The following is a 67,176-nucleotide window of genomic DNA, read 5'->3' on the forward strand; positions in this document are numbered from 1 at the left end:
TTATTTTGAAAGCCACGTGAATCCCTCAATATTTTTTAAATCTCCTGGATTTTAAAATTGAAAAAAACTTTTTATTTTCAGTATTCTGCATTGTACCCAAAAAATCATCACAATTTTACAAATTACCTGCTTCCCATCCTCTACTGTATAAATCCACACCATTCACTATCGAACCAGTGATGTTGGTCCTCATTATCTCGGAATGTAGCATGCATTCCTTCTCTGTTGAGTCCCATGCAAGTCTACTACACGATTTAAATTGTGAGCAAGTGCACGCACACTCATCTAATGACAATACTTTTACTTTCAAAAAGAAGAAATGTTTTAAAGTGCATTTTGGCATCATTCTCTCATATCGAATAAAATACGAATTCGTCAAACAAACATATAGAAAAGTAAAAATATTCAATTGGAAAAGACGCATTTTATGCTTGTGCTTCCTCTGCTGACAAGACGACAGTGTAACACACTTCACAGTAATACATTATGACATCTACGCCTTCAAAACGCTTGTCTTTCTAAGTAGGAAAAAAATATTATAATTTAGAAAAAATCAGTATTTCTTATTATATTAGCCTTAAATAATTCAAATCTTCGACGTAACTATATATTAATTTTAAACAACTGTATATTTTCTTGATGAAATATTAATGCTCATTGAAATATTAATGCTCATAAATTATGTATAATCTTACTAACTATAGAAAACGTAGGTCGTACATCATGCAATGTCATACATTTATTTCACTGCCATTGTATTTAAAATAAAAACAAGTTACATTTACATTAATCAAGCAAGATATATTTGTTGTAAAGCATTCTTCAAATTTAATGTACTGTTTTTTTAAACGCAGGAACATCAGATGAAAATGCAATTCTCCAGGATGGTGCTATGCTAAACTTTAATATGATAAAAAAAACAGATAATATACTGGTACCACACTCGATGTGTAACATATACTGATAAAATTTCTGAATATCTAAAATTGTTTATTTTTGTCGGATCGAGCCGTATTGCATGTTTCAATTATGCTTACGAAAATTTTGTTTTAATGTGAAAAAAAACCGGGCCAAATATAGTAGTCATTATTGCAAAATAATTTAGAACTAATTTAGAGTAATATTATAATCGATAATGATTAAGTGCGTTCAGTATGCATTATTGATAAAACGAATGAGGCGAGGTTCCTTGATTCCCGATAGCAACAGAACATCAAATGAATACAAGAATAGTAATTTTTAAATATTTATCAGCCAGGCGAATGGTTGAATGAACAAAGTAAGGTCATTTTATAATTTCTTAAGTCACTTAGTGGCATTGATTCGTTTTCCTTGGATAGATGACAGAACAACTATATATTGTGTTAAACTGTATGAACAACTCTTAATGTATTGCAATGTGAATGTAATTTTTTCATTTTAATTTATGACACATCTGATTCATATTTTTAACTGGTAATTAAGTGGTGTGTGTTATTAATATTTTTAATGTGGAAGTTATTTCTGGATATTGAATTGGTTGAACTTCCATAGTGTGTTATTAATATTTTTAATGTGGAAGTTATTTCTGGATATTGAATTGGTTGAACTTCCATAGTGATACTGTTCCACTAGATAATAAAGTCTTTTGTTTTTTTTACATAACAACCAGATTATTTTTAGAAATTGGCGAGTTAATTCTAACTAAATAGATATCAAAGGATAATAATTTAGTACGCCTGACGCGCGTTTTGTCAAGACTGTAAATACACACATTCTCCATATTAGGCAAACATTTCAGATCTCTTTACATTTTCATAGCTTTAGTTTGACACTCCTCAAGAATAGTCATAGCTTAAAAAAAATAAAAAAAAAAATATGATCATATGTATCTAAAAGATAGTTAAATTTTTTTTTGACAAATAATAAAATAAGTTGTGGGTCAACTAGACTAAGTGAAGGAGACGGTCTCCATTAAAACAACTATTTATTGTCGAGACGAAGTGAAGTCCTTTGTCAAGTACTGTATTAAAGACGAAACAACCATCTTCAGTAGTATAAGGTGACCCTTTTCTTGTTGATATAGGTCAGTTAAATATGTGCTAGATCCCCGTGTACAACGATACCATGGTCAAAAGCTGAATGAGGCGATCCACTCTGTATTTTGGGGTCAAGACTTATGGACAATTCCTATATGACGTGCTTCTTGAGCTTTGCAAACAAACTAATGCTAGAAATCTAATAAAATGTGTTAATTTATTTACAACCACTCGGTCGATGCCACTGCTGGTGGAGATTTATTTCCCCGAGGGTATCACAAGCCCAGTAGTCAGCACTTTGTTTGCTGACAAGAATTGTCATTGATATTGTTATATTTATAAATTTAATGTTTACAAATCTTTGAATATTTTGAAATACTAAGGCTTTTCTACCGCAGGCATAGATTACCTTAGCTGTATTTGGCAAAACTTTCAGGAATTTTGGTCCCCAATGCTCTTCAACTTCGTACTTTATTTGGTCTTTTTAACATTTTTGGATTCGAGAGTCACTGATGATATAAAAAAGAAGATGTGGTATGATTGCCAATGAGACAACTATCCACAAAAGACCAAAATGACACAAACATTAACAACTATAGGTCACCGTACGGCCTTCAACAATGAGCAAAGCCCATACCGCATATAGTCAGCTATAAAAGGCCCCGATAAGACAATGTAAAGAAATTATAAGCGAGAAAACTAACGGCCTTATTTATGTAAAAAAAAAATGAACGAAAAACAAATATGTAACACATAAACAAACGACAAACACTGAATTACAGGCCCATACATAAATAATGTGGCGGGGTTAAACATGTCAGCGGGATCCCAACCCTCACCCTAACCTGGGACAGTGGTATAACAGGACAACATAAGAACGAACTATAAAAATCAGTTGAAAAAGGCTTAACTCAACAGATAGACAAAACATAAAAGTGGACGTTACCGGGTACTTATACATACCGACACACAAAGACACAATGAACAGATCTCAGAGTACTGGCAGTTATCTGAAGGCTAGTTCAAAGCCATTGACAACTAATAAAAAAAAATCATGCCTCTAAGACTCATCAATCAATCCGTACACATCCAACATACAATGGATTTAGTGTAAAGACGTCATAAACAGCTAGAGTCTTTTGTAGACGAAACGCGCGTATGGCGTATAATAAATTTAGTCCTGGTATCTATGATGAGTTTATTTATACATGCGTATATTGAGTACTGCAGAAAAAATTAATTTTAACATTTTGGCAAGCAATTATAATATTTCATTAATATTTAACACTTTCAAACTCGAAAATAAAGCACATTTTGTTACTTATACATATACAATGACACCAAGGTAACAATCAGCAATTGACATATCTTACCTCAATACGACAACGTTTATGTTGGCTCCTCAAAAACACTCCCTATTGAGGTGTCAGACCACCAATTACTCCTTCCAATTTAGAACGTATGTAAAAGTAGTCCTACTCTGACACAACATAGTGCTTTTGATGTCATTGTTTACTTAACTAACCAACAAAATTGTAGAAATGAAACTTTTGGTGTAAGGGAAATATATTTAGACCACGTTGAGCCAAAATTCACTTGTCTATGAGTTTGCATTAAAAATTCAGGATGAATGCGCTACAGAGTACACTAATTAAGATTTCCAGAAAACCTGGGGTTATTTTGGTAGTACCTGTCTTTTTGAAGATCAGAAACTTGTTACAAGACTTCAAACATTAGTTGAAAGTTTACATATAGAAAGGTGATACATGTACAATTCAGGATATACCTGGTTTCGTGGAAGTTAAACTTAAGGTTAAATATTTAGAAAGCTGTGAAAATTGCAAAACTTGGTTGAACAGATAGGGATTTTTAATTGGTGGTCTGAAACCTATGAAAATCATTGCATACCGTCTGCTTGTTAACAAACCAAATGGAGTTTGCACGTACAATACCGTTGAAAATTAGGCTAAAAGTAGATCACAGAGGACAAGTTTATAAGATTTTTAAGCACCACATACAAGAACATTTCTGTTATTCAATATGTGATTCAATCTTTGTCATCTAGACAGACCAAGTGAAGAAACCATATTCTAGTTTGAGCATCAAATTTCATAATCAGATGACGAACTATTATCAAAAACTTTAACTCAAAGTGAAAAAAAAACATATGGCATAGTGTCTGCTTGTTTACAAACCAAATGGACAAATGGACAAACGCAACGACAATATCGTTGTAAGTTGGGCTTAAAGAAGATCACAGGGGACGACTTTCTAAGATAGTAGATAACCACATACGAGAACAGTTCTGTTGTTCAATATGTGAATCAATCTTTGTCATCTGGAAAGACCAAGAGAAAATTTCGGCATGAAATGTGCGATGCCTCTGGTACTTCAATGTTTAATCGCCTCTCCAAAGAAACCATATTCCAGTGTGGGCATGAACGTTCATCACCAGATGATGTTACTAAAATCATTTGTTTTCACACAAGTGGTACCTGAACCGGTGTTAGAACCAGACCAAAAAACGTTGCTAGAAAATGACCATTTACAAGACTCTTATGTTTTATTTTGACTAATTTCGGATCATTTTTGCTTTTTCAAAACGTTCGGAATTTTTGCTTTTTCAAAGCGTTCGGTCTCAGTACCACTGAGGAGTCTTTTGAAGACGACACGTGCGTCTGGCGTAAATATAAAATTGGTATCCAGGTATCTATGGTGGGTTTATTTACCAAAGGTTCAAGTAGCACTTAATTCCAAAGTTGTTTTTTTTCATTCGTTCATGCAAAGCTTGTCAATATATATAGTTAGTGTCGTTCAATATTTTCTAGGATATAACGTACCTATTTATGTTTGAATATTCTTTTTCCTTAACACATATTAAATTATTTAAATTTGTAAACAATCTCCGCCTATTTTGTTCAGCAATATTAAATCTCGTCGTGAAGTCATGAACACAAGGTTCTAAATCGATTCGATTTAAAAACAAATTGTATAATACTAGGTAGTTATATAGTAATATACATGATAGTTATATTGTATAATATTAGGTAGTTATATTGTATAATATTAGGTAGTTATATTGTATTATACTTGATAGTTATATTGTATAATACTAGGTAGTTATATTGTATTATACTTGGTAGTAAAACTGTATAGTACAAGGTATTTATATTGCATAATACTAGATATTTGTATTGTATATTTTACAAAATTAGAGTCGTTATTTGCTTGTTACTTGTAGTTTTAAAATACCAAAGAATAATTTGGTAGGATGACTTAATTTGTTGCTTTACGGGCCATAATTGTATATGTATAATAAAACAATTATGGTTTCGTTGAAAAGGTTATTATCCAAAATTGTCAACACGAGAAAATTATTTCAATGAGGGCGCAACCCGAAGTGTAATAACTTTTAAAAAATTGACAATTTTGGATATTCATCCATTCAAACGGGCCACATTTGTGTATTTTACCGAACTAACAGTGGAAAGGCCTTTTGAACAATCAACGATTTTTTTTTGTGTCCATATAGAAAATATTGGCAATTAGAAGAAAATAGTGTCCATATATATAATATTATATACATGGACACTATTTTCTTACAATTACCAATATTTTTTACACTATTGACAGAACGTCTATTGCCTGTGAAATAACGTAGGAAAATGCATTTGAGTTCTAGAATTTCTCAAATGTACAACACAGGTAGTATTTTTTGGTAAAATATTGATGGCTCTGAAAAGGACCGTTACTTTATAAGAGATATCATCGGCTGCTGGCAATCTTATTCATTTCCAGTCTTATTTTCTTGTCTCTCAATGGACTGTCAGTGTAACGTGAACGATGTCATTTTGTTTATTATCGTTTGTAACGTCATTTTCATGGGAGTTACTTCAGTGCAAATTTAGACACTCAAAAGTTTATTTACTGGTGAATAATAGGGTTAGTCCATGTCACTAGATAAGGTGTAATCCAATAGAATTGTTTGTAATATGTGTAAGGTATAATAACTGTCCGTAATGCCTTGAACACTGGAGTGATTCGAGGTAGAAGACTCTTTTACAAAGATGATCTTAAAAGGGCACATTTGTGTACAGATAGAACATAAATACACCAACATTTTGATCACAATTAGTTTCTTTACTATTTACTGATATAAAAAATATCAACACAGCGTTGATAACAAAACTGAAAACTAAAAAACATTCAAAGCATGTAGTTTTACTCCGAAGTGGGGTCGTTTTAATTTTTCAGATTAATGCATTTTGTCTTGTACATGTATTCAAATCAGCTTCAAACCATATTGCTTGAAACAACATATTACATGTATTAATATTTTAGCTTATTTAAATTCAAAACCTTTGCCAAAAATGTATGATGTTATAGTTTTATTTGAAAGAATTATTGGCTCTTAAATTTTTAGAGATACATTAAAGTCTTTTATATTAATTGTATTCATAACACATCAGTTCAATACATTTTTAGGAGACTGAAATCAAAGAATTAAAGATAGCTGATGAGCCTGATCAAAATGATTTAGTAATTGAACCAAATGTATATATCTGTGCTGAGAAACTGGAAAATGAAGATTATGATACAGATGTTGATGATGAACTATATAACAAAAGACTATTTTACATCAGCTTGTCACTCAATGTTAGCACAAAGAACGGCAAATCATTTCTTCATCCCCTTCCATCACGACACTTTCAGGTTTTTATTTGGAGGACAGGGTATTGTCAGTGAAGGCAGATATACTTTATATACCAGAATTGACTGAAATTTTTGATTAGCCTCATAATTGGGACAAGTTCGTATTAACAGAAAAGGGAGAAGAACGAACAATAGTTTTTCAAATTGCATTGCGTCCCATTAAAAGGTGGGCGATCATACACTTTTGATTTTGAAGGAAGTTTAAAAGACGCACAACGAATGCCTATTTAGCTTTTAAAAGTTGATTTTAGAACAGACATTTTTTCAAACAACTCAGATATCAATGAATTATAAAATCAAACATAGTCACATAAAAGTGCTTATAATTGTTTCATTTATTACATGTTTTCAGTTAATTTAAGAACATGAGTGATCATTTGTCTCAAGCTGATAACATTAATTTACGTTGGAAATTAGTACCGAAGGTATTAAAAGTAAAAACAAAATCTCGATGTCAAAGTCAAATGTATGTTCGAAGATTGTTTTACCTAGGGGTACTTTAAAGTACATGTCGGAAATATCTAAACTAAATAATCTGACTAACATACAATTTATTAATTTAAATTTGCAGAAAGGTGTGTTGCCTTTAAAATAAAACAATGATCGCTTAGAAGGTAGAAAAAGGCAAAAAGTTTCTAAAACCATCAACAAATATACAGCATTTAAAGGTAGACGTAAATATGATATTCTCCTAAGAAAAGCATTTGAGATCATTTTTAAAAAAGAAGTGTGTTATCTTAGTGAAATGATAGAAACTGAAAATCAAACACAAAAAAGACAATTATGAGTGTGTTTGTAGACATACAAATACCTTCAGCAAAAGTGAATTATCTTACTGAAGAGGCTCACGAGAGAAATATTTGTCCTAATATGAACAAAGCAATGAAATTTTAAATGCATACATCGAAGGTATTCGAAATCAGTTAATAAATATAGGTTAGCCTAATCCGGATTTAAAAAGCAATCAGGCACAACAAAAAGTTTCCATTCAAAAAGAACGTGTCCAAAAAACATTTCGGTTTGCAAAATCATTCGGCATAACATTTTCAAACATAACAGTAATCGACAAAAATGGTAAAACGTATGATCTGCTTTATGACAAAAAACAAAACAAACTATACAGACATGGTCAACGGTGTCTAATAAGTGATTTAATTTGTCATCTGGACAAAGAAAGTGTTCAGGCATGAAATTTGTGATGCCGCTGTTAATCAATGTTTTCTCGACTAACTGATGCAACTATATTTCAGTTTGAGCATGAAATTGCAAAATAAATGACAAACTATCATCAATAACTTGGACAGACCAAGGAGAGTATTTAGGCATAAACTATGCAATACATCTGTCACTTAAAAGTTAAGTCACCTCAGAGAAGAAATCATATTCCAGTTTGATCATGAAAGTTCATAATCAGATGACGAACTATCGATATCATCACTAACTTTTACTTAAGATGTTACTAAACCAGAACAGAAAATGTTACACGAAAATAACCCTTTACAATCCTCTTATCTATTGTTTGATCTAATTACAGACCAGTTTTGCTATTTCAAAACGTGCGGAATTTTTGCTTTTTAAAAACGTTCGGAATCAGCGTCACTGATGAGTCTTTTGTAGACGAAAAGCGAGTCTGGCGTTAAATAAAATTTCAATCCTGGTACAATACAATACAATACAATACAAATATTTTATTGGCACAAACACAATAACAATAATTGGCAACGGCCCATACAACTAGTATACAAATAGTAATGATGCAGCAATTAAACAATACTACATAGAATATCAATAGGCATATTTCCTTTTTGTTTTTCGAACAATGAAATCTGCAGTTATAAATATATCAATATATATAGGTTAATTTATAAGAATAAACTAATGACATACGTATATTGTATGTTATAGCTTCACATTGTTCATATAACTCATTTATAAGGACATTTTTCCATTTTTCAAATGATTTATTAATAAAAGATGATAATAATCTAAGTGTTTTTCTACACGTGCTATTAAGTAATAATTTTATATATATTCATCCTCCGGTTTTGATTGTTTGTCATAATTTTTAAAATAGGACAATTTTAATATAAGAACATATCTTTGTGATTCATATTTTGTGCAGTGCACGTTAAATGTTTTTCGTGTTCTATATTTTTTTTTGGACATAATTTGCACAATCTTTCTTGGTATATATTATGAGTTTATTTAGCCAAGTCTAGGTCGCGCTTATTTCCTAAATTTGTTTTTGTTTTCGTCCACGCAAAGCTTGTCAATATACATGTATATAGTTCGTTTCGTTCAATATTTTCTAGGATATGTACTTTTTTGAGTTTGAATATTCATATTCCTTAACATATTATTAAATTATTTTATATGTATACATTCTCCGCCTATATTGTTCAGCAATATTAAATATCGACGTGACGTCACGAAAAATACAAACGTCTGAAACAATCCGATGTAAACATAATTGTATAATACTTTGTATTTGTATTGTATATTTTACAAATTGTTTCGCTATTTCTTTGTTGCTGGTAATTTAAAATACCAAATAATAATTTGGTGAGATCACTTTATATGTTAATTTGAATATGTTTTATTAGTATTTGTATTGTATATTATACTGGTAATTTAAAAAACCAAATAATAATTTGGTGAGATCACTTAATTTGTTAATTTGAATATGTTTTTATTAGTATTTGTATTGTATACTATACAAATGGTTTCGCTATTTATTTGTTGTTGGTAATTAAACATACCAAAGAATAATTTGATTAGTCACTGAATTAGTTAATTTGAATATGTTTTTAACATCAAAGTGATACAACTAGATATTTAAATACTTTAATATTTATTTCAGTAATAAGTCAATTCCGATATTGACATAGAGTGCAGTAATCAACGTATCCAAATCTATTTTTATATTTACTGAATATTTACCGACACTACCATCAACTTCGGTAGATGCAGAACAAGGAATATCTAAGTAACATAAAAAATCCTCATACAACTGTTAATATTTTACGGGATCCTTTGTCCAGAAATGGCGGACAAACAGCGATATGCATGTGCCACATGCTTCAAGGTGTAGTCGCTAATGTTCTCTACATTTAAAGAGCAATGCACTCTTTCTACATAAGGCATATAATATTCTTATTCTGACCGACGTACTTGTACATCCCTCAAACTAATATTGAGATCCATTTTTGGCAACAAATAAATAAAAACATGCGTAATATTGCCAATGTTATCATTAGGCCGCACCAATTTGATTAATAGTTCTTTGGATTTTCTCGCTCCTGTTTTGGATGATTGATATTAAATTCACATCCTTTAAAAAAAATGACATATTAATCTTATTTTCAAATTGATGAAAACCCATATCCCCTAGTTAGTCTATTGTTATGCACTCAGAACTCTTTTGTATGGTCAATTTAAGAGTTCCAATATTCGGGCCAAAGTGGTGGTGGCTTGCAATATCTCTTTCTGTCAGATGAGTGCGAAAGAACTGGCCAACACCAGACTTTGTACACCCAGGAAGAGTTAGGGCTTTTCTCGTTGTCCTAGTCAGACGAGAAGCACCACTCTCCTTCCACTCAAATGCAAATGGGTTATTTCCATTACAAACGTTGCTTTCAAAAACCTGTAAATATTTGTCAACCTCACTAGCCATGTAAACAAATATGTGCATTTAACGAAAGAAAGATGACATCTTGGCCATTTCAGTCAGATATTATGTTTTCCAATGAGGAAAAGATTGATGCAGTATCGCCTCTTCCAAAAAGTAAAATCACAAAAATACTGAACTCAGAGGAAAATCAATTTGGAAAGTCCATAATCACATGGCAAAACTTTATTTAAGCCTAATGAGAAAGTTTTTTTAACCGGTCTTATAATTTGGAATGATTATAATTCTTATAATGTTTGGAAGTGGCATCTGATGTAAGAAGTTACCTTTATGTCCTTGACCCATGCCAACATAAAAAATTAGATGTGGTATGATTTCTAATGTGACAACTGACCACAAGAGACCAACATGATACAGACATTAACAACTATAGGTCACCGAACAACCTTCAACAATGAGCAAATATCATACCGCAATCTTCCAATTGTAATATTCTATCTTGTTTGGCAGCTTTATCAGCTTTTAAATTTTGTATTTCAAAAAGATGTTCTTCTCTTATTTTATCAAATTTAGAAGAATGCTGTTGCTTTGACATTCTACAGACTTTTACCAACAGACTTCTCCATGTTCTCTATCTTTCTTTAATCTATCTAAATCAGATTCATTTTTCTCACATGTCTTGTATGATGATTTTATTTCTAATTTTTGTTGGCCTAGTTTATTTTGTTTTTCATCAACTAGTCCCTTTTACTTTGAGTTTTTTTTATCCCTTCTAATTTTTCAACTGATATGTCTTGGCCCAAAACTTGCCAATTGCTCATTTATATCTTGCAGTTTATCTAAATTGGTGTCTAACTGGTTTGAAGGTAGTCACATTTTTTTCCTAAGATTTACATTCCCTTTTTACATTGTTTTAGGTGTCTCTTTAAATTTCTCCTGCTATATCTAAAAGTCAACAATATATGACTCTTAGTCTCAAAATTTTCTAAAGTAAAATCAGTTTCTTTGAGTTGTCTCTTAAATTTCACATTTTCACCAACATCTCTTTTTCTTTCATTCTCTTGTAGGTATTCAAATGAAGATGTGACAGGCTTTTTTACAGGAAAATAAAAGTCTTGGTCAAGAAAATTATTTAGTTTGGCCATATTATTCTTCCTTAAAGTCTTTACCTCCTAAACCACTCTGTTAACTTTTGTTCGTAGTACAACTTGATCACACAAATCCCAATTTACATTCGAAAACTTCTCCTTCCCTATCACAACCCCTTGTTGAAATACACTCTGGTATGTCTTTATTCAATGTTTTAGATTCACTTATTTCACCTGAAAATTAAATTGACTTATATATTATTATATAACCACCACCAAGACGTCATGCAAAAACAATTTACTACAAGTGTCGCCACCTTAGATGCACTGGCAAGTAAGCATTTTTACATATTTGTTTTTTTTTTGTTCATTTTTTTACATAAATAAGGCCGCTAGTTTTCTAGTTTGAATTGCTTTACATTGTCTTATCTGGGTCTTTTATAGCTGACTATGCGGTATGGACTTTGCTTATTGTTGAAGGCCGTAGTTGTTAATGTTTGTGTCATTTTTGTCTTTTGTGGATAGTTGTCTCATTGGCAATAATATCACATCTTCTTCTTTATATTTTTAAATAAACTAGTCACTGTTGTTTTTATTTTAAAAGATTTGATAAATTATTCAAATGTGTCATGATAGCATCTGTGTTGAGATAGCAGGAGCAAATGTAAACCAAAATAACTAAAACAATTCCGAATTCTAGAACATACATGTACCAATACTGGCTACCATCAGACGGTTATCTTGTTTGCAATACTGTCCAGCAGCCCCATGTTTATACATCTCGCTTCATCTTATCTCGCACAGGTTTCAAAAGTCCAGCATTTGTAGATTTGAAGTTATTAAGGCCATAACTTGAAACCCCTACATCGTTCTCGATGTTTTCGATTTTATCGTTAAAGTAAAGTAGAGGGTTTATCATTCCGATCATGATAGTTTGTGTATCAATCTTAGCGGCTTTGACTACAAGCTTTGATTTTATCTTTTGTAGATCAAATATTCCGATATCTTAAAATATTGATTTTCTTTGGACGGTTGGTCTATACTTAAACAATGATGTATTTAATCTCCATACAAGATTTTAGACATAAAAAATCAATATTTAGAACGGCGTCCTCTCCTTTTTTATATTCCTTTGAAAAAATAATTCTAGTATTGTCTGTGTTCAAATGATACCTTTTTTTTGTTTGAATTCATCAAGCACATCAGAAACTGAAATGTCTGTGTGAATGGAAATGTTCCTTTCGGTCTTAAAAGCTTAAACGCATGTTTCTCGCAAAACAAAAAGCAATGGGTTGCATAGACCTGCTATGTAGAGTAACGCGCGTCTGACGAATCAATTTATAAGCCTTTAAAAACTAACGATAGTATCATCTAAAATGTGTTTTAATAACAAAACGTTCTCTTTTTAACACGATTTAATAAAATTCCAACTTCCCGCCGGGAGCCCTATGTTGAGCAAGATATGTAATTTACCATTTTGGAAACCCGAGAACAACACAGTTAATTCTATGGTTTGATGGAGTTTGTGTTGCTCTATCTATAGATTTCTTTGTTGTGTTGTGTGTAATTGTGTACATATATGTCTTTGTATTGCCATGGCGATTAATTTTTACTGTGTTTGAATGACCCTTTTGTATCTGTCGCCCCTCTTTCAGACTCATTCAACTACTTCTGTGAATAATAAGAGGACAATTTTATCCTGTAATTTTTTGCCTTCTATTGTAAAAATAACGGGTGTTAAAATACAGTTTTGCTTTATGGTATAGTATGCATATTATACACAAGGTCCCGCCCACATTTTACCAGAAGTAATTTTCATGGGACCAAAAGAAAAATAATCTTAATTGCTGGAAACTTATATCAATTTGATTTACAAATATTATAAAATGTCATAGTCTTTTGATAGTCGTTAAAGTGTGTTTTTAAAAGTTGTTGAAATCGATATTCTAAATACATGTAACAATGTGCAAAACAGATTTGTTAAAACTAATAACATTTGTGATTGACATTTACACTGTATATTATTCTAATTTTATACAATGAATTATCAACAAAGCGTCCACTAAAATATAACATTCTTATTTACAAAACTTTAACGAAAATAAAAGATTCAATGAATAAATCCACATTAATAAGATATTTGTGGTACATTTATACAAGTCTTACGAGATAAGCGTGCACACATGTGTTCTAACCTTTATAGTTGATAAGTGTGAATACAGGTAAAGTTTGATCAGTCACCTGTACGCTCCATTTTGGATAATATCGAATACAAATGGATTTGTGAGGTGAGTGTTGCGTTTTTTACTATTAATTGTATTATTTACATATCTATGAGTCGTTAGTTACGATATGTTAACAAAAGCCAATGGAAAATAAATGTTTCGGTTGAGAAGTATTAGGATAAATTATTATAAAACGATATATAGAAGACATGATCATGATGATTCATGCAAGCTTTAGATTTGTTACCATTTTAATGAGTCCTTATGTTCGTTAAGTATATCACTAACTAATGCTAGAGATACAATTTGAACATTTCCGACAAATTAATGTCTTCCGAAAATTAATTCTCAATAAAATTTATACGAATATCGGGGCACTAATAATAATTTGCTCGACCTTGTATAGTAAATATTAACTCTGCTGGGTTGATCCAGGGTAGAAGAAAAGATTGCCTAATTGTGACAAATTGTATTAAAGAAAATACGTGAAGCGATTTTTTAAACTATTTTTCAACAGATCAAGCTACCGGGTTAATGTTAAAGAAACAAAAAAGGGTCATGGCAACCCAAAAGTCATATGTTAACTAATCAATTTTCACCCTTTTATCTATTGAACTACTTTGAGTGGCCGTGAAATCTCAAGGTTCTAAAATATTATTAGAAACACCAAAGAAAATGAAGTTGGTTCTCCGAAGCACGGAATATATATGTTGAGCAGAGCATTTGTATTATATAAATCTATCAATAACCAGTCAAATAACCTTTTGTATTCTAATGTAGAATCTGTAAATAACTTAGTAAAACAAATTTGATTTATATTATCTCCAAAAGAATTTTCTTAAGACATGGCTAGACATAAATAATAGCTATTTTAAAGATACGGCAATATTAAGCACAAATCTTAGATTTATATTTGCTTTCAACTACATGTTACTCGACTATATATATCAAAAATAATAACAGAAGAACATTAACAAAAACTAGACGGAGAAACCACAGTTTGGGAATAAAAACTGTGAGACATGAACGAAAACTAAATATTATTTCAGGAAAACATAAAATTTTGTCAAGATTTAAAAGACTCTGTCAATACCGTTCATTTAATGATATAGAAAATGAGCTTCACTTGGTTTTAGAGTGGCCTGTATGTAGATTAGAATTCTCTCAAAATGTATTTTAAAAATTTCCAAATCTGAAAACCATAAATTTAGAAAACCTCTTTATCTGGACAATGACAAATTAAGAATGCGATTTTTATACAGATTTTAGTTTTACATTGAAAAAAAAAATTCTTGAAAAAGGAAAAGAGTTATTCCTCTTTGGACTTGTGAATATTGTATGAGCTTTGTGATTTATTTCTAGATTTGTATGCTCGTAGTTGACCTTTTGATTAAGATTGAAAGATATTTTAATTTTGGATGTGACGTACTATAATGTGGTTGTACTACAACTTAAGAAGACTTTTTTTGAATAATCTAAATGCGATTTTTTGGTAATACCGTACTGGTTATTTCAATTATAACCGTCAAGTTTTATTACTTTTACATAGGGCGTCAGTAACCGATATAAACCGGGTCAGACTAGCACACTATTTAACGAATTATCTTACCAACTATCTTAATTTGTTGAATTTAGACAATGATTGTCTCATCGGCAATCATACCACATCTTCTTATTTTTTTTTATTAAAGTGTTCTAAAGGGGTACTAGCTGGCAAATTCATGTTCACCGATTTTAATCGAATTCCTGTATTTGATTTATAACAATGTAAAACATTTATCCAAACTATTAAAAGTCGAAAATGAACAATAAACAGGGCACAGACATGAAAATACGTAGCTTCGATTCGTGTGTATTTTAGCCTAGACTCCATTAAATTAACTATCGAGTTGACCTCTTAATTTATCCGATGACCATATAAGCGATGTAAACATTAATAAAGATAAAAATACTCGTGCTGTTGGGCTTTTCTATGTCTATTTAATTTCATATTATAAATGAAAAATAAATGTTTAGCATCGTTTTTACCTGTTTATAAATGATATTTTGTTGATCGAATCAGTCATTCAAATGACTTACCTTTTTTTACTTTCAATGTTGACATTCTTTTCCTTTAAGCTGGGGTCACACATTCACGATTTTTACTGCCGTCCTTGACAGGACCATTCAAGATTAAAATTTGTCAAAAGTCTGATCAAGATCCTGTGAATCGTGGATGGAAATTAAAACTTTAATTAAAATTTGTAAAACAAATAATTTAATCACGACAACAATCAGATATTGTTCAGGAAGCGCCGATATTCCAAGCGAATTTATCCCGATAATCCCGTTCTCAATCCGTTTCTAATCCAATTTGTATCTTTCGCCAGGTAAATTTCGAACGAGCCTATAACGACTGCGTCCCGATTCTACCGAATGTAATCCGACAGAGATCAGACAGTGACCAGACAGTAAACCGACACTGACGGAAGTTATCCGTTCGAAAATTGTCAGCATAATCGGGATCAGCAGGTTCTGTCGGAACGTTATCCTATCACGGTCCGCTCTATCGCATTGCAAACGGCTTTGTCTAGTCTCAGTCGTATTGTATTCTGTAATTGTCGGGACTCTGACGTGGGTATTATTGACGAATTTCGTATTAATAACGGGACTGTTCCGGAACGGTTTCGGCAAAAACGGTTCGCAATCAACAAGATCTGGATGCAATCTGGACTCAATCGGGGAAAAAAAAACGATGAAAAATTTCTCCAGATCATTTCCGTTCCACAGGACACCGTTCAGAACACACAGAACATTGTTAGGATTGTGATCCGATACAGCAGAATCTGTCACGACATAGACACGATTGTAATCCGACTAAACTAAATCGGCTGAGTTTTCCCCAATGTTACGGGACGCACCTAACTGTCGGGGTGCTTCGCCGAATTATTCGGTTCCTTCCCGACCCGTAGGAATCTGTTACGAACTAAACGACTGCGTTCAGACAATGATAGGACATTCCAGATAATTGAGGATAGTAATCCGACTTTTTCACTTTTCGTTTCGTATCGCTGTCTGATCTCAAACGGGAGCAATAATCGGCAATGTGTGAACCCCGCATTAGATAACTTTACACAAGTCATAAAATTCAGATGTTATCCATCTCAAGCTAAGGGGTTAACTCGAAGTTCACAGGAATACGGACTTAAGTAAATATTTCATAATCAATGTATTTTAGCTTATTTTGACAAAATTGACCAACACTAGCTGCTAAAAGCGAATTATTATTCAACTATTTGCATTTTATTACTGACTGAGCCAAAAAAATTTAGATTTTTTTATATATCTCGTAGCTAGTGACCCTTTGAAAACCTACTTCCGTTGGTCTGCACAAAAAAACTAATGTCAACAGTAACAATTTAATATCAACAACCTTGATATAACAATATTAAATGGAACTTTCAATACACTTTAATAATCAAATACTAGTGCCAAGGTAACTCCACTACTAACCGTGTATTGACAAAAGCCCCGCTTCCAAACTTACCTAATATGGAATATACATGGTCTCCATGCAGCCGCTTTTACTTTAAACATATGTTATTTCAAAAAATCATGTACATGACATACACATATAAATACATTGATAACATATTGCAAAAGGATTCGGAAACAAGGTTTCCCTTATATTAATCCGTCTCCCTGTAGAAAAAAGATAAAGGGAAATAACTGCAAATAAAAGAGTTGATTTTTTTTTCATCAGATCTTTCCTATAAATATATATGTACCGGCGGCGGAGTGTGTTTACAGGACTTTTTCAAGACTGTCTCACCCAATTACGATCTTTATCATGCACGGACGACGCTATTAGCCAAAACGCTTCGAATCTACCAAAAATTGTTGCACTTGTTTAAACACGAGTACATTTTCCTCTTGATTGAGGTTATTGCAGCCAAATAGGAGTGTTTCTATATTGTATGGGAAGGGAATTTTTTCTATCGTACGTTTTCGGACAAGGGAGTAATTATTACACTCGAGGAGAAAATGCTTACTGCTCTCGATTCTACCACAGGTACAGTTTTTACTTTCTACAAGATTTCTCTTAAATAAATGTTCGTTGAGATTGCTACAATATATCCGAAGTCTGGCATGAAGTATTTGTCCTTTCCTGTCTCCATAAAAATAATAATTTGGCAATTTTCTTACATTTTGATTAAGGTAACTTTTAAGTGTAAACTTAGATGGACGTAGTCTGATATCGTCCGGAATAGCATTTCAGGATCGAATAACTGAGGGCAGAAAAGATTTCTGGTAAAATACAGTCCTACACTTTGTTGCGTGTCATTCGTTCGTCGTGTGTCATAATTATGAATATTGAATAATTGTTAAGGGATAATATCGCTTAAATAATCAGGTGTTTTATTGTGAAACATTTCATGAAATTTTATAATTTTGTGTTTTTTACGTCTTTCTGATAGTAAGTTCCATTCTGTTTCGTCGTATAATCTATTTATGGACGATAACTTAGTACCACCAGTAACTATCCTAGCCGCTTCAAGTTGCATATTTTCTAGTTTGTCACTTAAATAGTCTGGAATGTTGTATCAAATGATATCTGTATATTCAAATAAAGGTCGGATAAAACTAGAATATATAGTTTGTAAATACTTTCTTTTCAATTTGAATTTCAAGGCACGAAATAAATTTAATCTAGGTGTTATCTTTTCAATTATTTTATTGACATGAGAATGCCATGAACCATCCTCCTGAAAAATTAAACCAAGGTGTTTATGGCTTTCTACTTCTGAAATTATATCATCATTCATATAAAGAGGTGGATGATGGGGTTTAACTGATTTTTTGGAAACTGTCATAGCTTCAGTCTTTTTTGTATTAAAATTTACCAGCCATTGGACTGACCAATTGTTGATAGTCTCTATATCAGAATTAAATTTGCTCGCTGCTGCATATTCATCTTCAACTACTATGAAAAGGGAAGTATCGTCAGCATATAGTTTTATCTTACAGTCTATGTCGTTTACAATGCCATTTATATATACTAAAAAAAGTAAGGGGCCTAATATTGATCATTGAGGGACGCCAGCATTTACACCAAAAGTATCAAAGGATTGACCTGAAAAAAAAAACAACTTTTTGCAGCCGCTTTTAATCAATTGTATTCCTATAAATGTATTGGATGTAAGATAATTTTTGACTTGCTACGATTTAATTGTAGTACAACTTAGGTAGACTTTTGTTGCATTTTTAGTAATACAGTATTGGTTATTTCAAGTACTACTTTCAACTTTTGTAAGTTACATAGTGCGGTAGGGACCTAAAACGATATATACGGGGTCAATAAATTCCATACGGGTTGAGAGCGAAGCTTCAAACTCTCACCCCATATGGAATTTACTTACGCCGTTTTTATAGTTTTAGGTCTCTAGCTTACTATGTAACGAATTTATCTTACTTAATTTGTCGAATTCAGACAAGAGTTGTTTCATTGGCAATCAAACCTCATTTTTAGCTCACCTTTCCTAAAAGGAAATGTGAGCTTTTGCCATCATTTGGCGTCCGTCGTCGTCGTCGTAATCAATTTCAAAGATCATCTCCTCTGAAACTACTAAACCAATTACAACCAAACTTTAGCTGAATGATCCTTAGGTTATCTAAAATAAAGATTGTGCTTTATTTTCCATTTTGTGAAAAAAAAAAACATGGCCGCCATGGCTAAATATAAAACATGGGTATTAAAATGCAGTTTTTGGCTTATATCTCAAAAACGAAAGCATTTAGAGCAAATCTGACATGGGTTTAAATGTTCATTAGGTCCAGATCTAACAGCCCTAAAATTTTCAGATGAATCAAACAACCTATTATTGGGTTGCTGCGACTTAATTTGTCATTTAAATGAAATTTTGCCGTTTTTGGTCATTATCTTGAATATTATTATAGATAAAGATAAACTGTAAACAGCAAAAATTATCAGCAAAGTAAGATCTACAAATAAGTAAAATATTGCCAAAATTGTCAATTGACCCCTTAAAGGGTTATTGTCCTTTAATGACAATTTTTCACAATTTGTTCATCATATTTGCTAACTTTGAATGATCAGTAGGGTGTATTTAATAAAGTTTGTGTTTTATTTTCTATTTCGTCAAAAAACATGGCCGTCATGGCTAAAAAAAAGAACACAGGGTAAAATGCAGTTTTTGGCTTATATCTCAAAAACTCCAGCATTTAGAGCAAATAAAACAAGAAGTTAAAGTATTTATTAGGTCAAGGTCTACCTGTCCTGAAATTTTCAGCCGAATTGGGTAACTGGTTTTTCAGGTATAATGCCCGTGAATTGATGATTTGTTCATCATGTTGACTTACTTTAAAAAATCTTCTCCTTTGAAACTGCTGTATCAATTTCAGCCAAACTTACGCTAAATGAGTTTCAGAGTATCTAGTATAAATTTTATATTTTATTTCCTTGTATGTCAGGAAACATAGCTCCTATTGCTTAAATAGAACATAGGAGAAAAAGATTTATTTTCTTTTGCTTTTGAAGAAAATAGGACGATTCTAAGAACATTTAAATAAATTGAAAAGCCATTGATGAGAGATTTAACCAAAAAATTAAGGTGAGCGATTCAGGCTCTTGAGAGCCTCTTGTTTTATTAAAGTGTTCAATTTTAAGAACCTACTCCTAAAGTATCTCCACTACCAACCGTTTATGAAAAAATCCCCAATTCCTTACTAATCTCATATGGAATGTGCACGATCTCCACGAGGCCGCTTTTAACCAATCAAATTCCTACAAATGTGTACGAGGTAAGATCATTTTCATGATCAGTTTGATAGTATGAGAAATGTCTAGTATACTGTAAGACAACAGCTACACGTATTGTGATTCAAGTAAAATTTCTTCAAAATATCGAAATCAAGCCGCATAATATAGAGTATAGTGCTGACCATCAAATGATCAAATATATATTATCTGCCTACGTACAGTTGAATTTGATACCAAAGATTACTCTATAAAGACAAATTCCACTAATGAATCTCTGTCTTCATTACAAGAATTCCTCTCGTCCATTTTAACCTCGTACTTCCTTACAACCAAAAGCTCCATCCGTGTGAAAAACTATCTTTATAAATGTTTATGTAGTTTCATCCGACCGTATGCGATTACCTTTTCTACCCCATTATAAATTTGTGAAATAGCAGCCCTAACACCGACTTTGGAAGCACAAGTTTCGAGTGTATTGTACTCGGATCGGGGTAGGGGAATGGGAGTAAGCCAGTTGTGGCGCAAGGCATGATACTGACCTCAGTGTATCGAAAGAAGACTGATAAATAAATACGAATCCAACCCAAAACTGCATCAAGTTTTATAATATAGTGTACCACATCTGACGAAAAATGTTTATATCATTAATATAATTAAGAAGGCTTTTTCTTCGGAGTCCTCTAATTGTCCTTTTTATGCTCCGTTAAAATATATACTACAGCGTTATACAACCACTTACCAAAAGGCATTATATTCTTATTCCATATTTAGTTGTAAATGTCACATTTCACTATCAGCCTCTTCGATTTCCACTTGCCGAAAACCACTAAGAAGTAACAGAAAATATATGTGTGATTTATTTTTTATGAAAAGTCATGATTTATATTGAATGTTTTGTCTTACGAAAAAATACTACTTTATCTACAAAAATACGGCAATCAAAGTAATGTTTTAACGTAAAACGTCACTATTAGACTGTGATAGACCGATTAAATAGCAATTCAAGTAATATTTAACATGTAGGATTTGCTGTTTTGCTGTTTTCGAACGTCACTGATGAGTCTGTCGTATATATAAAATTTTTAATCCTGGTTTCTTTTATGAGTTTATTTGCAACAACTGGGTCGATTCCACTGCTGGTGGAGGTTTATTTCCCCGAGGGTATCACCAGCCCAGTAGTCAGCACTGTTGTGTTCACTTGAGTTATCATTGATATGCTCATAAATATAAATTAACTGTTAACAAATTTTCGAATTTTTGAAATACTAAGTCTTTTCTACCTCAGGAATATTTTACAGTAGCTGTATTTGGCAAACTTTTTAGGAATCTTTGTCCTCAATGCTCTTCAACTTCGTAATTGTTTTGGCCTTTTTAACATTTTTTCATTCGAGCGTCACTGATGAGTCTTTTGTAGACGAAACGCGCGTCTGGCTTATATTTAGAATTTTAATCCTAGCTGGTATCTATGATGAGTTTATTCACATATATACGGAACCTCGAATTATTATTTGAATATATAGGTTTTTCCAGATTCTATATATAACCCCTCAAGGGTTACTAGGGGATACGAAATATGGTAACTTGGTCTTTATCCGATGGTAGTAAAACCCTTGCCAAAGTGTGACGTCTGTTTGACTGTGCGGGGTATAGCAGGTTTGCAGCCACGTCTGGACAGAATGGGGACGTTAATTCCGACGCCTGGTGTAAAGAGAGTGTCACGCTCTTTGTACGTGTGATGAACCCTTGCAGCAACTGTGAACGGTCCATAGGTGGCCTGTTACAAGACTTTAAGTCCCTGTCCAATCTACCCTCATTTTCCAGTGGCAGTAAAGATTTCCCCTACCATCATCCAGGAAGGCCTTTATCATTGGCCAAGTGAGCTTTTCTCATCACTTGGCGTTCGTCGTCGTCGGTCGTGAAATTTTACAAAATTTTACAAAATCCTTCTCATCTAAAACTACTGGGCAAAATTTAACCAGACTAAACCATAATCATCATTTGTGGTATCTTGTTTAAGAAATGTTTACGGTAACCCGGCCAACCAACCAAGATGGCCGCTATGGTTAAAATTAGAACATGAGGTAAAATGTCGATTTTGTCTTAAATCTCTGAAACTTTTATAGCAATTATATGACATCTGATAGGTGCAAATTGTTTATCAGGTCAAGATCTATCTACAGTCAAATTTGTATAGGAATCAGACAACCCGTTGTTGGGTTGCTGCCCCTGAATTGGTAATTTTAAGGAAATTTTGCAGTTCAAGTTTTTATCTTGAATATTATTTTAAAAAAAGATAAAAATAAACAGCAATTATGTTCAGCAAAGTAAGATCTACAAATAAGTCGATATGACCAAAATAATCAGTTAACCCCTTTAGGCGTTATTGCCCTTTATAGTAATTTTTTTACATTTTTTTGTAAATTGTTGAAATCTTTTACAAAAATCTTCTTTGAAACTACTAAGACAAATTTAACCAAACTTGTCCAAAATCATTATTAGAGTATAAAGTTTAGAAATATGTATGATGACCCTGCTCGCGAACCACGATGGCAGTCATGGCAAAATGTTGGTCATAAGGTGAAAAGCAGTTTCTGGTTCATATCACTGCAACCAATGCGTTAAGAAATAATCTGACATAGGTTTAAAATTGTTCATTTGGGCCAGATTTATCTGTCTTGAAAATTTCAGACCAATCAGGCTACCGGTTGTTGGATTTGCAGCTTTTGGTTATTATCTTAAATATTATTATAGATAGAGATAATCTGTAACAAACATTAATTTACAGCAAAGTAAGTCAACATGATCAAAATGGACAATTGCCCCCTTATGGAGTTATTGCTTTTTATAGTAAATTTTTAACAATTTTCATAAATTTTGAAATTTTTTATAAAATAGTTCCACTGTTACTACTGAGTCTAGTTCATTAAATATAGAGATTTAATTAAGCAGCAATACTTTTTAGTAAAGTAAGATCTACAAACACATCACCAAAACGCAATTGTGTCATGAATTCATATGTGTCCTTTGTTTAATATGCACATACACCAAGGTGGGCGAAAGAGGCTCCTCTTTATAGCCTCTAAGTTACAAATCTTACCTATTGTATTATTTGTTTACTTTTTCTCGCACTGAACATGCATGAAATATTACCACTCGATAAATCAATCAATCCATATTAGTCTGTGTTGTTATATGTTTTACTTGAGTTTAAAATAATTTTCTGCAGTCTTTTTTAACATTATATACATTTTCAACCTTTCTTGTGAAATATATTGTTTAGTTATTGGCAGGAAAAATCATCCTGTCCATTATACTCCTGTCCTTGAATATACAATGATCTCTTGTATATATATTAAGAAAACAAATACACATTAGTTAAGATTAACACTATATATAAGATGTTATAATATATATCTTTGTACAAATAACAGGTATACAAATAAGTTTTTGCTTCTAAAAAGTCTCCTGTTATCCCGCTTCCATGTTGAGCAAGCGGTAACGTGGATATTTAATTTTCCGTACCAGTTCATATGATCATTTACGGGTCCTCTTCGCGGTTCGCGTTTCAAATATTCCAATTTATTTGAGAATTTAGACACAGTGATTCGGACTTAAATAACTGAAATTTTGAGTATGGAATAAATTTCAGAATAAAAACAATATACATTTGTATGTACATTGTCGGGAAATATAACATTTATTTGTACTCGCTTCAAAACAAGCCTCGCTTTTTGTACTGTTTCTACTGCTCCTACAAATAACTTTTATATTTCCCGACAATATACATGCATATATTGAATATTTATCGAAAGTTGCTAATCATACAAACCTGTACATGTATCTATATATGTTTATAAAATTGTCTTTTTAGTTAATCACAAAGATGTCAGAAAACAATAGCCATGCTTTGGTTATGGAGTTACGACAAAGGTATTTGGAATGTGGAATATGCACCGAGGTTTACGACGAGGGTGTTCATGTCCCAAAACTACTCCCATGTCTGCACACATTTTGTATAAAATGCATTCTTACTATACACAAAGGAAATTCGTTGATTTGTCCATTATGTAATCAGATGCATAAATTTAAAAAAGGAGAACTAACAAGTTTACCAAAGGACAACACAAGACGAGATTTAACAGATTTTTTACAAAAACATAAGAAAAATGTTTTAGAAAAATGTGCAATATGCAGGAAAAACAAACATTTATCTGTCACGTGTAAAACATGTGTTATGCGAATTTGTTCGGATTGCTTTCAAAAGCACCAGAGCATCTACCCAATGCACGATTTCATGACAGAAATGGTTTCATTTCCTAATAAAATAAAAGAAAATGATTTGTGTGATCAAACTGGTCACGATAGAGGGCGTTTACGTTTTTTTTTGTAAAAATTCAAACTGTGAAAAAGCTCTCTGTGCAACCTGTGTTATAATGGAACACAAAAATCACCCAGTAGAAGATATTGAGTCAATGATTGCTGATCGAAAACAAAAATTTCAACAGTTGCTCCAAAGTGTGAGAAATAAACAAACAACTGTAAAAGATCTTGAAAATAGATCAAAAAAGAGTATTCAATTTCTGAATGATCAGGCAAAAGCTTACAGGAAACAAGTAAACGATTCGTATGATAAAGGTGTTCAAAAGCTTCGTGAAAAAAGAGAAAAGGTTATTGACTGCTTAGAAAAGGTACACGACAGAAATGAAAAGCGTTTGAATACAACGAATGAAAAATTGACATTATTTCTTATGAATGCAAACGAATGCTGCAAAATATCAGAGGAGCTTCTGGAAAACTCTTCTAAAATTTCATTTTTGACGCTTGAACGGACTGTGCGTGAACATCTGCGTAATTTTTTGGTTTCTGAGATAGATCAATTAGACGTTCAAGGAAACAGTCTTTCAAATGAAATAGATGAAATTTCAAATAAATTTGAAGCTATAATAAATCACTTAGACAAAGTGGACGGAACAAAACAAGCAGGTAATATTGGTTAACTTAACAAATCATTGATGGGTCATTTTCTTCGATTGCGAATTTTTCTACGTCCATGAGAACAATTTTTACGAACTATTTTAGAAACTATATACAAAATGTTAACAAAATCGGTTCTTGATATGTTACCAATTCCCATCATATTATTAAGACCAAGAAAGCGGAATGTCTGTAATTTTTTGGTCCAATTTATTTCAATTATTTTCCGTGATCGTACAAACTTTGAATGGGATTCACCAGGATGCTTATTTACTACTTCTAAAGGTTGAACTGTAAAATATTTAATAGGATGATTGTGCTTCATAAGATGTTGATAAATGATACTTTTGAATTTACTGGGTCGTTGCAAACGATACAAATGTTCTTGCGTGCGTTAAGATAAATATCGTCCAGTTTCACTTACGTACTGTATACCGCTTCCCGGTTTATTTCATGTGAGTAAAAATATAATACTGTTTGTTTGTCAAGTAATATCAGTTTTAAAATTTAAACAAATTGTGTGACCATTAAACGTGGACCTTACCGTATTGTTTGTGGAAAGACGAGGACATGTAAGTCATTTTTTGGCATGACATCACGATTTTTTGGGATAACTTGGGACAAGCGCAAAATTGCGGCGGGGTTAAACATTTTTATTATATCTCAACCCTCCCCTATACTTCTAGCCAATGTAGAAAAGTAAACGCATAACAATACGCACATTTAAATTCAGTTCAAGAGAAGCCGAGTACAATGTCAGAAGATGTAACAAAAAAAAAATGACAATACATACATAACAGACAACCAGCAGTTAACTGACATGCCAGCTCTGGACCTCAATGTCTTCATCATATAAATATCAGGCACAATTCCTCCCATTCGGGGTTTAGTATCATACTATCATAAAATATATGAGAAGAACATAACCCGTGTCATGCCAACAACTGTTTTATATTTAAATAAATGTGTTTAGTTCCGAGCAAAGACACTATAAGTTAATTAATATTAAAGTCAAATATGCAATCTTAAATGACCTGAAAACAGTATCGTAACTATATCCCTTCTTAATAAGTCTGTTTAAAGATTTTTTAAGCTTTTGAGGTGAATACTGACATTTTTGTGCTTTGAAAAAGATTGGATGTGAAATACCTGAACGTATAAGGTGTCTGCATGTTGAGTTATATTTACGAATTATATCCTTATACCGATGATAAAATTTAGTAAATGTTTTGACTAGTTTGTGATATCTAAAACCCTGGTGTAACAATTTTTCAGTAATACATACATTTCTCTCGCTAAAATCTAATACGGTGTTACATACCTGAGCAAATCGAACAAGTTGAGATAGATAAACACCATAAAATGAATAAATAACGATAGGAAATGAAAAATCATCACTTTTATCATAATCTTTTTTATTAAGCTTCCCGTTAATGATATAGATATCCAGATCGAGGTAAAGGCAGTGGTCATTGTTAGTATTAGCTTTATTTAAAGTAAGTTCATCATATATAATACATGTATATAATATCTAAAAGTATTGTTAATTTTTTGTATCAAATGTTTTTTCGATGGGTCTTTGCTAATGCTAGTCATAAAGTGTAACTCAAAACAATTCAAAAACAGGTCTGCAATAAGTGGTGCATAGTAAATCCCCATTGGAATTCCAATAGTTTGACGATATACGGAATCTCAAAAGCGAACAAGAATGTAATCAATTAAATATTCAAGCGCATATATAGTTTCAAAGAATGTCCAATTGACACAATTCTTTTTTTTATTGCTATTAAAAAATGAACTAAAAGAGTTTGAACATATGTACTTGCATTCTGACTGTTAAAAATGCCCAGTTAATTAGGGCTGTAATTTTTTTTCTAAATGGGAATAGGCAAAGTGCTATATCGGGTAGAAAAATCAAAACTTTGAACAGATTCAAAATCACCAATGTGCATGCAATTCATCAAATACTTGTTGACACTCCAATAGTAATTAATTGCACATGCATATAAATGTTTATAATTTTATAAAATATTTAAACTTATTTCCGTGTACTGTTATGTCCAATTGGCTCATCAGTTTTCTCCACTGTGAAACTTTGCAGCATTGCATTATTAATTTTTACTGTTTTGTCGATTGCATTTTTCTTAATTAACTTTTTACTTTCGTATCCGTAGTGTATTATTTCATTACTCAAAATATTAGAGAAGATAATTCTAAATATTATTTTTTTTCTGTTTATACAAAAGGTCATGTCACTAACATTTCTACTAGGACAGGGAAATATTCTGGACTAATACCGAGCAAAATGAAAAAAAATATTCTTGACCTTAGTTGATTATTACTATTATGTTTGTATCTTTTTTAACTTATGTAAAAATTAAATATTTGTATTAGCTATAATGGAGGTGGCTAGAGTTTTACTATATGCCAGCATATCGAGTATCCAGAAGATTGGACGATTTCTATACCAGTGTCTTAAACTGATAATAATTACACTGATCATACTAGTAATGGTGGTTCCATTCTTGGCTCGGACAACACCAATGCATGAAGTTGATCCAGGATATGGTATGTTGTATTTAATACCTATGGAACATGGATAAAACACTCGTTTACCCATTATTACCAGGCTAGTGTTACAAAACTCTCAGTGAAACTTTTATCTTTAGTCGTCGTCATTAATAAACTTAGAAATAAGAATAGACTAACTGAACATATACAAGATCACAAGTACTATATTTTGTCTGTTGGCTGGATAATAAAAATGATCACTTGAATATATTTGATTATCCATACAGATATTTATTTAAGAAGTATAACTCAAACTACTGTATTTAATGAAAATCATGCTTGCCAATGTGACAAGTTACCAAATCATGAACCAAATTCGATAATGTGAATATTCAAGATCACAATAGTTATCAAAGGTGCCAGGATTATAATTTTAATACGCCAGACGCGTGTTTCGTCTATATAAGACTCATCAGTGACGCTCAGATCAAAAAAGTTATAAAGCCAAACAAGTACAAGGTTGAAGGTATAAAATAAACTCATTATAGATATCAGGACTAAATTTTGTATATACGCCAGACGCGCGTTTGTCTACAAAGGACTCATCAGTGACGCTCGAATCCAAAAAAAACGTTAAAAAGACCAAATAAAGTACGAAATTTGAAGAGCATTGAGCTCTAAAATGCTTAAACGTTTTGCCAAATCCAGCTACGGTAATCTATGCATGAGGCAAAAAAGTATTCAGAACCCACAATTTCCAAAATGTGGTTCAAAATACGGCTTAGGTAATTTTTTCCTGGAATAAGAAAATCCTTAGGTTTTCGAAAAATTCACAGTTTTGTAACAGGAAATTTATAAAAATGACCATGTAATTGATATTCATGTCAACACCGAAGTGCTGACAACTGTGCTGGTGATACCCTTGGGGACAAAACGGTACAAACGGCCTTCAGTATTCAGCAAAATCCATATCAAATAGTAAGCCCGAAATGAAGTATATCAAACAGACGGCCTATTGTCTACTCCATGTACAAGATTGGAAAAAAATATGACAAGTTCCTGACTTTGATCAGACACATAAGAAATGTTACGGTGACAGGTTTATTTTAACGCTAATCGCTACTCCTTATATTGTGTATCAGCCATAACATATGGTAGCATGATTATCATTTGTCATAAAATTCATGATATCTAACATTATAAGGGGATTTAATTGCTAACGAGTCCTTATATTTACATTATATTAAAGTTACATACATTTGTAGGGGAAAATTCTTTAAAAAAGTAACATCACAAAAATACTGAACTTAGGAGAATATCAAGTTTGGAAAGTCCCTTCCCTAATCACATTTTAACATTTATTCAGATACAAATAAATAATGTTTGCTAGCCCCTGTCTGAGATTAAGTTATACGACTCTGGTCCGAATCACTGTATCTAAATTCTCAAATAAATCGGAATATTTGAAACGCGAACCGCGAAGAGGACCCTCAAATGAACTAGTACGGAAAAGACTCTGGTTGATTGTTCCATTATTTTCTCATTATGGAGAGATATTATGATTCGGTTTTCATTTAGTCTTAAAAATAGTCAAAATTGCTTCCAAAAGGTTCCAATTAAAATGTTTCACTAAAGCATTTGGAATAAGTTTAAAGTGTCTGGAATAAACAGGTCGCAGCGGTATTCATTATTTGCGATTGTGCTTATTTGAATCGTCGTTGTGTTTGTGTAAGGGAGTGTTACACCTTATTCACGCATTTGTCCTCAGGGGTGGAGTGAAATATATTTGTTTGAACTCTTTTAAAACTTACTCGGAAAAGTCCACAAACTACTTGATTTTCATAGTTCAAAAGTAATGTGTTTACTAATTGATGTTATATGGTTGTTAAACATTATATACCTCTACTAGTATAAGACACAATACAGATCGTATGTTTGTATAAACCTACCCGAATAAAGAAATCTATAAAGTTTAAACATTTTAACAATGTTTATTGTTATGCGTGTTGGAATTTTAAAGTTGTCACAATTTTCGGTTAAGATTTGACAAAATACTTATATTTTTTTCGGCCAAGCCCATGTTTGTTTGGGTTTTGATTTTTTTTATGAATGATAAGCAAAAGCAAATTTACAACCGCTTTGAATGCATGAACATTTTAGGCTCATGTGAAGTCTATCGCCCATTTTAAAAAATCCAGATCTTTTTGAAATACAACTAGCATATAAGGATTTCAATACTTTCAATATTAATCATTTGCTTTACAAAAATCTAGCTGTATGCACTTACATGTTTTAACCTAAATTTCGTCTATTTGTTATGTTGATTTCAATTTTGAAAAATTAGATTAATAAATGTACGTGCTTAGTTCCAGGTTTACATTTTGATATAGAAGGCAACAATCCATATATGTTTCCATGTAACACGGCTGACAACAGAACAGTGTCGACAAGGATGAGTGAAAGCGGTATGATTTGCAGACAGTCTCAACACAGCAATAGACGGATTTATGGAGAAAAAGGCTTCAGTAGAAGAAAAGAATATCACTTGGATATTATACTTTTAATTGAAACTAAAATCAATAAAAAGAAAAAAGAAAAAAACATTCATTTTGGGAGAAGAGATGTAAATGATGTCATATTTGAATTTGGTATAACAACTAAAAAGGACGATAGTTCCTTATACTTGTATGAGAGGAAACATAATTCATGGGTAATAACAGGATATGCATGCGAAAACGATGTGGGAATTTGTTTGCGAACTAATGAAAAACAACTATTTCCCGAAAAATCAATATTTAAGAGCAGGAGAAATAAAAGCTTCACAGAAGCTTCTTTCACAGTTAACATTGAACTACACAAACGTAGGTGTGAAATATTGTCAAATGATGTCCCTCTGCATACCTTCGAAAACGTATCCAATGAGTTTGTTGTGTGGCCTGTATATGGAATTTATGATGACAAGAAATATATTTCGATTACAATTACATCTACAGGTCAGCTGTTTGACAAGTCAACACTTTTCCCTAATGTTCCTTTATTTATATCCGGAGAAAACACAGTGTTTGCTAACCGGAATTCAACACCTGGTACAAAAACAGTACTGTTTAATGAGTTCCAAAGATTTGTTTCGATTAAACCCTTAGATAACTTTCATCGTTATGAAAACATAATTCACATACTGGATATAGCAATTCCCGAATTCATAAATTTACCAAATAATACTGTACTTCTAGAAATTGGATTCATGATAGAGACTCCTAACAAGGATACTGTGATCATTGATAGAAAGATTCTCATCACAAATAGCTTCACGTATTACACAAGTGTGTTCGGTTTAAAGAAGTCAGTGGCTTACTGCATAGAAGATTCGCTAAACAAATTGAAAGTATGCAGTCTGGCAGGATGGTTTTCGGGTTTGCGTAAACTAAGTTTAATACTTAATTTCGACACATTAAGTTCGTCTATAATATTCTCATTGTTCAATGAAATGCCTTTAACTTTCATGATCTTATCTAAAGAACCTTGGGTCACGATGCCACGACTTTTAATCAGAAAGAAGTGCCAATTGAGTGAACCTGGTATTATTATTGCTATTCGTGCTCCTAGCGTATTGGATCATCTCGTTCATAGTAAAAAAAAGTTGTAACTGATATGTATTTAGAAATTTCCATTTTTAGTCTTTTTTACATAAGAATCGTAAGTCAGATTGGTTACGCCAGAAAAGATTACGTCACGAAATTATAATAATAATAATAATTATACTTAATTGAACACCAAGATCAAAGATTGCAAGTGCTAGATTTAACAACGATCTTATCACCTTTATGAATGTTTTATGAAAACAGTTATCAGTAAGATTGTCTCTTGATTTTCTGAATGTCACGCTGGTCAATCAGCTATCAATCATATAAAACGTATATCAAAGAAAAATAACCTTTGACACAACAATATAACCAATATTGAATAATTTAAATTAAAAGCCAATATCTCGTAAGACCAAAGAAATGTTCACCAACTGATTTCATATTGATAAAAGGTTCTGTATCTCATAAAATATAGTTCAGTAGACCTTTACACAAAAAAAAAACTTATGCGTAATAATCTTACGATTAAAATATTTAGTTGAATTGTTTAGGAATATTTTAGACTTACGATTCATCTTACTCTTAAGATTTTTTGTGAAAAAGGCTACAAAATATTATGCAAGTTATTATATATACGTGGTGTGTTTACTGTATTGATTTGAAAACATATATAAATAAATGTAACACAAATACAACTTTTGTCATGGTCAATATTGAATCTAGCCCATTGGATATATTTGTCAGACATTTGAAAAATATTGTTAGTTAATACAGAATCACGCACTGCATGTAAATATTATATTTCTCCAAAAAATTCAAAACTAATATGAATGTTCAAATACAAAGTTCTAGTATGTTAATAATTACTGCATCAATACTAAAATGTGGTTTACGGTAAATAACCATAACTCCAAAGAAAAATCAAAACGGAAACTCCCTTCACAAATAGGAAAATCAAAAGCTCAAACATATCAAACGAATAGAAATCAAATGTCATACTCCTGCTTTCAAACAGGCAGTTCCTTGTGTAGAAAATCGTGGATTTAATCGGGTTTTATTGCTAGCTAAACCTCTTAATTGTGTGTCAGTCTATTAATATTCCATTGTACTGACAACAATGTGTGAACAAAACAAAAGTACATAATTCATCTACTAGTAGTAAAAATGTAAAAGTTGGGATTCAGTCGTGAATATTTCATTCAATTCAAACAAACAGGGGTGTCAATAAAGAAAAAAACCATTCAGACATTCTACAGACTAAACCCATTGACAATACATTAAAAAAATAACTATGGCATAATTACACAATGAAGGAATGATTGATTCGAAGCCACAACAAAATGATATCCTAGTAACAGAAAGTGGACTTTACAATAAAAGTTAAACATAAACCAACAGAAATGAAAAGAAAACTTCCAAGGGGCACTACCTACGAGACATAGAAAAATTATAAAATAGCATTTTTTTTGTTTATCATTAATGAAAATGATAGTTAATTTGATAATGTCTTGACTAAAATACACACGAAACGAAGCTACAAACTAGCGAGCCCATGCCCTGTAAATAATTGTAAATAATTGTTAGTTTTAAACTTTTTTAATATGGATTAATTTTTAAACGGTTTTGTTGTATGTAGGTATAAGGTGCGTCGTCGTCGTCGTTTCCAGCGTTGTCCGAAGACGGATGCTTTCCGGATAATAACTTTATTGTAAGTGAATGAAAATCGATAAAAGTTTTAACACAAGATTTATAACCACTAAAGAGAGTTTGGTACCAACAGTTTAGGAGTTAGAGGCAAAAAAGGGCACAAATAAACTTTTTTCTTGGTTTGTTCACAAAAACTGTAGTATATTAAGTAAATAGAATCTAAGAAATTTAACCACAAAAAGAAGATTACGGTTGATTTTTAGAGTTTTTGTCTCGAACAGTTTAGGGCAGGTGACAGTTGTAACATAAATCCAGTTTATAGACTATCTATCTAGTAATATATCTTATAATGGCTTACAACACGACAATAAAAGTAGTATTGGTTGTTTCCACTTCTGTAAAATACATTGTTTGAGGTAACTTGAATTTATCATATGGCTTTCAAGCACTGATTTTGCGTAAATTTCTGAAATCAACTGAAAAGTGCGAATCATGTTTGCATACTCAGTGTTGTAGGCCATAGGGTTTACGGTCTGCTCGTGTACACTACCCAATCATGATGGTCATCAATGTTGAAGTCATAAAATGAGAGGTTTGGCTACCCAATGAGTCATGTTCTACCCTTCATTGTTCTTGAAATGTGTTTTCGGAATAAACAAAAACACTCCACCCTCACCCTTGAAGTTAAATGGTTGCTAAAAAACGCAAAGTTTTTTTCAGATTTTCTCGGATTCCTATATTAGGGCAACTTCCGAAGCTCATAAACTCGGCAATCAAACGCAGGACTTCGGGAAAGCTCAGAGAGCCGACAACCTTGCTTTGGAAGTTGATATTGTGGTAAAGAGCAGTCAACTTTTATTTTCATTTCTGAATTAATAGTACATTTAGCATACCCGCCATTTATAGTGATGGAGGAGTCCTCCGTATGTTTTTTTTTTTTTTTTTTTTTTTTTTTTTTTTTTTTGTATCTGCATCTGCTCATACACCGCTGGACGAAAATTTGTGAAACTTTGACTAAATATTATTGGCAATATTTATGTTGTACCTATTATATCATTTTATCCTTTTAATACATCTTTTTGGGGGCTATTTTTACACACTGTGGTAAACATTTTTATCCGGTTCTCCTCCTAACCCCCGTATCAAAACTAAATGAATTTCAAACCACATTATGCTGTTGTACACGTCCTTAATGTTTCTTAGTAAAGAGGGGGAAGAAGCCTAAATTATTCTTGGAGTTCCCTTCTTGTCATTGCTTTATTTTTGGTCTATCGATATTTTTCATCCGTAACTCTTTGATCCTTATTACAATTTATTTACCTTTCTCGCAATTTGAATCATATAATTGTGACCTCTTAATTTCTTATTTCATCAAAATCATTTTAGGGTTTCTCTGTGGCAAACTGGTCACTTTTGCATGGTTTGTGGTATACTATTCTGGTTAAAAATCTCCTTTGTCATTTTAGTTTGACACATATTTGGGAAAACGCTAAACTGCCAGAAAAAAATGAATTTTGAAGTGAAAACCCAAATATAAGATTAGGAGACATGAAAGGAATGACAATGAGACATTTACTACCTTAGCCGTATTTGGCACAACTTTTTGGAATTTTGGATTCTCAATGCTCTTCAACTTTGTACTTAGTTGGCTTTATGAATATTTCGATATGAACATCACTGATGAGTCTTATGTAGACGACGAAACGCGCGTCTGACGTACTTAATTATAATCCTGGTACCTTTTATAACTATATATTTCTGCTAGAGACCTAAGTACGTGGACAGAAACAACTGCAGGTCGACATTCGGTCTTCAAATATGAGCAATTCCCTAACCGTATAGTAAGCTATAAAAGTTCCCGATATGAAAAAAAAAAACCAATTCAAACGAAAAGATCAACGGCCTGATTTTTACAAAGAATCTCTCAATCGTACTACCTCCTGTCTTTTTTACCCTTCCTTCGACAGTTGTAAACTTTAGTTTTCTCGTCAAAGGTTCATAACCCCTGCAACATATTTAGAGTTCCTTCCCATAATTTTCATCTGCTTTCTACTATTTACTTCCTTTCTTCCCTTGTGACCTGACATACTTTTTGTATCTTTTTTATATCTTGTCTATAGTTATAAAATGCTTCTGTATATTCTTTGTAACTTGATTGTAAACGTTTTTGCGTGAAATCCTCAGGGGGTTCAAGCTTATATATTGCCGATATCTCTCGGCCGGAAGTCAAAATAAAAAGTCATGTTTACAGGAGTTATCTTCTTCTTTGATAAGGTCACTGTGCTCTATGGCTAGGCTACCACATTGGAACAATCAAAGTTAATTGGAAAGTAAAATAATAAAGACTAAGTTGCAGACAATAAATCGTTTAAATGTAAGAGCTAATTTGCTTTTCAACAAAACATATGTAACTGAATCCATTTCTAAAAGGGAAAATGCATTCCTTACCTCTTTCATAAATGTCAACCATTTTACTTGTATGTACTAAGTTTTTGATAATGTGAATGTTTATAAGCGCTTTGATATATCACTTTACTAGACAAGACTAATTTGTATTGGACTTTGCCAAATGTCAGGCGACCGTGGGAATGACTACTAGTAATTTTTAGAGTTTTGTTTGGGAGACATTTCGTAGCAGTATCCAGTTATAATTATTTCTCGATAAAGGTTTTTTTAAAGGTAACCACGCAATCTATACATTTACAACTCTATTTGAAAAATTAAATCTACCGTTGCAAACTTTCCACAAGTGCTATCCAGCACTTTGATTAATAATGTGAATGTTTATAAGCGCTTTGATTTCTAAACAAGTATAAAGAAGACGCAATGATATTTGTTTTGAAACGACCACTGTACACTGTGTGTATCTAGATCAATCATAACGAGGTGTTATGCATTATCTCGATAACATGTAGATTAATTACGTTTGAAGATTTAACCACGTGATGTTGTGTATTTTCATCATAGACTTAGGAGAGAACATTCTGGTTTTAATATTTACTAGAACACAACACACCCGCAAAATCGCGGGTATTTAGAGCTTGGTTGAAAGTATTGTAAGGCATTGGAAATACTTGTTACGATATTATAAATTCAGAAACAGAAATATTATTCCTTTAAACATAACGGTTGTATTCTTACGCATAGTAATTTGGCTCGCACGAGCAAGTAAAACATTTTTTTTAATCAAAGATATGGCATTAATTTACTATATTGTTATGGATTTCACAGGCCAAAGTTACATTTTTTTGTTTGCCAATAAATTACAGGGGGAGGCATTTCATTAGCTAAAACATAGTTTTACAAGTTAGGTGTGTACATATGTTGGTACTAGGGTGGTAATTATCAAGTTAATCAAATTTTTAATGTGTAAAACACTGGAAGTGAAATGAATTTTTCATTTGTTTACATTTTTTGTTGTACAAGTGTTACGGCAGGGAATGTATTTAATTACTCATGGCTTACCTTCTTCGTGTTATATATCATGTAATTCCCGTATTAAGGATCATTTCTTGTAACCAAATATTCATATTTAAACGTCTAATATGCCTGATATACATAGGAAAATACTTCAACTGCAATTATATATTTACGGAGACTTTGTCGTCTGCCATTTTGTGGGGACAGAAACATGTGTTTTATATCTTTAAATACCAATTCGTCCCCTGGGCAATTGATCTAATATCGTATTTTTAATACCACAGATAAGATATTTTATAAGTATACCCTGCCGGACACAAATATATTGTAAATATTTAGATGGTTGAAATGAACTATGTTGTATTTTATTTACTTATTATGTACTAACGCAGATCGTCTGCTAAATCAATGCGCGCGCAGTGGTGTCAAGCAAGGACATACTACACGAGCTTGTCTCCTGGCGGCAGGCGCACATACCAAATGCTAACACAAAAGTTAGATCAGAGGTTTGGGAGTTCAAAACACAAAAATCGTTGGCTCTCAAAGTTAGAGATGCGCAGGCGCATGGCAGGGGAAATCATAGCTGAGGTGGGGGCGATATAAGGCAACTAGCGCAAAAGGCGTACTATGACCTTGACTTGGCAGCGTAGGAGTCTCTTGCATTAAACCAGTTGTTCAAGGTTATAACTCTGGAAATGAAATGTCGTTGTATTGACCAGGAATGCCACACAATAGCAGACGCTGTTGATGTAATAGAGAGGTATGAGTCAATACTGGGGGATCAAGACAAAAAGAAGACTACTATCAGAGCTGTGGAGTCAAAGGACATCGAAGGACACATGAGTGAAAAAGATTACCATAGCAATTTGCAGGAATTACAAGATAGGAAGGCAAAGCTGGAACAAGGACATGGGAGTCTGGGAAACAAACAGGGCAAATACTGGCAGATGCTACGGCTGCAACTCACCAGACCATTTTATGAGGAACTGTCCACACAAAAACAACCAAAGACAAAATACCTCTTTCAATAACAACCAGGGAAACGACAGAACGCTTGCTCAATAGGTCGTGAGCTAGTGACAGAAGATAAAAGGCCTGATATGAAGGGAAGAAAACATGTCCGGACAGGACATATAGGGGAAACAGATGATAATTGGAATAACGGGTTTTATACAAATGGATTAATTTTTGGGTTTCCTGTCAATTTTTTAATTGACAGTGACTCAACAGCGTCAATATTATCTATTGATGTTTACGAAAAATTGACTTCAAATGTTTGGTGTTCCTTAGTACCAAACAAGTCCGAAATATTTGACGTTAATGGCAATAAAGTTTTTGCCATTGGATCAATCATATTAGAACTAATGCTTGGTCAAGAAATTTTCAGTCAAAATTTTATGATATGTAATATCAATCAGGATGGAATACTTGGACAGGATTTCTTAATTAATGAAGTAAGTAAAGTAAATTATCAGCGCATGGTCTTACACACGATCCACAACCAGGAAATACAATGTTGGATTGGAGTGAAGGCAAATATGATTTGCAGAGTAGAAATTAAGGACAACATGACAATTCCTCCAATGACGAGTACTATGATGCCTGTAGAAATACCTGGGGTCAATCATTTAACAGAATACGGATTAATAGAGGGCACGACAGGAACAGCCAAGGCTACATTAACAATATCTGGGATTATAAATACACAGGATCAAGCACACTTTGTTAATGTTGTCAACTATGGTGACGACGAAGTTAAACTGTATAAAAAGGAAACAATAGGAACATGTGAATCATATACTGAGCATGATTTGAAACCAGAGCAGATTAGAACACTACAGAAAGATTGCTTTACAGCTAGTGAAGAAATACCAGAACATCTTACTGACTTATTAAAAAGGAGTTCAACTTATATAATTGAGGACCAAAGACAACAACTCTCCAGACTCCTTTCACAGTACCAAAATGTCTGTTCAAGGACAGATGATGACATAGGGAGGACAGACCTTGTAACACTTAGAATAAATACCGGAAATGCGGTACCCTTCAGGCAGAGATCTAGACGTATGCCACTTGGAAAACAAGAGATGGAAAAATTAGAAGTCAATCGGATGTTGGACAAAGGAATCATCGAACCATCTTCTAGTCCATGGGCATCAAATATAGTACTTGTAATGAAGAAAAATGGCAGCCCTAGGTGCTGTGTTGATTACAGAATTTTGAATGACGTCACGAAAAAAGATTCCTACCCGATTCCGAGAGTAGACGAGTGCCTTGACTCGCTCGCTGGGGGCAAAATCTTCGGATCAATGGACTTAAATTCAGGATTTTGGCAAATCGGCATGTCTCCCGAGGACAAGGAAAAGACCGCATTTCTGACAAGTTTAGGGTTATACCAATTCACTGTTATGCCATTCGGACTTGCAAATTCACCATCTACTTTTGAGCGTCTGATGGAAAATGTTCTCAGAGGCCTACAGTGGAAAGAACTATTACTCTACATGGACGACATCATATCAGTAAGTTCTACATTTGAAGAGGGTCTTGGGAGGCTAAAATGAATCTTCATACGTCTACAAAATGCACATCTAAAGTTGAAACCTGCCAAATGCATTTTCTTTCAAAAACAAGTTAGGTTTCTTGGACATATCGTGTCCGAGGAGGGAATTTCCACTGATCTAGAGAAAACAAAAGCAATAGATGACTGGCCAGTCCCTAAATCTGCAAAACAGGTGCGCAGCTTTTTAGGACTTTGCTCTTACTATATATATATAGGCGATTTGTTAAGGGATTTGCAGCAATTGCAAGACCAATGCACAAAATTTGCGAAAAGAATAGTCGTTTTTCTTGAAATGATGAGTGTCAAAAGGCATTTGAACAGTTGAAAAACGCTTTAACAAGTACACCTGTACTTGCCTACCCTCTGCCAAATTTGCCATTCATACTTGACACAGATGAAAGTGATAAGGCTGTCGGAGCAGTGTTGTCACAAATTCAAGATGCTCTTGAACGAGTTATAGCATACATGAGCAAATCTATGAACATACATGAACAGGCATACTGTGTAACCCGAAAAGAGCTACTTGCTGTAATTATAGCACTAAAGACATTTCATCATTATCTATATGGCCAGGAAGTTTTGCTGCGCACAGATAACGCAGCTGTATCATGGATGAAAAATCTAAAGAAACCCACTGGACAAACAGCCAGATGGCTCGAAGAACTGGGAACTTACAATTTGACAGTAACACACAGAGCCAGAAAGAAACACTCAAATGCCGATGCTCTGTCCAGAATACCTTGTAAATCATGCGAGAGACAAGAATCTGGAAACCACACAAGTGACGATGAAACAGACGAAATCCAACTTGAAGAAACTGATTTTGTTAACCAGAAGTTACACGAAAATAAAGAACCAACACCAAGAATAGAAATAGTACGAGTATGTACAAGAAGTCAGACAGGAAATCAGTCTAGTGCTACACCAAGTGGCTACTGCATAGATGGATGGGACCCAGATAGTATCAGACAATGCCAATTGGAAGACCCAGACATGTCACTCATTGTGATATATCTGCAAGAAAAGAAAAATAAACCTGACTGGGACCAAGTATCAAAAGGAACAGCATTCCAGAAAACAATATGGCGACAATGGGATAGGCTAACAATAAACAATGGCATGCTTTATAGAAAATTTTATTGTTCTGATAAAGACGATGTAGACTTCAAATTGCAGCTCCTGGTACCAAAATCACACCAAAAGACAGTCTTCAAGTATTTCCATGACGTTCCATCTGCAGGTCATTTAGGACCAGATAAAATGCTAAGTAGGATCCAGCAACTCTTTTACTGGCCAGCTATGAAAAGATCCATCACAAGGTACTGCAAGGAATGTGATCAGTGTGCTGCTAGGAAATCACTGAAGCGGAACAAGGCTCCGTTAGGTCAATACTTGGTTGGCGAGCCTATGGAACGTGTTGCGATTGATATTCTTGGTCCACTTCCATTAACAAAACGACAAAACCGTTATGTTCTGGTCCTATGCGACTGCTTTTCTAAATGGACTGAAGCATATGCTATTCCAGACCAGGAATCCCTGACCATTGCCCGTACCATCGTGAATGAATTTATTTGTAGGTTTGGTTCACCATTACAGCTCCACTCTGATCAGGGAAGGTCTTTCGAAGCAAAGCTGTTTCAAGATCTGTGTGATCTACTTAAAATTGACAAAACTAGAAGTACAAGTCAACACCCCCAGTCCAACGGAAGCGTAGAAAGATTTAACAGAACACTCCTAAGCATGCTTACATTTTATTGTCAAAATGATCAGAGAAACTGGGATGAGATTTTGCCACAGGTTATGATGGCATACAGATCATCAGTTCACGCCAGTACAGGACATACCCTTAACATGATGATGTTTGGCAGAAACATATTTCTTCCTATGGAAGCTGTTATTCCACGTCCTGATGGACCAAATGAATCCACTTCCCCTGAAACAGATAAATATGTAAATGAATTACAGGACGCTATGTCAAAGTCACATATACTTGCTAGGAAACATCTTAAGCAGAATTCTGAGTATCAAAAATGTCACTATGACTTGAAAGCAGTAAAGCGTGAATTACAAGTAGGTCAAGCTGTATGGCTTTATGATGCATCGAAGAAAAAGGGAATTTGTCATAAGCTGACATCAAAATGGAAAGGACCATATGTTGTCACAAGGAAAATTGACGACATCACTTACCTTGTGAGAAGGTCAAAGAAACAGCCAGGGAAGGTCTACCACATTGATAGACTACTGCCCTATCAAGGACGGAATCCGCCCACTTGGTTCTCCAGTAGGAAGGCTTGAGATGCCTTTCATCGTTGTTTGAATAGCCGAAATTAGTTGTAAATTAGTTGTTACGTTTTTAATTGTTTTGATGAGTTACTATGTTTAAGAGTAACTGTATGACTTATCTCAGACTGGAGAAAGTCATGATGGAATTCCTAGAGTTGGATCTACTCTGGAAGAATATGTAAGGGAGACAAATGGCCATTGTTTCTCAGGACATATTATTGGCTGTAAGGTAAGGATGATCCTTCCTGCCAGGGGAATGGCAGATTAAACTACTGCCAAGCGTTTTTTTTTTTGTATGCGCAAGCTGCGCCGCGGAAAGCAATTAACGACAACTTTCTGTCTTGAGGAGGCTTGAGTTTTTTGGAATAGGGAGACCAAGGGGGTGGATATCATATTTTTAATTGGAATTTAGCCTGATCCATTTACTACCAGCATATGCTATATGGGGGGAGGATTTTAAACACACAAGCAAATATAGTCACACTACAGGACACTACATGATATTATGTATTATATTATTATATGTTGTATGGTGGAGGGATTTATAATTGATGATTCAATTTCAGAATGAGACCATCATCCCAAATTGAGGTGAAGTGTTGGCTGTGTTCCATGACGTTCCGGACACGGAGACAATTGAAGAATCATCTGGCAGCTGCACCACACAAACGGCTTTCGGTCGTTTGTGTTTGGTGTCCTGAAGAAAAGTCATACAGGAGGATGGTCGACCTTAAAGAGCATGTCATGGTCAACCACCGCAGTAAAGTAGAACTGATGCCTTATAGTTTCCTAAGTGAAAACAATGGATTTTGGATGGCAAACTACCCAGAGACCTATGCTAAGGTAATCCTACCATCCAACGAAAACTCGAAAGAAGCAATGAAAGCCAGGATTGAGGTCCTGGAATTCTTGAACAGGGTTGACAACACCAACAGAAAGAAGGAGGATTGGACTCTAGGGTGGAAGTGTCCCAAGGAAATGGTAAGAGGTACGCAAGAAGAAGAGGTTGAGTCGGAGAAAACCAATGGGTCTTATTCACCTACACGCCCCACAATCTATGAAGGGTTGGCCCTCCAGCAACTAGCATTGGGACTGGGGGACTCAACAGCCATTTTCAAATTGGACCTTGGAGTGTCTATAAGATTTTTATATGATCCGTTTGAATGACTTAGTTCTTAGAGACCACAAAATGCTTGACGCTCTGATAAGAAGGATGACAGCACTAGTAAACATAAAATATGCAGGATCACATACCTTCTCTATCTCTATAGACGGTAAACTAAAGTCTATAGTGACTCCAGTAGTAGCTAGGAAACTATCAATATCAGAGGAATATATAACAGATATAAAAACGTCAGATTAACTATTCCCAGGAACACAGACAAAAGCCGTCACAAATCCTCTATCACCACTGAAAACGCCATCAACATCTGATATTATTTTGGAAGACGACAGCGACAATGAAGAACCAGAGATTCTAGAGAAAGCAACAAGCCAGAAGAAGGGTAGAAAGACTGAGAAGGAAGAAGAGAGAAATGTAGAAAAAAGAAAGAAAAAGACTAACCACCAGGAACAGAAGGCAAAGAAAATAAAGAAAGGAAAGGATGACAAGAAACAGGATGAGGAAATGACATTAACGGAGGAAGAACAAAAGGGAAGGGAAGAACAGGAACAGGAGGAAATCAGATGGAAGGAGGAAGTACAAAAGAAGCAGGAAAAACAAAAACAGGACAAGGAAGTCAGACAAAAGGAGGCAGAACAAAAGAGAAAGGAAAAACAGAAACAGGAACTGGAGGAGATGAGACGGAAGGAGGAAGAGTATAAGAAACAGGAAACACATAAACAGGACGAGGAAAGCAGACGGAAGGAGGCAGAACAAAAGAGAAAGGAGAAACAGGAACAGGAGGAAATTAGACGGAAGGAGGCAGAATAAAAGAGAAAGGAGAAACAGGAGATCAGACGAAAGGAAGAATATAAGAAACAGGAAACACAGAAACAGGAGGCGGAAAGCAGATGGAAGGAGGCAGAACAAAAGAGAAAGGAAAAACAGGAACAGGAGATCAGACGGAAGGAGGAAGAACGTAAGAAGCAGGAAAAACACAAACAGGATGAGGAAATTAGAATGAAAGAGGAAGAACTAAGGAGACAGGAGGAGGCAGAAATCAAAAAATTAGCAGAGGAAACCAGGTCAAAGGAAGCAGAACTAATGAGACTGCAGGAAGGAGAGAACCTGCAAAGTGAACAATTTTACACTGCCAGTGAAAGAGCAGACACACTTTTAAGGAGAGGTGGGATGCCACTTTTCCCAGCTGGGAGGAGGGAATGGGAAAAAGAAGAAATCGTAACTTTGATTACCATACCAGCTGAGGTAAAATGGCCCCCGAGGAACTGGAAAAACATGTCCCCTGAACAAAGATATTTCAACTGGGAGTATGCTAGCATTGCACTGGAGTTAAACACCGGCAAACAGCTTCAATTTTCAAAGGAGGAGCTTCTATTAAAGTATCACTTTTTGGCACTTCCAGGCACCAAAACTCCACAATCAACAGAGGGCAATACAATGACAGTAAAGTCTAGATACTATCTGTACCAAGCAATTGCCAATATCATTAAGAGTAAAACAGACGACCCCACCACCTTACAATTGCTTGATATGATTGAAGCATCATCATCAAAGAGAGACACATCAACAGACATTATCTTGAACACAATTGATGCCATGGGTGTACAACTTAGACTTGGTGAAGACCAATGAAGAGAAAGACAATTTATGAACAATTCTTCTAAATAACTTATTTATAAAATAAGTTTTTTTTAATTCAGGAGAATTAATATATATTGAAGTTGGGGGAAGTGTAAGGCATTGGAAATACTTGTTATGATATTATAAATTCAGAAACAGAAATATTATTCTTTTAAACATAACGTTTGTGTTCTTACGCATAGTAACTTGGCTCGCACGAGCAAGTAAAACATTTTTTTTTAATCAAAGATATGGCATTAATTTACTATATTTTTATGGATTTCACAGGCCAAAGTTACATTTTTTTGTTTGCCAATAAATTACAGGGGGAGGCATTTTATTAGCTAAAACATAGTTTTACAAGTTAGGTGTGTACATATGTTGGTACTAGGGTGGTAATTATCAAGTTAATCAAATTTTTAATGTGTAAAACACTGGAAGTGAAATAAATTTTTCATTTGTTTACATTTTTTGTTGTACAAGTGTTACGGCAGGGAATGTATTTAATTACTCATGGCTTACCTCCTTCGTGTTATATATCATGTAATTCCCGTATTAAGGATCATTTCTTGTAACCAAATATTCATATTTAAACGTCTAATATGCCTGATATACATAGGAAAATACTTCAACTGCAATTATATATTTACGGAGACTTTGTCGTCTGCCATTTTGTGGGGACAAAAACATGTGTTTTATATCTTTAAATACCAATTCGTCCCCTGGAAAATTGATCTAATATCGTATTTTTAATACCACAGATAAGATATTTTATAAGTATACCCTGCCGGACTCAAATATATTGTAAATATTTAGATGGTTGAAATGAACTATGTTGTATGTTATTTACTTATTATGTACTAACGCAGATCGTCTGCTAAATCAATGCGAGCGCAGTGGTGTCCGATTGTTTATTTCAAGCTTCTGTATCGATATTTTAGATGCTATAGCTTTGTTTTGATACTTTATGTATAAGGACAATGTTCGGCCAACTTAAGATGATATGTATATTATGTTTTTCATTATGTGAAATTTTTATAGTTCCGGCTTCCCGGAAAGGACAAGTTTCCATTGGATTAGTATGTCACGTGACAATTACAATTTAGTATATTAACACTCAGCAATGGCAGATAGCCCAAAGTTTTGCTGGCGGCAAGTTCAAACCTTGAAAAACAAATAAAGCAACAATAACCTTTAGGTGAGAATAAGGATACCATAATGAAGTTTAATGATATTTAATTAGCCGTCTTTTGTACAGTAAGCTATCTCCCACCACGTCGGACACCACAAATATGTATTTAAGGATTTATGATTCAGTACACTTGAACGCAACTGTTTATTTATATAGTTTTACGATGTTATAATGTTACATACTTTTAACAGTGAACAAATAAAAACTGTTAACATTGGAAAGATAACTTTATTTTATTGAACTTGGACACATACAAAAAGCACATGAATTTACACTGATGAAAACAATAGTTGTTGGAGGACGCTCGTTCAAACATAAAAACTATGGAAAGCCGTTAGGAACAAAATTAGCTCAGTAACACTCGAATACAAGGGATCGCTCAATACATACATAATAAACATTCCGAAGACCATACCTGACAAGTAATTTAGGAAGTGTAATACAAATGTAGAGTTGCTACATGAGCCACATACTGTATTTAAGTGTTATTAAAGTAAACTACCGAGTATAGGACAGGATGCTCTCGGGTGGCTTACAGTATGTAAACTGTTGTAGGATGAATTCTTGTAAACGATTTTATGTCTGGAGAATTTCAGAAAAGGTATCAAACGGAGTCATAGGCACTTGAAGACAGGACAATTATTTTAAGTCCTCTCCCTTTTTCCAAGTCCGTTTTTTTTTGCTTTCAGTTTCTATATACTATGAACATACATACAATATAAGTAAAGTGTATTTGCTATCAACTATCTATTCCCAGTTTCTTCCCCACGCCGATCACTTCTAGTCTCTATATATTATAGGATTATGATCATAAAATTGGGAAAGGAAATGGGGAATGTGTCAAAGCGACAACAACCCGACCATAGAGCAGACAACAGCCGAAGGCCACCAATGGGCCTTCAATGTAGCGAGAATTCCCGCACCCAAAGGTGTCCTTTTAGCTGGCCCTCAAAAATATGTATACTAGTACAGTGATAATGGACGTCATACTAAACTCCGAATTATACACAAGAAACTAATATAGTATACATGCAGAATAACGTGAAAATAATTGTCCTGTCCCCGAGTAATTATGAAAATTATGTTTAAAGATGGGAGTAAAGGGGGGTATCTGCACGGAAGGATGCGAAATAAAATTGCCATTGCACGATAAACGAGCAATTCAAAGCATTCTTGCACATTGATCTTTTTATCGATTCCACAAAACACGCTGAATAACGAACCTTTTTCACTGCTGCACGTGAAATAAAAAGTGGCAAAACACGTTGCACGAAAATAATTTAGACCGGACCTTTATCCTGTAATTGATTGTTTTGTTTTCTCCATCATTATTCTGACGTGTTAGTTGCAATGACGAACATTTATAATTGCAATATAAACGTGTCCCTCATATGGTCAACGTTCGTTTCGTGTAGATTTCAATCGGTTTAAGTCGCGAGGTGTGCTTATCTTAAATTAAACAAAGATAAGGTGGAAACTACATACACCATTTCAGACCAGGTATAGACAAAAATTACAATGGAAGTTGTTCAAGTCTTATGTGGATTGAGTGTGATAGTATTATCAAACGTAAGTATACATTTTATTTTTTCTACATACATAAGCCGTTGGTGTTCTCGTTAATAGTTATCAAAAGTACCAAGATTATAATTTTATACGCCAGACGCGCGTTTCGTCTATATAAGACTCATCAGTGACGCTCAAATCAAAATAGTTAAAAAGCCAAACAAATACAAAGTTGAAGAGCATTGAGGACCCGAAATTCCAAAAAACTGTGCCAAATACGGCTAAGGTAATCTACTCCTGGGGTAAGAAAAACCGTAGTTTTTCGAAAAATTCAAAGTTTTGTAAACAGAAAATTTATAAAAATGACCATATAATTGACATTCATGTCAACACCGAAGTGCTGACTACTGGGCTGGTGATACCCTCGGGGACGAAACGTCCACCAGCAGTGGCATCGACCCAGTGGTGTAAATAGTTATCAAAAGTACCAGGATTATAATTTTATACGCCACATTCGTTATGTGCCTTACCAAAATCAGGAGCCTGTCATTCAGCGGGGTTTCGTTTGTTGAAATTTGTTTATCCTTTATTATTTTGTACATGAACGCCACATTCGTTATGTGCCTTACCCAAATCAGGAGCCTGTCATTCAGCGGGGTTCGTTTGTTGAAATTTGTTTTTCCTTTATTATTTTGTACATGAACGCCACATTCGTTATGTGCCTTACCCAAATCAGGAGCCTGTCATTCAGCGGGGTTCGTTTGTTGAAATTTGTTTTTCCTTTATTATTTTGTACATGAATTAGGCCGGGTTTTTTTTTTTCTTTTCAATTCTCGTTTAAATTGATTTTATATTCCTTATATTACATTTTAATTGGTATAGCAGATCATAGCAGTTCTTAAACATTTTACATTATAGATTCATCAGTTAAAATTGGGGAGTCACTTATACTTACCCTTCCGGAGCACCTAAGATCACCCCTAGTTTGGTGGGGTTCGTGTTGTTTATTCTTTAGTTTTCTATGTTGTGTCATGTGTACTATTGTTTGTCTGTTTGTCCTTTTCATTTTTAGCCTTGGCGTTTTCAGTTTATTTTCGATTATCGAGTTTGACTGTCCCTCTGGTATCTTTCGTCCCTCTTTTATACCTGATCAACCCAGACAATTTCAGTCAAACTGCATGTAGAGGTTAGCCCTCATAGTGGTCGCTCAGATTTGTGTTCTGGTAGGGTGACATGTCGATTATTGTCCCATATTCTATTTGAAAATAAGATGTGTATGATTGCAAATGAGACATAATGACGCTTACGTTATTGACTAGAACGGTCGAGTAAAAAATTGAGTTCCACATTATCACAATAACATTTCCTCATCAAGATATGCATGAAATATTTGTCACTTGAAGTTCAACACAGATCTATTGTGATCGTGCGGTATTCAGAGAACTTAAATCCAAAGTGTATTAACTAATTGCATAGTGCTCTATCTTAGGCTTTTAAACTAGCAAGTACTGATAGCTGCCCAAATACCGACGGGATCGGTGGATTCTGTGTATTTGACCCATCTAAGAATTGTGTTAATCAAGACCAGTGTCCTTCTGGTAAGTTTTGTATTTTTCATCACATGTCGAAATATATTGTTTATATAATACTGGTCACACTGCATGAATAGCAGAAAAAAAGAATAGAAACGGGGAATGATTTGGCAAAATTAAAAAAATGGGTATTTCCTATTACCCTACCGTCCCTATTTCATAAGCTAAAAGAATTTTTTTGGTTGTCATTTCATTGAGCATAGTTGAGGTCAGAATGTCCCTCCCTAAGAATCAATGGAAAAAAAAGATAAATATTGGACTTAACTATTTAGTAGAAGGTGATCATGATAATTGATGATTATGTTGACATTGAATCAATGTAATGAGATCGGAAAAGTCTGGTTCCAAAACATTTGACGATCTGATCCAATTATCTTATAATCTAACCAGATATTCACAAAAAAACCTTCACGACATTTTTCGCTGAAAATGCCGAGTTCTCACACCTTTCAGCAAGATTTAATTAACCCTTAGGATAGAATTGTGTTCATTTACTCGGATAGCAATTATGAATTTTATTTTATCCCGTTTGCACTTTTTTTCGAATGATTTTAATTAACATGACATTTGTATTACATTTTCAGGATATAAATGTTGTCCGTATGGATGTGGTTCTCAGTGTTTAGCTGTTACTGTTAACTTCCACCATCTTGGTACGTTTAATTTTTACTCTCAAACAATTCTATGTTTGTTGAGTATTTTCTATTTATTTACTTGTAAATTGTATTGCCTGTAATGTATATCAGATGTGGAATTTTGATCAGACAGTATGAGTTTTAAAAATGAACATAACAACGGTATTACTGCTGATTTTACATTTATTATGAAAATGTTGATCATGCTCTCTAAATTATGCACCAATTTCAATTTAATTTTCGATCAAAACTATTCCATCTATGAATACTCTCGATTGGGTTGTTTACCTTTGAACGCATCTGATCTCGCAATCACTCATTAGCTAATTTTAAAATACATTCAACCATTGATGGTTAAAGGATTATTAGGTTATCAATTTTTCAATTTATATAATTATTGTGGCTAATAGTATTACACACGTGCGTCTGTCTGTCCGGAAATATGAAACAATCTGAAGATGTAGCCAATGAATGATATATCCACAAAAGTTCAAAGGAAGTGAAATGTCTGTCCGGAAAAAAGTACGACAATAAAGTAATCATGCATAAATTTTTTATAGCCTGGAGTTATAGTCGGCAAGATATAATATTCAGTATCTATTGTGTTTTATAGGGTCTTGCAATGCCCATATAACAGGCACATTGGGTGCTAAATCATGTGGACACGATCAAGCATGTCAGACCAACGAGAAATGTTGCAGTGGTCATTGTGTTGCTGTTCGGAAGTTCTCTGTAAACGTTCTGAACCCAATTACCAATCAGTAATAAAAGACCAGCAGCTTTGTCATGTGACTGTTGTATAAAATTCCTATACAATTAATTGTGAAATCATTTATATTATAAAGATTCTATTAAGAATAAATGTAGTTAACAATAGTTTTTTACGACAAATATTCATCTATAAAATTGAGAATGGCAATGGGGAATGTGTCAAAGAGACAACAACCCGACCATAGAGCACACAACAGCCGAAGGCCACCAATGGCTTTTCAATGCAGCGTGGGACTCCCGCACCCGGAGGCGTCCTTCATGTGGTTCCTGAACAAATATGTATTATCGCATACTAGTTCAGTGATAATGGACGTTATACTAAACTCCGAATTATACACAAGAAACTAAAATTAAAAATCATACAAGACTAACAAAGGCAAGAGGCTCCTTATTTGGGACAGGCGCAATAATGCGGCGGGGTTAAGCATGTTTTTGAGGTCTCAACCCTCCCTCTAGCCAATATAGAAAAACAATACGCACAGTAAAACTCAGTTTAAGAGAAGTCCGAGTCCGATGTCAGAATAGGTAACAATAGAAAATAAAACTATACCTGTCTAAAATATTTATTTTTAAACAATGCACCTTTAAAAATGAAACTGAAAGGGTTATATTGAGAATATGGTGCTAATGATTGTTTACTCTGGTTTTATATTCACAATAGGACACTGAGCATTAGTTAGTAACATTTACTTATTAACAAGTGTTTGTCCTAAACGAAACTTCCTATTAAAGAAAATGTAAAAATAAAAAAATGTGGTATGATTGACAATGAGACAACTCTCCCCAAGAGAACAAATGACACAGAAATTAACAACTTTGAATTATCGTCCCGCCTTCAAAATTGACCAAAGCCCATATTGCATAGATAACTATAAAAGTCCCCGAAATGGCAAATGATAAACAAGCCAAACGTGAAAACTAACGGCTCAATTTACATACGAATTAATGAACGAAAAATGAATATGTTACAAAGAGACAACTGGCAACCACTGAATCACAGGCTCATACCGGGAAAGGCACATACAGGAAAAAACGGGTTTAAAGTTTATAGGCACCAAAGTCTCCCTCTAACCTAAGATAGTGGAGTAAAGGCAAAACATAACAACAAACTATGAAAAACGAATATGAGAAACAGCACCCGACGACAACCTATATATTACAGGCAAATGACTTAGCACATGTACATATATAATGTAACAGGGTTAATTACGTTTGAATGCACCAACAACCCAACCCCTTTCCTAAACCTCTGACAATACAACATAAGAACAGACTATAAAAATAGGTTGAAAAGGCTTAACTCATCACTTGGAAACACATATCTTACACCGTACAAAAAGACAGAGTGGACATGGCCGGGTACTTGTACATCCCAGCAATAAAAAGACACTTGGAACAGATCCGTGGTACTTGCCAGAGTGTTACGTCCGTTTGGCTGTGTAAAATGTTTTTAATACGGATTCACATCCAGTCAGAATAGGAACGTAAAACCGATACCTCGTCAAAACTCTCAGGTCGCTAATAAAACGTTGCATTCATAAGTTGAAAAACAGTATGAATGATCTACCAAAGTCTGTTTTCAGAGACAAAGAGTCTATTATATCTTCACGATAAGTATGCTGTTGTTCCTGCGGACAAAGCTTCAAATATTATTGTCTTTGTATGTAAATCGTTTTACTACGAATGTCTTGTAAAATAATTAGGTATAAATGAGCACTCAGGTAATCCCACATACAAACCCATATCATTTGACAAGGATGAGATTTAAGCAAATCATAAGTCCTTCATGGCTTCAATGAACAGTAAATCGGAGGAATTACCTTGTTTGTATTGGATACCCAAGCTTCATAAATTTCCGTACAAACAACGGTACATTGCTGGCTCATCTTCATGTTCCACTATAAAATTGTCCATTATAGTGGCTAAACTTCTGTCTGCAGTGACGGAGGGTCTTAAGGAATACTGTGAAACTGTTTACTCGCGTAGTGGTATCAACCATATGTTGATTCTTATAGAACTTCTAGATACTCTTAAATCTCGGTCTTTTTCTGAAATTTGTTCTTAACTCTGTATTCCACCATTTCCCATGTGAAATTGAAAAATCGCCTTACAGAAATAATCCACAATGCTCTTTAACATAAAAATGGTAGCATAAGCTATAAATTTATTACTTTGGGAAATCACAAGGCATATTTTGTTAATAGTGAAAAACAAAAGGATAAAACATGCTACATAGAAGAACAAGTAATCAGAATGCTGGAGTTTCCTTTGGGAACGAACTGTGCACCTTTCCTCGCCTACCTCTTCTTATTTTCCTGTGAATCGGAGTTCCTTCAGACACTTGTCGAAAACAAGAAGATCAAAGAAGCCAGATTATTTAATTTCACTTTCAGATATATTTTCTGATTGGGTTCCATTTATATCTCCCAGAACTAGAAATTAAAGAAAAATCAGACACGGCTTCCTCCGCCTCATTTTTAGACTTATATCTCGAATTTGACATACACAGTCATCTCAGTACCAGAATCTATGACAAACGAGACGATTTCAATTTTGAAATTATAAATTCCCCTCACCTTAGTAGCAACATACCAACTTCACTTGCATATAGTTATCAAAGGTACCAGGATTATAATTTAGTACGCCAGACGCGCGTTTCGTCTACATAAGACTCATCAGTGACGCTCATAGCATATGTGATATACACATGATACATTTCCCAACTTATTCGATATTCAAGAGCTTTCAGCTCCTACTCAAGACTTTGTAAAACGTCACCAGTGTCTGAGCAAAAAGTTGATTAACCAGTCGTAAATCAAAGAACGTCTCGTCCTTTTTCTAAAAACGTTCATCGGAAGGTACCAAGACCTTGTTGATAAATATTCCGTATCAACTTCACAAATAATACATGATGGTCTTGATGTATAGATTATGCGTACTGACGTTGTTTATCATCTTAACAACGTGTTATATTGTTCTTTTATTTGTCTTTGTTCTATCATTAATATTACGTTTACTGTTTGGATTGTTTGGTGTGATATCTATTTGACGTGGCTCGGTGATTATACACTCCGTCAATGTGTTTATATTTTCTTTAATTTTGCTAATGTGTTTTATATGCGACTTTTTGTGCTTCTTTGGTTCTTTATAACGTGACTCTGTAGTGTAAAAGATCCCGTCATTATATTATTGTTCTATTATATATATCAATATGTTATAGTTCTATTATAAATTAAAAATACGTTGAACGACATACGTCTAAATATTTTTAACGCGTAGTGGTACTACCCATTTGTAGATTCTTAGAAATTCTTAAGAACTTCTGGACAATTTTACAGCTCGGTCTATTTCTGAAAATAGTTCTAACGTACTTTTGTTTTTTTAACCCTGTATGCCAACATTCCCATGTGAAATTATAAAATTGTTTTTGTATAAAAATTGAACGACAAAATTTCTTCCTATGTGTCGTATAAATTTTCTGACGTCAGACACGTGAAGGAATGCATGTGTTTTTAATTCGATAGATGCTGTTGTGTTTTTTTGTAAAAATGTTTCTTTTAAAATTGTAACACAGTGATGACTGCTGTATCCATATTTTGACTATTTTATTTATTATGTCTATTTTGTTCACGCATCGTTGTAAATATAACGGAACTTGATGAGAGTATCGAGAGGTTTGTACAAAAAAGAAACCATTTAACTTCAGAAGAAGGGGAAGGGGTCTTAGTCCGAACATTTTATGTTTTTCGACGCGAACAATCAAACATCATATACTTATAGTTTTGGTGGGAATTTGCATTCAAAATATATTTTGTGTTTAACTCCTTAAGCGGCTTTTTTTCATCAAGTTCACCAAATCAGTGATGAGAATATGTTATCCAAACGATACTTCTGTACAGGTAAAACAATATCTTCGTTGATTCATACGAGCAAGGGAAATTCCATATTTATGAAAATCATTTAGTTTCTACAGAAACCTGGAGACGTAGAGTATAAAATTCCCAGCTAACTAAATATGTCGTTTTAATTTAATAAAATATTATAAACAATGTTACATATTGTCCGGCATCTCCTCTAGCCAAGGGTTACGACCCACTTCCCTCCTATCCACCCTTGGCAGATTAAGCCAACATTTGTGATAACAATGTTGCACCATCAATCGGTAGATTAAAGTCACGCCCATTCCGAATACATTATTCTTGACCAATGGTAGCACTTGTTTCTTCAACTTGGAGGTAAAAACACGGTAGCGTCTAGATTCTAAACACTTGGTAAAGCAGGAAACGAAAATATACGTTGAAATTCATGCATTTGTGCAAGAAAGATACACAGGAACTTCTATTAGTTGATTAAACACATTCAAATTGTCACTACATATAGTCGTATATTTAAGGACTTGTTGCACAATAAGCACGTGGTAATTGTTTACATAAACTTTCTACATTTAAACGTGTTTATGTTATAGGCGCTTTTTGATTGGATGCAGCGAGTTACGACTGCAACCAATGAAAATCATTATCTTGTGTCTCCGAAATTCTATCTCAATCCGCCAAGGGTGGAGAGGAATGAAGTGGATCGTAACCGTTAGCTAGCGAAGATGATTGTTTAGCAGAATTTTAAGAGTGAATACATTTATCATGGATGCACATAAACTTTGTAAACACATTAAGTATATTAAATCTTAAAGGTAGTGGATAAAAAGGTAGTTGCAAAGGTTCAATCTCATTCTGAGGTTACGAAACCCCCAGTTATCTCAATTTCAATTATCTACTAGGTTTTTTATAAAACGAAAAAAGTCATAATTATATTAATAGTACTTATTATAAAATCAAAATTAAATACGGTAATTGTTGTATACGGTTTTAAAATGGATTGATTGGTCTCTGCCTTAATTATGTGTGGAAATATAATTAATAAATTGGAGAAACTTAGGCTTGAATATTAGAAGGGTTTTATGTTAGGCGGAAAAATACATATATACATATACATATATACATATACATATATACATATACATATATACATATACATATATACATATACATATATACATATACACATATACATATACATATACATATATACATATATACATATATACATATATATATATACATGTTCCTATCAAACACTAGAAAGGAATTGATTGAACAATATAAGAAATTGATTGAAGAGATAAAAAATAAAATATTTAAATATGTAGGCTTAGAAAAAGTGAATCAAAATGATGTTAAGTTTAGAGTAAATTACAAAAAAAAAAAAAAAAACAATAAGGTAAAATTATTCAGAAAGTAAAAGTATAAAACAAATATATTCAGAACTGTAAGATAGGACAGGATAGGATAACTATTTAACGGACATTCCCATTTCCTTTATCAACACGGTTTCCTTATTCTCAGCTACACGTATGTCTACTTCGACATTTTCTCACTGTTCAAATGTGAATTCAAATGTGAAATCGAATGGGGCAACACTAACAATCGCCTCACTGATTCCTGCTACTGCCTACTATCCCTTAGGCAGCAACCATTTGATTTTCTGGGGGGGGGGGGGCTATGGTTTTTTTTTTCTGTGCAAACTTTTTTTTTCGCCTTCGGCGAAGAACAATCTGATTTTTTAGCGACAAACCGAAAACAATTTTTTTCTTTCAATTTTAGCATTACATATAGTGGGAGCTGAGGGTGAAACAAACAATTTTTTTTTCTCAGGGTCCAAAACAAATTATTTTTTTCACCAAAATTTGGAAACAAACTTTTTTTTCCAAAAAAAACCATAGCCCCCCCCCCCCCCCCCCCCAGAAAATAAAATGGTTGCTGCCTTATCTTTTTGGACTGTCCTCTCCATACTTCTCATGGTGGTTGTTATTAGATCAAATGAAAATAAATAATAGCATAATGAAATCCGTTTTAAACCCTCTCCTATATCCCCGTTCAGAAATTTGAATTTGCTTAGGCAAGAACAACTATCTATCTATTTGTTAATATGACTACTTATTTAAATAAATAAAACAGAACATTAAATATGCACGCCTTGTTGTAATCTTTAATTTCATATTGAAACATTCATTGACCTCGCAATGTTTTTTTTCAAAGTGATCAAAAGTATGCATAAAAAGTTTGCTCATTTATAACAAACAGAACTACCCCAGACTTACGACACTTGTTGTCAGAAATCTAGAATTGATACATATCACATGTTATTTTTTTCATTATTTCAAAAACACTTCCTGACTCTACAGCTATCAATATTAAAGATCTAATCCGCCGATTAACGTTCTGACCAGACCAAGATTAGTTTGAATTCGCCCTGCGTGCATTTTATTTGAGACTTCTGCTAAATAATTTAGTAATCTCAGATATAAGAATCAAATGTACTTCGGCCAAAATACAAATATTGATATTATCCGTTTTAAAAGGCGGACTAAATCTATCAAAATATCTATGGAAGTCTACAGGATTATCCTCAAATTTAAGATACACGAATTGTCTCAATAGGAAACCATACAACAACTTCTCATAAAAACATCGACCTGAGTTCATGACAATGAGACACAAGATTTAGATAAACTTGTAGATGCTATATTTACTGTAAATGTGGTATATTTTTTTTGAAATCGGGAGTATTTAGAGCTTGGTTGAAAGTATGTAAACTGTTGTAGGATGAATTCTTGTAAAAGATATTATGTCTGAAGAATTTCAGAAAAGGTATCAAACGGAATAATAGGCACTTGGAGACGGGACAATTATTTTAAGCCCTTTCCCTTTTTCCAAAATCCGTTATTTTTTTGCTTTCGGTTCAAATTCCATGATTTTCGCGTTTCTGTATACTCTGAACATTCATATAATATAAGTAAAGTGTAATTGCTATCAAGTATCAATTCCAAGTTTCTTCTCCACGGTGATCACTGCTACTCTCTATATATTATAGGGTTATAAACATAGTATACATGCAGAATAACGCGAAAATAATTGTCCTGTCCCCGAGTAATTATGTTAAAAGAGGGGAGTAAAGAGGGTATCTCCACGGAAGAACGCGAAATAAAATTGCCATTTCACTATGAACGAACAATTCAAAAATTTCTTGCTCATTGATCTTTTTATCGATTTCATGAAACACGGTCAATAGCGATAATTTTTCACGGCTGACCGTGAAATAAAAAATGGCAAAACACGTTGCACGAAAATAACCTTTAACCCCCTCTTTTAAAGTTTAAAATCAGAAGTCTTGGTAAGACTTAAAAGTCGGTCTGATGACAACAATATCCGGACGCCTTTATCTTCGTTTTTTCCCAAAATAACTCAAACTGAATAATCATAAGAATGGATATAGGACACAGAGGCATGTTGATTAACTTATTGGGGAAGGAAGAGAAGCGACACACAAAATGAGGTCTTCTCGTTTAATAGTATAGATATGACTTGTACAGACTTTTAAGGGAGATCAGTTACAATTTTGACAAAAAGTTAAAATACGATTTCTTTCTTCCAAGTACTAATAGATGACTCAGGAATAGAATCTATTTCTGATCGGCAGTAACAGCTTGTTAAAGTGTGCTTTCTGATTGGTTGTGCGGGATTAACAAGTACGCAACCACGTACGGTCGGAATGGGGACTTTGAATCTGTGCGCCTTCGCGTGTGTTAAGATTACATCAATATACTCGAAACACCATCAAACGTACAGTTTAATAAATATGTGTTGCATAAATATGAAGAGATTATTTGTTTAACTTTGAAGGTAAAATACGAAAATTAATTCTGAGTTTTATATTACGAACAACTTTTGAATGTGTCATTTAGGTTTAGGATGCTTGCAAACGAAGAATTTTTAGATATGTAGAAGACTACCTAGAGATGGAAAATCGTTTAAACCAACAAAGGGTATACGGACCATACATCGAGTAGAAACAAAAAATCACAAACGGTACTAGTTCGAACCGTGTCGTGTTAATGCGACGGGTGCCTTGAGCGTGACTATTGTTTGTTTAATGGTCTAATTGGCATTTCGTTGGAAGTCAAAGTAGACCGGTCAAATGTTTGCAGTTTTATATGATGATGAGGAAAATTGTCTCTTCTTCCTTAAAGCTACATCGGGGAGTCATAATTGTGTTAACAGGAGAAGAAACTGATGAGTGGGATCGACTTTCCCTGAAGGAACATCTGTAATTCATGGTCATTATTTCATAAAGAAAAAACATCACGTTTTACAGTACAGTCTTTTGAAAAATCCAAAAGCAATTGTTCCAAGCGCTTCCGTGTTGTATGTATACCAAGACAATATTTTAAAAAGAAATACGCTCGTTTTAACCGAAGAAGAGAATAAAAATATTTTGAAATGTGTTAATTTATGTTAACTGCTTCATTGATTTTCAGTTGAAATTCATATTGTGTCACGGCTTCGTTATTATGTGTCACGGCACAGGATGAGAGCACTATTGTATCAATATTGTCCAAAGCAATAATATCTATTACATTGAAGAATATTTTTATTATTATTTTATTTCTCCAATTGATATTAAAGGAAGTGATTTAGAAATGTATGACGCGTAATTTTATCTTTTTTCTCGCGTTAGATAAATCTTGCATTAAACAATGAGTATATTTTAGAGAAATGCAAAATTAAAAACTTTACTCGGGAGAAAATCACATGACTCTATTAAAGTACATCTTTACTTAAATTGTATTCTAAGGAACAGAAAATAATTTCGTTGAGAAATAAAGAATGCGCCAAAGAACAATTAAATAAGATACCATCAACAACAAAAACAGGTAAATGAGAGAGAGAGAGAGAGAGAGAGAGAGAGCGAGAGAAAAATAACAGCAAAACAAATACAGTACAAAGTAAAACATAAAATATAATATTGAGAATGGAAACAGGGAATATGTCAAAGAGACAACACTGAACCCGACCAAATAAAAGAGCAGACAGCAGCCAGAGGCGAGCCTTTTATAACCAACCCATTCCCCAAAAAATCAATCTTGACAATCAAATATTGTCATCGTAGAATTTTGACAGACATTAAAATCTTACAATCATTGAAAATACGCAAAAGTTGATTTGATAAAGGTTGATATAAAAAAAAATATTCCAGGCCTCCCTACAGCCATATTTAAAGTTAAAACAAAGTATTAAAAAATCTAAAATTGTAAGGCGTTTCTCCTCTTCGGGCAGTACGATTTTCATAATAAAAATAATCTTGTTTTTTTCAACCGATAAACATTATTTTAAAACAAATTGTGCATGAATTCATACGCGTGGATTTGAACGTAACGTATATCCCACAATTTCCGTCCTTTTCACAAAACACCATACGCATTTATCTTATATTTCCATTTGTCTAGAGGTCACCTGGTATACACCCACATCTCCTTTTATTAACAGAAAACCAAGTGTTTAACATCGAGCGTAACGTCATATATTATTTATTTAATATGATATTATTGTTTCAAACTACCGGATAAAGTACTTAGTCGAAATGCCCAACGTCTAATTTTTTTTTTGCGATATTTGCTAATTAACTAAATATTTCAACACTAACAACATGAACAAATAAAAGGATCATAATTAAAAGGGGCAAATCAAGATGAATCGATGGTTATTTATTCAAAATTGTAACAAAATAATGAATGAGGGGAACTATGCGTAAAAGAGTTTTATGTTTTCTGTGATACATGTTAATAATGTAAGGGACCTGGGGTAGGCTTCAATATAATTATATCATTTGGGTAAGTCTCCGTAAAGGTTGCAGCATTAACCAATTTTAAACGTGTACATATATGTGTCTGGATGGTCAGCCATTATGGACCAATTGTGCCTACCTGTAACAGAAATATCTGCCCAGCCACAAGACAACTGCCCAAAACTTATAATCTTACTCTTGTGAAGTTTAGTGTACCGACACTAAAATTATTAATGAACAGAAGGATCCATTCCTAGTCAGGAAACCAGTCTTTGCTCATTTGGAAATTGTAAGTTGATTTACCATTTACTGGAGATTTCTATTTCACTAACAATAATGCATAATCCACAGGACAGGACTAAATATTTATTAACACATAAATATAATAATATGGTAAAATACAGGAATAAGATATATTCTTCTAACATTGTTTATATAACTAAGTCACCCTTTACTAAGTCTGGTGATGAAGCATGGATAAATCAGGGTAAGAAAAATCTATATTTAATATTGTGATGGCACATCAAAATTGGGACTGGAACATCTAAATACCAACAATTGGCACATCCATGTAACTAATTATGTCAGGCCGAAAGTAACAGTTTATCCTGGTAAAATCCTAATATATGGTCCCTTGTTAATTATCTATGGTTAGAAAGATCGATGTGATGAAGAATAACTGCAGGATTACATTATTAACACACTGGGGTAACTGGACAAGGTAGGAACTGACAGCCGGTTTTTATCCTTATTTTCCATTTAAATTCTGTGGGTTGATGTGCTGAGTACAAAATGGTATTAAAATTACAATAAATATTCATACCTCTGCTGTGTTGTTATTTCTTTACGAAAATTATTACTGTTGTCACTTCCAGAATTTGTAGTTACCCGCCACGGCAGCTATTCGCCATATTATGAAAGCGGTGCTCCTTATATAATAAATTTATATGTCACGTGACATGTATTAGCCAACCATAACAATGAAAACAAAAATGTTGGGACAAGTTGAGCCGGGCAATTGCCTGAACTTTCATGCATTTGGAGTTACTTAAGAGTTAACAGCTTGCCCGGGTGTGGCACTTTATTAGCTACGACTTTAAGGAAAGCGGGACTATAGGTTAGAACGTCGTACATTACGTAAATTTTAATCGGGCAAGCAAAACATGGTTTGGGGTAAAGGGCTTTGATACAAATGGCGTAATCACATTGTAAACAGGCTTAGTGCAAAAATAACCCAAGGGCGACACATTCATATCATTTAGATACATAATTATAATAGGAAAGTGTTAATTGAATTTCATGTTACCACGTTTACTGATCTGGCAAAAATACTAAAATCTCAAAGAAATACATAGCAGACGAATTCCTAGACGTCTAGTCGGTCATGTGACTTTGTTTACATGGCGATCGATTTCGATCAGCTGAGAATCAATAAAATTCTATTTTACTTCTTATCTAAAACATGTAAAGATAATTATTACAAAAATAAAGCAGCAGTTAAACGTGGAAATGGTACGGCTTTTACTTTTATACGATTTTAAGCCCTGTGAAATTTATGAAAAGAAACAATAAACATGACTAACTTTGAACTTCTGAACAACTTAACAAATTATGAAATATTTACATTGAAACTATTTCCTGGCTTGCAACAAGAAAAATCATTATATATCTTAACATAACAAAGGGCCTTAGCCAAACATTATCAACAAGAACTTGTAAATTGGCAAAACATGAAAAATAAATGGAAATGTTGATTTCCAAAGATTAAAAAAAATGTCAGGAGGGGGGGGGGGTACACCCTGCACATTACACCCTCCCCACCTTGAATTCAATAAATATTACACTCGTTTCTTGTACAACACAACTCAATGCATACAGTATGATAAGCCATTATTAAATAAAGAAAGATATTGCCATTTGTGTTGTCTGTCCATTTGACCTTAAATTGGTACCTGTAGCAAGAATACCTATAGCAGAATACCTATTCAAAGCCTTGAGTTCACTTAATATATCAGACCCAGCTGATATATTCTTACTCATATAACATATGCTAGACTACTGTATGCCTGATTCATGCTGCACAAGAAATCCCTATACATACATATATCATAAATGCATTTCATATAACAACAAATTTCTATATCAAGTAAAATCTACCCCCCATTGTCACATTGATGATTTCATATTGACGTGTTCATAATCTGTAATCTTCTATAACTGCAGAAACGGACGATATTAGTTTTAGTTTAAAGTCCAAAATAATTGATATAATGTTCCCATATATGCAAATGTAATGTTCAGCAATTATATGAATCGAATTTAAACGTCCAATCGTAAGGGAATGCCAGCTTTATCCAAGGCATGGCAAATGTGGTCTGTAGATGTATCGCGACTAGCGCTTGCTTTCTCCAGCATGTCCAGCATGAAAGTAGTGGAAAGATCCGGCTTAATCCCATTGATGGCTATCAATCTTAAATTTTCGTATAGATAAAAACGGTTCTTCATAACGGTTCTGGTGACATCTTTAATCTTGTTGTGTGGGAATGCTCCTGGCAAAGCTAACATATTATATTTGTCTAGGAGTCCTGCTCGACTAGGTACAGTAGGGTGATTAGAGACCTGCTCATATTGAAACGCTATGAATTCCCAATTAAGCTTCTTGGTGTCTGGCGTCATTTCCTTCTAGCCCTAAGGAGGCCAGTCCTTGGTGAGAACTTCTCCAGGAAGTATCACCTGAACCTCCCCTGTTCAGTCTCGCCGTGCTGGAGGAAACAATGGCATTCCCCCAAGACGTAGCAAGGTAGTTGCACGTTCAGCAGGTGTCCGTAGCTCTAAATTTGGAATATCTTGGGTTGTTATTGTCGCCAGCAACTGTTTCGGGGTGGGTATATATGTTGGTCCAGGTTGAGAAGGCTTTTCTGGGGTGTACGGTATGGTGGACCTCTTGGGCTTCTTTGCTGGAGGAGGTAAAGATGGCATGGATCCGGTAGATATAGGAGAGAGAGCTGGTGTTAACGGCCGGCGTTGTAGGTGGTGTTGAGGGTTTAGATGTTATAGCTTTCACTGGTGCAGATGATGGTTTTTCTGGTCTCTTGCTGTCGGATGAGGATATTTTTTCAGAATTCTTTGCTGGAGGTGGTGAAGATGGCCTGGCTGGTGATAATGATCTGGTTGAAATGGGAGAGAGAGCTAAAGAGCTGGATTTACTAATGCTTTTCTTTTTACTGATTACTGAAGGTTTAGATGGAGGATCGAAAAGTTCTGTTGTAAGAACTGCATAAAAATCGGTTTCCAAACGATGAATACTCTTGATGTACTTCTCTGGCAGTCCTAATAATTTCACGGCCAGCGTTACTCTGTCGCTATAAGTTTTGCCAAGGAGCTTATGCTTCTGTCCAGCGGATTGTTTTCCTCCCTGCAGAATGGCCAGCATTCTCCTTGTCAATGCAGACACATACTTGACATCTGCCAGTAATGTATCTGCAATGGCAAATCTGTAGGTCTCTCTCCTAAAGATGGCTTCCGCCATGATATTTTGTGGCACCAGTGCCACATAAGTTATGCGCCAGGAATCAGGTCTTGTAATCTCCATATCAATAGAAGAGGATGAGGCCGCCCGTGTCTCATCCCCAGAATAGACTGGCTGAAATAGTTCCTCTCCTGGAGGCCCATCAAACTTAGTGCCCTCTTTCCATCCTTGCTCCCACTCCTCTGGGGTCCTGTAGGTGTCTTTCGACTTCTTCAGCCATGCCTGCATGGCTTTCTTCAGATCTCTGGCTGAGGGTGAGTAGAAAGCTGTTGGCCTATTTACCTTCCTGTAGCATGCCGGATGTACAGCAAGGTAGTAGGCATTCCCTTTTGATAATACGTCGGGCCTCATGTCCTGCATGGCTGGTTTATGGAATCTATTGCAATGGTCTTTTAACTCCTATACTCTCTTGTATTTTGTAGGTCTGTCCAAACAAAAGGGACACACCACCTCCATCTTGGAATGTACACTGCTAGCCAAATGGGATTTCAATTGTTCAGTTGTATCAAATTTTTCGGTACATATCCAGCATTCTTTTTCCATCTGAAAACAGAACATCTTTGTAAGTGTGCTGTCACGTTTGATATATATTGTATATTGCATATCTGGTATATAGAAAATTATTATTAATATATTCAACATTGTTCCTTATATTTGTTTTGTAGGTATGAAGATTATTTATTGGTGCTGCAGCTGAAAGATCAGGTTACTCCAGTCTTGTATTCCTGAAACACTTTAGAGATGCACAGCAAAACTTTTTACTCTGGACAGGTGACCATAATATATACATGTAATACATGGACAGTGCGTAATGGACGATATATACACATTAACTCTATATATTATATTATGACAGTACTCAGCACATGAACACTAATTTATTAAATTATTTGGGTAATTATAGGAATCCCCAGTCTTGACAGGACACTGACCACATCATCTTAATTCTTAACAAGCAGGTGAATTATTCTATACATGGTTAAACAGCCTTGACACATTTTATAATTTCCAATACCAAATTCAGTTGACGTATCAGTACACGTCCTTTGCCCGCAAAGGACGTGGCTCACCACTGTGAAACCACAGAGCGACTACCAATTTCATGGATGGCCAGTCCAGTCCGTTGTAGTCCTTTCCAGTTGACGGATCCGCCTCTCGACAATGCGTCCATCACCAAGATTGTGAAAATAACACACATGTTAAATATCAAAACATCAATGCGTCCATTGAAGAACCAAAATAAAAACTGTATACGTCCACACCTGGTTGGTCTAACTTCCTTTTTACACCTCATCATAGGCATGAAATTTACAAGGCACCAAATCATGAGTAACAATAAAATAAATTCAACAATTTATTTAATATATTATCACAATAGTCAAATATTCACAATATATTACATCTTCATTTCATAAAATAATTCACCGACTCGTTTGATATGTTGAAGTTTCTTCATCCATACAGGCAGCTTTTCTCCCTCATATGACATTAGTCTATTTACATGGTAGGCCTTTGCCATCTGCTTAGCAGTCTTTTTGACAATATAAGTTGTGTCATCCATACATTTAGTAATAATGTATGGTCCTTTCCATTTAGCACTTAATTTTGAACATACCCCAATTTTCCGGGTTGGGTCATTCAGCCACACTAGTTGTCCTACTTTAAACATCCTTTTCTTGGATTTTACGTCATAATATTTCTTTTGATACTGGACCTTATTTTTCAAATTCTTATGGGCTTATTCATGAACTGTTTGTAAACTATTTTGCAGGTCTATAACAAAGTCTTCTTTGCATGTAGCATAATCTTGGGCTGGGGAAGGCATTGGAGTAACGGCTTGTAGTGGAAGAGTTACTTCCCTTCTAATTGTTAGAAAATTGGGTGTAAATCCAGTGGTTGAATGAACTGATGATCTGTAGGCAAGTAAAACTTGAGGCAAATATTCATCCCAAACAGCTTGGTCTTTTGCACAGTACATACTAAACATATTTGTTAAAGTACGGTTTAACCTTTCAACACAGCCATTACAATGTACACTGTGGACGAAATGATGTTGATATGGTTTTGTCAATACATAACAATTCACACATTCCCTTGAAAATTTTTGACTCAAAATTTGCTCCTTCATCTGTATGGATCTGCAAGGGAGTACCAAATTTACAAACGAATTCATTCACCAAAATATTAGCCACTGTAGCTGCTTCTTGATCTGGAATTCCATAAGCATCTGTCCATTTAGAAAAACAATCTGTCAAAACCAGACAATATCTGTTACCTTGTCGTGTCTTTGGTAAGGGTCCCAAGATGTCAATTACAATCCTTTCCTTAGGTGCACCAACATTATAATTCCCCAATGGAGCTCTTGAACTTTGTTTTAATACGGGTTTTCTTGAAGCACAACTATCACACTTCCTAATATAATCTTGTATGCAGACTTTTATTCGGGGCCAATAAAAGTGCTGTTTAACATGTTTAATCTTTTCCATGGTTTTCTCTACACCTAGGTGTCCAGCAGAGGGTATGTCATGGTTATATTTTAAAACAGTATCTTTGTAAGACTCAGGTACTACCAGTCTCCAGTGAATTTGTTCCAAATTATCAATCCAATTTACGTATAAAACTCCATTGCAAATTTCAAACCTGTCCCACATGTTCCATAAGGTTTTTAAGTCTGATGACTCATCAGACAGTGAGTTCCATTCTGGTTTGGTCTCTTTATCTTCAAATTTTATAAATAACTGACTAATTTTATCTTGTAACTGCTGTTGTCTGATAGCATTTACATCCCACCCTAAAAGTACAAACTGGTTCATGGTTACTCATCCAGCTCACAGCAGAAATATCAGTCCTTATTAAAATGGGTTGTCCATAGCGATAGGAATGGAAGTGGCGAAGGGCACAAACAACAGCCTATAATTCTTTGCCAGTGACACAGTAGCTCTGCTCAGGTTTGGTCATGGCTTTGCTCATGTAGGCAATAACTCTTTCTTGTCCTTCCTGCTCTTTGGAAAGTACTGCTCCTAATGCCTTATCACTAGCATCAGTGTCAAGTAAAAATTTAGATCCAATTATAGGATATCCTAGGATTGGGGTGAGGTTAAAACTTCTTTAAGCCTAGTGAAAGCTTCTTCACAGATATCCGTCCAGTTAAAACAGCATATTTTTCACAAAGTTTATGTAAGGGTCTGGCTATTTCAGCAAATTTGGAAACACATCTTCTATAGTAGGAACATAGTCCTAGGAAACTGCGCATTTGTTTCTGGTTCTTAGGCCTGGGTCATTTTTGGACAGCTTCTGTTTTCTCTGGATCTGTCTGAATACCATTTTCAGAGACAATGTGACCTAAAAACTTGACCTTTGTCTGAGAAAAATATACATTTTGAGGGTTTCAGCTTCAATCCTGCATCCAATAATCTTTGGAACACATGTTCAAGTCTTTCGATTGATTCTTGTACTGTAGAGGCCGGGACAATAATATTATCTAGATATAATAAACATTCCTCCCACTGTAACCCACGTAATACACTCTCCATTAATCTCTGAAAACTGTTGGGGCATTTGCTAACCCAAATGGCATTACAATAAATTGGTATAATCCTTGGCTAGTTGCAAAGGCTGTCTTTTCTTTATCAGATTTTGTCATCTCCAGCTGGCAAAATCCACTATTTAAATCCATACATCCATAAAAACTGGCTGTGGAAAGAGCGTCCAGGCAGTCATCCATTCTTGGAATCGGGTAGGCTATTTTTTCCGTCATTAGTCCGTTTACGCCACGAAAATCTACACAGAATCGAGTTCCTCCTTGCCCTCCTTTCTTGGCAATTAAAACAACAGGTGAAGACCAGCTACTGGTGGAGGTTCTATTACTCCTAACTTCAGCATTCTTTGGATCTCATCTTTTTCAATCTGCCTCTTGCCAAAAGGAAGTCTTCTTGGTAGCTGTTAATTGGTACTGCATTTCCCGTATTTATTTCATGTTGATTAAATTGTCCCGTCCTATGTCATCTGAAGATTTTGAGAATACATTTTTGTATCTTTTAAGTAGATTAGCAAAATCTGTACTTTCGTTTTCATTCAAATACATGCAACTTCTTTCCCATAATTCCTTCAAATATTCTG

At 34.0% G+C, this 67,176-nt stretch overlaps 1 protein-coding gene and 1 long non-coding RNA gene across 2 annotated transcripts; both read left to right on the forward strand.

Moving 5' to 3' along the window:
* The first annotated feature begins 24,619 nt into the window (after positions 1-24,619).
* On the forward strand, positions 24,620-32,196 carry LOC143052606 (uncharacterized). The gene is made up of 3 exons (XM_076225674.1): positions 24,620-25,415; positions 27,801-27,974; positions 30,284-32,196. The coding sequence occupies exons 1-3, from the start codon at positions 24,767-24,769 to the stop codon at positions 31,561-31,563; spliced, it is 2,103 nt and encodes a 700-aa protein (XP_076081789.1). The 5' UTR covers positions 24,620-24,766; the 3' UTR covers positions 31,564-32,196.
* A 14,563-nt stretch (positions 32,197-46,759) lies between these two features.
* On the forward strand, positions 46,760-49,899 carry LOC143052608 (uncharacterized). Its single transcript, XR_012971171.1, has 4 exons — positions 46,760-46,915; positions 48,342-48,450; positions 49,029-49,097; positions 49,693-49,899. It is a non-coding gene; the product is annotated as an uncharacterized LOC143052608 (long non-coding RNA).
* Positions 49,900-67,176: the final 17,277 nt, after the last annotated feature.

This window comes from Mytilus galloprovincialis, chromosome 11 (assembly GCF_965363235.1).
Source record: "Mytilus galloprovincialis chromosome 11, xbMytGall1.hap1.1, whole genome shotgun sequence".
NCBI classification, from domain to species: Eukaryota; Metazoa; Mollusca; class Bivalvia; order Mytilida; family Mytilidae; genus Mytilus; species Mytilus galloprovincialis.

Excerpts from the sequence above, each read along its gene's own strand:
- LOC143052606 (XM_076225674.1), top strand. The coding sequence starts at position 24,767 with ATGATTTGTGTGATCAAACTGGTCACGATAGAGGGCGTTTACGTTTTT. Across the intron at positions 25,416-27,800 it reads GGACGGAACAAAACAAGCAG|CTATAATGGAGGTGGCTAGA; the intron begins GTAATATTGGTT and ends TATTTGTATTAG. Across the intron at positions 27,975-30,283 it reads TGAAGTTGATCCAGGATATG|TTCCAGGTTTACATTTTGAT; the intron begins GTATGTTGTATT and ends GTACGTGCTTAG.